We start from the raw sequence: 72,089 nt of genomic DNA, 5'->3' as shown, positions 1-72,089 counted from the left end.
TAGAGATCTGAGAAGCCTGCGTATTACTGTGCTTGACACTAGTAAGAATATAAAGTTGCTAGATCTAGTAAAGTTTAGAGTCTTGAGTTTGTATATTCTGAGACAGAGTCTATTTTTTGCCAGGAAGCCTTCGGTAGTGCTTTCTCCTCTGTGAGAAGCCGAAACTCTGATAAATGTAAACACAGTTGATCTCTGGAAGGGATATTTTGTAATCAATTCCATTTTTTGAAATAATATGAGAAGAGTGGTGTTGTTGATTCTGCATCTGACTACTTGTGCGTTTCAATAAATGTCTGCTATGTAGTAGTTGTTTTCAAATTATCTTTGCCTTAAAGTTCGCTAGAGGTTCGCCAAAGGATAGAAGGGATGCCAGACCGTTAAAAGGCAAGGGAAGCTATGTGAAAGGTCGACAGTGCATGAAATATCCAAATAGGCTCATGTATGGATTCATGTAAATGAAGATAATTGAAGGCAAGCAAAGAGATGCAGCAAGGCCAAAGGTCAAGCAAGCTTGTGTGAGAAGCCTCAACACATAATAACGTAATATTAATGAACAACATCGACAACATTTCATGTTCAGTCAAATCAATACAATCAGCCTAATATTAACATTATCGCTTTAAGGTGAATATTCCACATTGTTTCCCTGCATTTCATTTCTTTAATTAAATTCACATCTTTTTAGTATTATCCTTTCATAAATTTTGATAAATTATTTGACGTTGACATAAAAGTTTATATATATATATATATATATAATCAGAGTTTGATTTCTGATGTGTTGTTTTATATTTGATTTGAATATTCAAAATCGTGCAATCGTAAGTGTTTGAAAATTCCACGATTTTAATGGAAGTGAATTAAAACTTTTTTCTATTTAATTTTTTAGTTTTTTTTTTATAATTTAAAATTTACCACATCAAAATTTTAAAAAATTAAAATTAATTAATATATATATATATATATATATATATATATATAATTGAACAATATTTATATTAATAAATTCAGTAGTGTTTTTTTTCCTCCATGGTAGATATTAGTACTACTAGTACTTTTTGGGTTATTGGTATTAAAAGTTATATAAATTTTATTAGTAATTTTATTTTATTATAATTATTTATATAAATATGTTAGTTATTTTTTCATTTTTTATATTGTAAATATATCACTTTTCATTACATAGTAAACATAATTTGAAATTTATTAGGAATTTTTTTCCATTTAATTATTTTTATAAATTTATTAGTTTTTTTTTAGATGTTATCATTTTTCTTCTTGTTGGCAAACTGATTAAGATATATCATTAAAATCCAAATATAGTTCTTACATGTTCATGTTTAACCTTAATTTTACAATTAATAAAATTTCCCAAAATCAATAAAACAAAGTTGAGTCTTATCTCATTTGTAAAATAATAATACTAATAAATGTGGTACTTTCCACTAAATACCCTTTACCCTCAAATTAGATGCTGAGGGAATGAAATTAAGTGAAAATTCTTATACTATATTTGGGTGAAATTTGTATAAGTAATTATGGAAAATTGATTATTTTTAATGATGAGCAACAATTATCGCTTTAAGGTGATTTTTTTCCATTGTGCTATTCTCAAGAAAATTTGTATTCTCAATTTAACTATAAAGGCTTCTACTAATGAAACGTCATGTCATAATGATACTTGAATGTGAATGGGGAAGTTATCATTAAACCCTCCCAACCACTTAAAACACACTGAATTGACTTATCAATCTTTCTATGACCATAGTGACTCTAAGATAAGTTTACTTTTAATTTTATATTTATGTGTCAAATTTAATATTTAACATAAAAAATATACATATAATATTTTTTAATATAATTAAAAACTTTATTTTTTTAAATTTTATTTGACAAATATCTTTAACATCCTAATATATTTTTCACATGATTAAGTACTTAACATTAATTTTACAATTAATAAAATTTCCAAAAATCAATACAACAAAGTTGAGCCTCGTCTCGTTTGTACAAAATAATAATAATAAATGTAGTACCTTTCCAGCTCAAATATGTTGACAACAATATACAATTAATTGTGAGGTCCTTTACTATATTTGCATGCAACATTCATACCCTTTCACCTCAAAGATGTTGATGATAGGATAAAATTAAGAAAGGTCTTGTATTGTATTTTTATGCAATTTGTATACAATTCTTGGAAATTAATTATTATTAAGAACCATTATATTTCTTATTTAGATAAGAATATATTTGTAGTGTGATAATTGTTTTGTTAACATTATTTACTAGTACATTATAATTCAATAATTTTTTTTTTAATTATGGAAAATTAAAAAAATAAAATAAAATAAAATTTATAAATGTCAAAAATATTTAAAAAATAAAAATAAATATTGTTCAATGCCAACTATTCATTAGGATTAATGGTTGCATAATTCAATATTAATGCCAAATAGTGCATCAGTGCCAACAATTCCAAGAGTTGTTTAGGCCAAATGTGTCATTAGGCATATAAAAATGAGAAGATAGCACCATCCAATGTAATGTTCAAACTTTCCATACAAAATTAATCAAGTAAATTCATCGTTCTTGTAGGAAGTTCATATATCCAATAACCAACATAAATTAGAAATGTTTATTGGGAAAACTTAGATACATGCTCTATTATAGTCAATTTAAGATCCCAACACCAACGTCGAAGCTCTATGAGAGTTTTAAAAAATTGGGGATACTCTTCTAAGTATTGGTATAAGGTTGTCAAAACTTATTGAATTTGGGGGATGACCCTTTTGAAATTTGGGAATAGAAGTATTTGTCTTAGCCCCTAGTCATAGGGAAATTGGAGTTGATGAGCCTTGGTATTGCAACAAGAATGTTGCAACTCTTAAGTATACCAACTTATATTATCAGCTTGGGGTTTGTATAGACTTAATAGGTGTCGACACTATATGTCCAACATGAAATGTGTACTTCTTTCGTTGATCTGATGCAGTGAAGTAAATATCATGAAATTGAACCTAAACTAATTGTAGAAATGGAAATGCTTGAAATGGAAACCTTAAACTATTGTCGGAAACAAAAGACAAGGAAATCAAACATATTCTAATTCCATAAAGTAAATATTATGAACCAAATATCCATGCCTATTAATAGATTTCAATAGGTGCTTCATAGAGTAATCATGAAAATCATCACTATGTCATTCAATTCATGAACTTGTCTACTAACCCTTAATTGTTGGAATGTGTTGCAGTGGTAAATACGAAAGCCCTAAGTGGTCTTTGGTCTTCCTCAATCATGGTTTCATAGCCTAAGGGTCATTATTCAAGGTTAAGAGGCAAAAACCAAGCTTTTGGAGCAAATCTGGCCAAGTTTACACAATGCTATAGGATGTTACAGGATTGCTACACGATGTTATAGAATTGTCGTGTTTTTCTACAAGATTTGATACATGTGCATTATGATGGTGGAAAAAGTTATATAAGGGCGGCAAAAGGGTATATGAAGGTATATGAAGTTTGTATGAGGATTTTTCCAAGATTAGAACCTTTCATAGGCCCATCTTTCACAAAATCAAATGCACATGGTGTCCTTCAATGACCCATAAATGCATTTTCGATGTCAGAGTTTAGAGGGACTTGTGTAGTGAAGAGAAAGAGGCTGATGATGGTAGGAGGAATGTAGGATGACAATTATAACCTTGCAAATAAATAGTAGTACCTACACACCACAAAAATATTGTGATTTTTATACTTGTAAAGACTAAAATAGCCAATATGTGAGCTAGATTGTGCTCCAATTTATCTCACTAAATGGCCAAGTAAAATGAATGCAAATGAGATAGGTTGAATTTTGTTATTAAATAGGATTTCCTAGGACTCCAATACACGTGTAATTGCTCAAAAATATCCTTTTTAACATATGCTAAAAAAGAGCATAAAATTACTATAACTGTAAAAACTAAAAATTCAATAATCAATGAGCTAGTTAACGTACCAAATGCCTAACCTGATCAACTTAAAATTCTATGGGTTAAATTTTTTTATTAACTTGAATATTTTTATGAATCAATCCAAGTGGAATAAACTCGAAAGAATCTTATTAATACACAATAAAAATTAGTAGAAAATTACTACTATTTTGCTACAAGAGACTTCCAAGAATTCTAGATTTGTTAACTAGTAAACCAATTTAGGTAGTTGAATGATGAATATGACTTGTCAAAGTTGTTCTAAGGATGAATGATGCTTGTGAATATGTAAAAAACCTGCAAAGAAACTCAATTCAATCATTTAACCAATATAAACTACAACAAAAGAAACATGAATAGTAAATGCAGAAATAAGATATGCAAGTGAAAAATACATTCAAAGGAATTAAAGAAACTGTACAATGATGCTCTGAGGCTCCTGGGGTGGCCAAGCCCAAGGATACTAAAATTCCTACATCCCTGCTAGAAATGAAAGTGGAGTTGCTAAATAACAACTTTTCTCCACGAGAAGGCTAAGAAATGCATGCCCCTAGAGAAAAATTCAAAATGGTACTTATATAAATTTATGGGAAAGCATGCTCCTTGAAGAAAGGGAACTTTCTATCCAACATCCATCAAAAATTGGATCTGGTTCCCAAAAGGAGGAATCTTCATTTAGTGAAAGGGAACACATTTCTAGATTTTTTCAATCAGTGGAGCTCCAGAATTTGTTCAATAATTTCATAATATTGTTCATTTATTATCCCATCTTAGTCCATCATGTAGTAGGGAGAGACTCCCTTTATTATCTCATTTAGAATTTACTCAATATTCTCTCAATATTTTGCAAAAATAAATAATATTAGACACATAATATGCAATTATTTCTAAACCTTCCTAAGACCACATTAAAGATAAAAAAATTATTATTAAGTATAGAAGGAGAGATTTAACATAGTCTTTATGCACCTAAGAAAGGTTAGATGGGCCTTAATATGTGTCTAATTTGGAGGCCCATCATACCTCCGTACTGAAATTGTTGCTCATCCTTTGAGAAACCTACTCATCTTCCTTGCTTTAATGTTTTTATTGTTGCTCCATCTCCTACTCCTCATGGTTCTCTAACTACTATCCTATTTGCTTCTCTAACATCTGCATATCCCTTCTACCATCTCAGAAGGACTTATTGGCATTCATTTCATCATGTCCATATTCTTTGTCCCAATGCACTCCTGTAGGTAAAATTGTGATCTTGTTGATATCACTTTCATTCAATTGTGTTTACAATCCTCTTATTGTCGTCAAAAACTCCAGCTCATTGGGATTCCTTATGTTGACTGTAAATTCCAATGCAATTTCATCATCACACCCCTTCAATTTTTCAAGGAAACCCATATAGAAAAAAAACAAATTTAACAGATTGTGTCCAAGTCGAGGAAAGAAAAAATTCAACATGCACCCCTACCTTATTCAACACACCATGTTCATCCAATCCAAATGTTTTTCTTACTAGAATTCAAACTGTAAATTTGCAGAGTTCTCTTTAATGGATAAGGTATTTTTCAAAGACTTATGCAAAATTTTGGAGAGAAGGAGTCTTTACTTACATTTCCTTTGAATATTTCCTTGCATATTTAGGCTTTGATGGTTATTCTAGGTGAAATTGGCCTTCCTATAGAACTTTGTCTGCATCTTGTAGCAAACTCTTTGAATCTTGTAGTAGTCTATTATTATCTTGTAGTAGCATGTTCTGATCCTGTTCTACACAACATGAATCATGTAGTAGCTAATATTTGCATGTCAAGAGGTGGTGGGTCCACCCTTTTATTATTTTACTTTTTATTTTTTTTTATATTTTTATTTCAATTTTTTCTCTTTTTTCATTGCATGCAAAATAAACTCAAAGTGCTTTGAGTTAACTGAGCTAGCCCCACCTACCCCTTTGCACACCTTGTCCTCTATTTTGACTAAATGATAACAACCCAATTTCTCAAGTTTCTTTCATGTTTGTCTTATTTCTCCCCCACACATTTGGATGTCTTAGTTGAAAATTGGAGTTAACTGCTAGATAAGGTCAAGGTTTCTCTGCTACTAATTTTGGCTATAAATAAAAATTTCTTCATACACTTGCAACATTTGTTTTTAGCTAAAATAAGTTTGTAGGGGAGGTTTTGAGGATTTCATACCTACGCCTTACCATTGATGTTTTCTTGCAAGTGATATTGAGGTTGTTGATATGACTATTGAAGTTGTCTTTGGTGTTCCTGAAGTTGATGTGTTTATCACTTGATTTTTTCATTTTCTTGGCTTCTTGAGGTTTCACCTTATTATTCTCAATTCTCCCTGATCTAGTCCTTCTTTTTCACAAAATAGTTTTGAAGGTATTTCTTATAGGTTCCTCACTAAGTGAAGTATGTTGATGCGGGTTATTTAAATGGTGGATCGATCTGTTGTTGTTGGAGATGAAAAATGACCCTATAGCATCTCCTCAAGAGTTGTGTGGCTCCCAATATCATAGAGATGGTCCTTCAATGTTTCAGGATAACTAAGTATTCATTTTGGTTCTGTCACGTGCATCCAACTGTGGTTTTGTAGGGTTTGTGCAGACTACTACATGATTGGATTCTTTCCTATAGTAGTCACACACACCCCTCCAAGACCACAATAATATCATGAAATACATTCATAAGCTCTGATAACTCATGATGAGCTCATGGATAGGAACTAGAAACTTTGGTGGTGGTGAAAATTATGGAAGAAGGGGGTGAAACAGGGTTTTTTTCATGGACAAAGATGAATTTTTGGATGGAGAAGTGACTAAATGGTGTGGAGGATTGATGATGGAGGTGTGGTAGACTTATCTCTTCATTCCCCCAAGGAAAACATAAGATATGACCCCTCTCTCTATGTTGATCACAATTTTATAGCAATCATGGTCAATCTTGTAGCACTATAGGACAATCTTGTAGCATACTTACTTCATCCATATCTCTCAAAAGGTATATTGAATTCACATGGAATATTTTGAGCATGTTTCCATAATTCTCATACATCTCCCAAAAAAAATTCTTGGACAATGGATGCATGAATCTTGAGAAAAAGTAAAAATGGGTGTAGGTGGTTGATTTCTTAAAAAATATGCATTGGAATTTGAAAAATTTCTTGATTATGTTACCATCATTCTTATGCATCTCCCCATGAAGCAACTTGACCACTGGATGCATGGTTTTCAAGATATGGGAAAACAATTTATGCCTTGGCTATCTTTTTTTTTTTTTGCAATCCTATAGCAAAACAAAACTTTCTTGTAACAACTATAGGACAATGAGGAAAATGAATTTAAAATGCTTGGAAATGATGGAATAAGGTTTGAAATGGATGATGGTGATGGATTTATATGACCTTGGTCCTTCGTGAGTAGTTTTCATAGAAGGTAAGAAGCCTAAGGTCGATTTATTTTTACTTTCTGCTTGCCTAACTGCTCATTTCTTTCTTTTTATCATTTTGTAGTGTTGGGCTATTTTTTTCCTTATGCAGGCGAAGGAGTACCTAAATGAAAACAAATAGATGCAACTAGAACAAAAAAAAATTCTCTTTCACTTTTCTTCATTTTTTCTTCTTTTTTTTTTCATTGTTTTCATTAGGCCTACTAGCTGCCTTAGTGAGGTTTTCAACTAGTAGGTCTGCCTGAGCACCTCAAAATAGATTTTCACTTAGGATATTATTAAATTTTCTCTTTATTCCAACTCATTGACTTCCTCATGGAGGTTTTCAATCAATGAGGAAATCTTAAGTGCCTCAAAGGAGGTTTTCACCCGAGAATTTTATTTTATTTTCACTTTTCTTTTCCTTTTCTTTTTATCTTTTTCCATTTTTTATTTCTTTTTTCTATCCTAATCTACTTGAAAAAAAATAAAATCTTTTTCAAGTATATAAATACTTCCAACGGATCCATGTTCATAACAAGAAGACAAATATAGTCATATGCAGGTTTAAAAGATGTGCTTTGAGATATAACAACATATGAGAGATAAACTTCTTTGATTGAGATGAGATTGAGAATTGTTGAAGAAGAATGCGTTGCTGCATCTTAATAGTTGTCTGGAACCACATTTCAATATAGTTGTGATGCCCTTGTTTCACTTGCACATTTGGATCAATTTATGTGTCCTCTTCCACCATGACACTCAAATATTCTTCTTTTTTTTGTTTATTCTCTTAAACACATGGAGGATCTAGTGGTAAATATGATGGAAATTTCTCAATCTCTAATTGTGATATCTACTCTCTATCAAGTGAAACCCATGATTCTTTGGTCTCATTTGAATCTTCTCTTTCATATTTTTTCCTTCAATTACATCAAGAGAACCTCTTTTTTGTAATTCTCTTGAATCCCTATATAAGGAGGATACCATTTAGACCAAGAGGAGTTGAGTGGTGTGAACCTATGAGATGGATGTGATTGAGGTTGTGGTTGTGGTGGAGGTCAATGGTATGGATAACATGGAGTTGGGTATGGAGGATATTAAGGAAATGATTGAGGATATTGTGGACTTATCCCATAAGTTTTTCTCCAACCTTGTTTCCAAGAATTATTTTTGGGTTGAGATGGCCAAGGTTGCCAAGGAAAGGGTGTGCTCCAATTACTTTGAGATGGATGTGCAAAGCCTTGAAATTGTGAATTAGGTTCTTGCATCATACTGGGTTGACTAGGCTTCCATGGTCTTCTTGGAGCTACATAAAAAAGTTGATTTGTTATTTTATTTACTCCACTTCCCTCTTGGTAAACTTCCTTCAACCTTGGTAATGATGGGAAATATTTACTATCACGTGATTCTGCACATATAACACAAATTTCAACAACCTCTTTTTGATAATTTTTCATTCTTAACACATCTATTTATTCACCTAGATTGCTAATGATTTTTTTTCTTTAAGTTATCAAGCAAATTTCCAAGTTCACGTTGACTTATCAATATTGATGCTAATTTACTTACTCTCTCCCTTCCTCCTGATATGTGCTTGCATATTTCACAAATTTCTTCCAATGATAATTGGTCTACATCACCTCTACTCATGATATCAAGGACATCAATCCACTCATCCCTAGTTGTTCTAAGTAAGAGGGATTTTAGCTTGTCAAATCCTAAATGATGAAATTTTTCCCTCTTAACATTATATATGAATATATATATTAGATCCTAAAGGTTCTCATCTTCTCTTTGAGTCATTCTAAATATTTTTTCTTTAAGATCATGATCTTTATATTTTTCTAGAAATATCTTTTTCATATTATTCCATGATCTTATTGAATTAGCCGTTAAACTCGTGAGGCATTTAAGAGAACTATCCTTCAATGTTTCTAGAAACAATCTCAATTTTATAGTGTTTAATAAGTAACCATAGGATCTGCAAAGTATTTCAAATTCAAAGAGAAAAGTTTCCAGATCCTCTGACCTCATAACATGGAAGTTGGGAAGGAAATATGGATGGATGTTCTTCATATGAACACTAATATAAGTATCTTGAATGAAAAATACAAGAGGATATTCCTAATTAGCATCATCTAATTCCATTTATTTTACCTTCTCTACCACCTCTTCTTCTTCTATTAGTAAAGTGAATGGTGGTTGTTATAGACATTTTTGTGCCTTACAACTCTAAGCATGAAATGTCCATATACCTAGGGCTCCTAAGTCCCTAAAAGTGTTGTTATAACTCCTAAAGGAACAAGGTCAACAAATTACAGCTTCTCTCGGAAGTTCTCCAGCAGAAACTGCTCAGAATCAGTCAAATCAGGATTATTTCAACTGCTCCACTAGCTAGCTGCGTTGCAAAGCACCCAAATACACTAGCTAAGTGTGTTGCAACGCACCTAAATGCACTACCAGGGTGTGTTGAGCGGGAGATGACAAGTGGCAGAGTCATTCCACGAGGTGGAGAGACAATGGAAGCTTCCAGAATCTTCTCCAATGACACTTGCCTCACTGAATTCGACCAAGGATGAGTAAGAGGCTCTCAGTCTCTAAGTGGAAGCAAGAACTAATAGAGAGAAGACACTAGTCAAATCATAAGCTGACTCATACTCCTTGCATACATCTATATATGGATCCCTCATCCTAGAGATCCGGAGGGTGGAATATTGTACATTGCAAAGAATTGTTGTTGGTTTTGAGATAGATATCAGAGTATTGGGTGATTTATGCCTTGTTGGAGGTGAAGAGGGGCTTCTCTGCTGGGAGGTTGATGCTGGATCAGGAATCATCAGTTGTAACTCCTCCTGGATCTTCTTGTTATATCAATAAAACTATTTGAGTTTCTCCTACATGCTTGTGTATCATTGATGTTTGTTACATTTGTATGTTTAGCTTAAATCTGATCCTAAGCTTCTTATGAGTATGAACCCATGTCTTTGTATAGTTTCCTTCTTCTGTGACCTTGCAGGTACTTGGTGAAGCTGGGCAAGTGAAGGAGCTAGTAGCTGGAAGCTGTCAAAGAGGAGAGATCGGATCAAAGGACTAGCGCAAGACACAGGTTGGTTTATCCTATTTCTCTTTGTTCACAGTTCATAAAGAAGAATACAAAAGTAGTTTTCTATGTTTGTTTCTAAGGTCACTGTCACACCTTAGTGGGATAGGGTCGTTCCGAATGGACACTTTTCCCGATAACAGTGGTATGGTTCTTACTGCACCACATGATAAAATGGGTGGGGGGTTAGTTTTGGAGAAGGATTTTTCTATTTTCTATTTTCTTTTTCAATAAGAATGTTGATGCAATGCAATATGCCTAATTTTATTTTTTTTGGTTTTCACAGAAAGTAGAAGAAATGAATAAAACAGGGAAGAAAACAAATACATTCTTTCACACCTCCTTGACAATGACACCAAAAAGTGATGAGCCCTGGTATTGCGAACTCCTAAGGATGCGAACTTAAATTATCAACTTTGGGTTCAAACAAACTTATGAGGTGTCAGCACTATATGCGCATCAAGAAATGTGTCCTCCTTTCATTGATATGATGCAATGAAGTGAATATCATGAAATTGAATCTAAACTAATTTCAGAAATGAAAATTCTTGAAATGGAAACCTTAACCTATTCCAGGAAATAGTAGACAAGGAAATCAAACCTATTATAACCTCATAAAGTAAATATTATGAACCAAATATCCATCATTTCATTCAAAATATATTATACCTATTAATATATTTCATTAGGTGCTTCATGATGTAATCATGAAAATCATCACTATGTCATTCAATTCATGAATCTGTGTACTAACCCTTAATTGTTGGAATGTGTTGCAGTGGTAAAAAGGAAATTCCTAAGTGGTCTTTGGTCTTCCTAAATCATGGTTTCAGAGCCTAAGGGTCATTATTCAAGGTTAAGAGGTAGAAATCAAGCTTTTGGAGCAGATTTAGGCAACTTGACATAGTGCTACAGGATGTTACAAGATTTCTACAGGATGTTATAGAATTAACTTGTTTAGCGACAAGATTTGATACACACTCATTATAATGGTGGAAAAGGTGATATAAAGGTGTTAAAGGGTATATAAAGGTATATAAAGGCTATATGATTTTATTTACAATCTAATAACCTCTCAGAGGCCCATCTTGCACAAAAACAAATGCATACAGTGTCCTTCAATGACCCAGAAATGTACTTTCAGTGGCAAACTTTTGAGGGAATTGTGTAGTGAAAAGAAAGAGGATGATGATGGTAGGAGGAATGTATGGTGAAAATTATAACCCTATAAATAAAAAATAATACCTACACATCACAAAAATATTATGATTTTATACTTGCAAATACTAAAATACCTAACCTTCTAGCTAGCCTATGCTCCAATTTATCTCACTGAATGATCAAGAAAATCGAGTGAAAATGAGATGGGGTGAATTTTTTTCTTAAACATGAGGTCATAAGACACCAATCTAATTGTAATCACTCAAAAATAAGTCTTTTAACATGTGTTAAAAAATAGTAGAAAAATACAACTGCAAAAAACTAGAAATTCAAGAATTAATGAGCTAGTTAACCTACCAAATGTCTAACATGATCAAGTGAAAATGATATGAGGAAAAAAAATGATTTACTTGAATGTTTTTATGAATAAATACAATTGTAATAAACTTGAAATAAGCTGATTAACACGTTGTCAAAATTATTAGAAAATTACTACTATTTTGCTACAAGAGACTTCTAGAAATTCTAGATTTGTGAACTAGTAAACCAATCGAAGTAGCTTAGTGATTAATATTAATTTTCAAAGAAATTATGAGGATTCATCATTATTGTGAATCTTAAATAAGAAAAAAATCAGATCACTTCAATTAGTTAAGCAATATAACCTACAACAAAAGAAACATGAATAGTAAATGAAAAAATAAGAGATGCAAGTGAAAAAGATATTCAAAGGAAATAAATAAATTGTACAACAGGTCTTTAAGGCTCCTTGGGTGCCCAAGCCCAAGGATAATCAAAGTAATATGAAGGAAACCAAACTATAGAAGCTAAAAATGGCACCAAACTTCATTATTTAAATCAATCCAAGTACATCCCTGCTAGAAATGAAAGTGGACATGCTAAATAACAAGTTTTCTCCACAAATGGCTAAGTAATAAATTCCCCTATAGGAAAATTCTAATTTTTACTCATACAAATTTATGGGGAAACGTCCTCCTTTAAAGAGAGAGACTTCCCACTCCCAAATCCCTTAAAAAGCGGATCTGGTTTCGAACAGCAGGAATCTTCATTTAATGACACAAAACACGTTTCTAGATTTTCTTAATGAGTGGAGCTCTAGAATTTGTTCAATAATTTTATAATATATTGCTCATTTGTTATCCAATCAATTTCCATCCTATAGTGGGGAGAAAGTCCCTATATTTTCTAATTCAAAATTTACTCAATATTCTCTCAATGTTCTACAAAAAAAAATATTGGGCACATAATATGCAATTATCTCTAAACCTTCCTAAGGAAATATTAAAACTAAAAAATTATTATTAAGCGTAGAAGGATATATTTTAGCCTAAGTTATGAACCTAAAAAATGTTATATGGGCCTTAATTTGTGTCTAATTTGGAGGTCCACCACGAGTTGTGACCAAGAGCTACTAGGAAAGTGACTATCATGTGGTTAGCCCATCAAGATTTAAGTATTGATCTATGAGGCCCCATAGTATCAAGATATCATTAAATAATCACGATCATGACTCTCTAGTACTAATAGATCCCAAAATATCCATAGATTTAGGGAGATAGTTCCATTTAACATTATATATCATCATGTAACACAAATTTGGAAATTATGGTTTAGGGTCCTTGGCCCTATCTCGTAGTCATATGGCTGAAAGAAGGGGGTTATGACTGAAAGATTAGCCAAAAGCAGGCTTAGCCTTGGGTGGATGGATATTAGAGCATCGATGGGTCAAGAAACACACTAGGTAACCATCAACACAAATTCTTGAAACTGACAAACTTTACATGTTTGTTAATTACCATGTAACACTTTTTGTCGATTAACAAGGGAGTTAGTCGAATTTTGGCATATTTGGTTTTGGCTATTGGGAACTTTACTCCAAATACAAACCCAAGATGAACTCAAAACTAGCAGGACCTCACACATATGTCAATTAACATACATGGATGGTCGAAACCCATCAAATGACAAATGTCAACCTTTCAAAATGGGGAGTTTAGAACTTGCATATTAGAATTCTCTTTTGATACCACCAAAGGTCAATAAGAGACTAATGTAGAAAAAATTGACATTATGAGTTTATATGGACCCAAAAAGATACAACATGTTATCTATTCCATAATTGAACTACCCTACTAACGTATCATCATGACATGGAAGCTCGTTGATGTGGCATGAAAACGTGCCATGCTGAGATCATGATAAAATGGTAGGTGAACATGGTCATGTAATGGAGCACTAACGTGGTTCTCAGGTGACAGCTAAGGGGCACTCAATTACTAGTGAGATGGATGTTGGTATTGTAGATTATCTAACATCAAAGGAACCATAGAAATATACAAATGTATACACCCAATAGTTGGAAATATTTTTGTCTTTGATTTCAGATACTGGGGGATACTACATTAAAGATAAAGATTGAAAAATCAAGATTGTTGGAATATTATTTTTGCATTTGTGATGCACAGTTTGAATACCCTATATTTTAAGGATTTTTTAATCTATTTTAAGGATCAAGATATTTGTATAGATATTCGTAACAAATCTTGATATTTTAAATCAAGATATTTTGTAATAAATTTGTATAAATACTTCATCATTTGAAGTAATAGAGGTTGTTTTTGTATAGAAGAAATCTATTGTATGTTTTTCAAGCCTCAGTGGCCTTGTCGGTAATAAAAAGAACATTCTTCACAGGATTCATGTGTTGGATTATTTGGTGAAGTGATTCTCTCATTGTATATGTGTTATTCCTTTGTTTCCATGCTTATATTTTCTTAAAATTGAATTATTTCATAGAAAGTTGATGAACATAATTTGTTGAAAAATACACTCTCATTCTGGTTGTAAATAATTTAAATGTTTTCTTTTGATATCATGTTAATGAATTCTTAAATTGATCTAGTTGGATGTTGGTGGCCACCCACCTATCCCATTTAGACCCCCACAACTATCTCTTTCAGTTTTTCAATTTCGATAATTGTAGCACAATTTACTATTTTTAGCAGTTTTTCAGGTCCTGAACTTCCGGAGCTGTTTTAAGGCCCTAAACGATGTTTTTTAGGAAATCTGGGAGCAATATGGGTCCATTGACTGATGTTTCTCTTCCCAAATATGTAGTGCTCGAATAGATCTTTCTAATGAGCTATTGTACGCATCAAACGAAGATCGAGTGCCAAAGTTAGGACCCCGAGAAGTTGATGTACCAACTTACCGAAAACGGGGCCCACAATTTGGCGTTTCATCTTCTAGGGTTAGGTTTTGAGATGTTAAGGGTTTTCCATTATTTCTCAACAATAAATAGGCCTTCGAGCCTTGTTTTAACACAATTCAGAGGCATGTAGCCGCCACATCTCTTCTCAAAGATAAGCTAGCATCGCTCTAGCTGGTTTATTTCCATTTCTATTTGTAAGCATATTTCAGTATTTTACATTAATGAAATGAAGTATTATTTCCACTGCATATTTGTGTATATGGTTATCTCTATATTTTGTTGCATTCCTGTTTAAATCTGGAGCAATGGTATCAGAGTGGTCTGCTTTTTCTCTATTTTTCTTTTCATGTCCCCAACGAGGTTGGGATATAAGGAGTTAGGGCTTGAACTGGTGGAACCTTTGTAAGACTAGCCCCGCAAACCCCAATGGCCTACCATGGTGGATGAGAAGAAAGACTAGGGGTAGCAGATCCTATCAAAATCTTGCTCGAAGAAGCCCTCGAGCGGCAAAGGAACGCGATGATGGATAGCTTTGCACAAATCCTTCAGCGGCTACCCAGAGGCAATGCATTGGCTTCCAACATCTACTCTGGAAATTCCACACTATTTTAGGTACAAGTTAATTTTGAAATCCCCATCTTCAAGGGTCAAATAGACACAGATTCCGTAGATAAATGGTTAAATCTGCTAGATGGGTATTTTTCTGTTCATGAATTTTTGAGTCGGGAAAAGATTATTTTCACTCTTCTCAAAGTAGCCCCCAACGTCAAGGACTGGTGGGAAACCTACTGCGAGCAGAAGAATGAAAGCACAAGCTCACTATTTTTAGCTGCACCCGCTTGGGATTCATTCCGGGATGTTGTCAAGGAGTAGTACTACCCTGTCAAAAGCTATGACGACAAATACATCAAATGGACCACACTGCGGCAAGGAAGGGACCAATATGTGCTAGAGTTCACAAACATTTTTTATACCCTTCACACACAAATGGGTATCAAGGACTTTGAGCTGCATTTGGTACTCAAATACCATAGCTACCTACACAGATGCATCCAGGAAGAGATGGAGTTCCTGAACATGTCCTCTTTTGGCACAATGTACTGATATGTTGTTAAAATCAAGCAAAAGTTCAAACAGAAGAAGTGAGAATTTGGATCTGCAAATCCGTATACTAAAGGACAAAGCCAAGGTGCGGTGACCCAAGACAACCCATCGAAGCCACAGGAAAAGAACAACACCATGAAGTAGAAGAAGGACATAGGAAAGTGGTGTGAGTTCCACCAGAGTCCCACTCATAACACAAGTGAGTGTCAGACCAAGCAGTCATTGGTGGCCAAGTTGAAGGCTTCAAAATTAGATGCATGTTCCAACCCTGAGTCAGAACCTGACAAGCAGAATGGAAAAGGGAAGAAGATCATTGATGCAGAGCCCAAAGTCACTATTGCCACCGCCAAGATCCAGAAGAATGAGCCCGAAGATCCAGAGGAGGGGGAACGTCTTTTCCACTCACAGATGTGGGTGAATGGTTTGCAACTGCAATTCATTGTCGACAGTGGCAGCCAAAAGAACCTCATTTTAGCAGAAGTCATGAAGCTGTTGGGCCTACCGATTACACCACACCCACAGTTGTACAATATCAGGTGGCTTCATGAAGGATGAGATCTCAAAGTTCGCCAGTTGTGCCGCCTTCACTACAGCATCAAGCCCTTCACAGAAAAGGTATTGTGTGATGTTGCACCTCTGGATGTTTGCGATGTACTATTTTGCTAGCCATACTTGTGGAGGTGACATGCTGTGTATGAGTCAAGGCCTCGCATTGTCATTATTTCTTTGAATAATTCATTATACAGGATACCAGAGGTAGCCCCACCTACCGCCACCTCTTTGATCACTGCTAAGAAAGGCAACAAGCTCATATCCCAGACTAGGAAATTCATTTTCTGTCTGGTTCACCTCCAAAGTAAGGGGAAGATCATCACCACATCCATGACCCCCGCGAATGGTTCCTCCACACAGCAGCAGTAGCAAAGGGATACAAACATGACAGAACACAAGAACAACTTCTCGTCACCCACAGGGGTACCACACAAGTTTCAGGTGGGCAGCAAAGTCTGGTTGTATCGGTAGAAAGAACACCTTACCAGAACCCATCAGAAGCTCAGACCACTTTGACATGGTCCTTCCAACATTACCAATGTCATGGGAAACAATGCTTTGGAGCACAACATTCCCCTATTCCTTCGCTTGCACCGAGTGCTCAATGTGGATCGTCATCGACCATGCTTCCCACCATTACTGGACACATCAAAGATTGTAGAACAGCTCACCAGGGACCAAGTTCAGCAGCAGCATCCTCATCTCATGGAGGAACTCAACGCAATGGGGACCATTGCTTCCTAAGGGGGGAGGAATGATTGTGGTGGATGTTGGTGGCCATCCACCTATCCCATTTGGACCCCCACAACTATCTCTTTCAGTTTTCAAGTTTCCATAATTGTAGCACAATTTACTATTTTTAGCAGTTTTTCGGGTCCTGAACTTCCGAAGCCGTTTTGAGGCCCTAAACGACGTTTTTTGGGAAATGTCGAAGCAACATGGATCCATGGACGAATTTTTCTCTTCTCGAATTTGTAGTGCTTGGATAGATCTTTCTAACAACCTATTGTACACGTCAAACGAAGGTCAGGTGCCAAGGTTACAACCTCGAGAAGTTGATGTACCAACTTACCCAAAACAGGGCCCACAATTTGGCGTTTCATCTTCTAGGGTTAGGTTTTGGGATGTTAAGGGTTTTCTATTGTTTCTCAACAATAAATAGGCCTTCAAGCCTTATTGTAACACAGTCAGAGGCATGTAGCCACCACATCTCTTCTCAGAGATAAGCTACCATCGCCCTAGCTGGCTTATTTTTGTTTCTGTTTGTAAGCATATTTCAGTAGTTTACATTAATGAAATGAAGTATTATTTCCATTGCATCTTTTTTTATATGGTTATCTCTGTATTTTTTTGTGTTCCTGTTTAAAACTGGATCATAAAGACTCTTTAACTTCAATTGAACATATATGTTTTCTTCTGTTACATTTCATTTAAATCTAAAGAATCCAGTTAGTTCAGCTACCTTGCCCTATGAAACTCCTTCAAAAATATGAGATAGATCCTTGTTAAGTTTGCAGACTCCATTTCCCAATGGCTCTTCCCTTGCTATTCCAACCAAACCAATTCATAAATCAAACTTCGAACCTTCATAACTAGCCTAATATCTAATACAACAAAGTTAAATCAAATAGAGAGAGCCCTCCCTAATGCTGGGAGGGCTAGATCCAAACTTCCAAAGTGGTTTGTGGTTACCTTTGTGATCTTCTTCTATAACGTCAGAAAATTATAGAGTGCTAACAGAGTGTCCTTGGGACTAACCCTAACCATATGGCTAACAAGGATGCCATGACAAAAATCTTAGCCAAAATGTGGATTAGCCTTGGGACTATGAGAATCATAGCACCAAGGGATTAGTCAATGCACTAGGTGTCCATCCATGCGAACCTTGATAGTAATGGACCTGACATGCTTGCTAATTGTTTTGTAACACTTTCCATTGATTGATAGGGAAGTTAATCAATTTTCAACATATGGGGTTTATACTATTGGGCATTACACCAAACAACAATCCATGATGAGATTGATACTGAAAGGACCCAATGTATTTGTTCGCAAATAGAGACTAATGGTCGGGGAATGTTAAATGATGGACATTATCCTTTAGGTATCAAGAATTTAGAACTTTCATATCAATATTTTCTCATGATACTATGATAGCTTGATATTTTATATGGAAATAATTGATGTGTTGGGTGAAAATGGACCCAAGGAGATGTCATGTGTTAGTCATGTGGTAGCTAACCTGCCATGATGATGTGTCATCATGACATGGAAAATTACTAACATGGTAGTAACATGGCTTGTTGACGTTATTATAGTGTGGGATGTCAACATGATAGGATGACATATATTGGAGTACTAGCATGGTGGCGAGTTGAAATCTAACTAGCTTCTAGGTTACTAGTGACAAAGATGTCCAAATGTCAAACTATCGATCATTGAAAGCTCCATAGAGTGTTACCAATAGATACCTTTGATAGTATCATAACCTGATATGCCTAGTAGATATTAGAGAGTTGTTATTGTCATATGAAAATGATATATCAATGCATTGGCATATTACATATTAGGTCGTCGGGAAGTTGGAACCTATTATAGGACCTAATAAAAACTAAAAAATCGAGAGATTCATCCATGAGGATCACATGGGTATGGCCTACCATTTGCTAGCCACATGCACTGACATGAAAAATGTACAGTGGTGACACATTAATAAGCATGCCATGTTCTTGCTATGTGGATATTGTTGAAGAATCTAGGGCCAATGAAGTTAATGAGATTCTTCTATTCATGATAATTATTTGTGAGGTGTTTTTAACTTTTCATATCAGCACAATCTTCTCTTGTTATTATTAGAGTGTTTCTTCACAATTCATCAAATAGTTACCAAAACAAAAGAGACAATAACACAAGATGTTGGCGTTCTTCCAGGGCCAAAACCTCTCATTCTTTGAGAGGAAAACTTGTAGAAATTCTTCTTATAGTGATTACAATTGACGAATAACAAGACCAAGACCCTTTACCTAATAGCCACTCTAAGACCAAGACGCCAATCCTCTTCTTTGTTACTGTTGAGATCATCATCTTTGATGCACCAGTGAGGCCATCACTACTGCACCAACCAGATATTCATTACTACTACAACACCATTATTGCACCTTCACTGAGGTCTTCATCAATGAGATCTCCATATTGAGATATGTATATATATGCATGCAAGTTGCACCTAGATCCACTGACATCATGACTTTCTTACCATAGTTGTACCTTCACTGATATCATAACCTTGTGACTATGTATCCATCAAGATCGAGACCATAACTATGCTAGGATCATGACTGCACCTTGAAGTATGTTGAGACAGAGCTTGTCACTATGAGAACTTTTCATAGTAATTATGTTGAGACTATGTGTGCTAATGTGGGATCTCTGAGATCACCTTCATCACCGAGACTATGACTGTGTTTTCTTCCTGCACTAAGATCTTCTCTGAGAATGTGACTGTGTTCTCCTTGCACCAAGATCTTCCTTGTCACAACTATTCCAAAATTGTTCCTTTGTGGTACCCAATCTAAATGTGTCTCGCTATTTTTGTCATCTGAAGTTTCAAAGGTGTATTAGCGAAGATCTCAGACCTGTACCCATCTGAAAATCACAAAGAATCTGAGTTCTGCTCCTCCTCTTTTGCACAGACCCTAGCTGGGAATTTATAGTATTTTTCCTACATATTTGAGCCCAGATGATAGAGTGAATTGATGTGTATCCTTATGACTTCTTTTAATTCGATTTTGCAGGCCAACATGATGAAGAGGATTGTGCTTATCATTTGGAGGGCTTCTTAACATTGTTTATGACTCAAATACATTTGATACATTCCCAAGTAGGGTTCTTCATGACATTGAATCTTTGAACTTTAAAGATAAATCCTAAGGCTCTCAATGGGAGCCACTTATATATAAAAATTATTTCTCATGAAACCCATGAAGAAATCATAATAATACATTCATTTTCTTGTTTACAAAAATCATAATTACAATGTATTATGAAGACCGAACCTAGTTACACTTTCTTCAACACCCCTTCATAACTAGGGAGGTATTCATAATGGTACTTGTTCATTTTCAATATGAATAATTTATCATAAGAAGAATCATATTTGTAAACCATATATATAACATCATAGCAACCAACATCATTTCCAAAGAAAGGCCTTGACTGACAAGTCTATCTCTCATTAGGTTAGAGCACAATGTTTGTGAGGCCAATGACTATAGAAACCTTCACCATTGTCTCTCAAGGTACATACCCACTTGGGTGTTCACTGAGTATGACCTTTTAGGAATATTCGTATCTTAGGTTCCCACCCCTCAAAGAATATCGTTCCTCTTTCCTATTCTTATCTTGTATTCCCTACACATCCTCAAAGAGAATCGAATGCCAGATGATTACCCAATCCTCCATTATTTCTTCCCAAGTGAAGACAAGAATTTTTTGTCAGCTTCTCGATCAATTTCCTTAATGTCATGAAATTCATTCGAGCTTCTTCCTTGTAGGGCATTAGTCATCCATCAGTTTCCTTCTCAGTTCATCATGTCATTCCTTTCTTCATGTAAAGTGACCTTTTTGATACATATCTAGAACCTTCGTCATATGGCTACTTCTTCATCATCATGTTTCTTTCAGGAACTTCCATCCATCACATGAATGCTAGTTGAACTTGTACTTACAACTCTTGTTCTAGTGGCCCTACATGAACTCATCCAGATATTATTCAAGAAATAAAAACATAACATTAAATAAAATAGTACCTTATGAGATGTCTCTTCATCATGGCATCTTCCTGCAAGTATCAAGATCCTAGATACATGTTGACATGTGTCCCAAAGATATTCATTGTCAAGGGTCTCTATCTTTTTCAGGGTTTCACTAGAGTCTTCATATCTTTTCTGGGATATTTCCTAGTCCAATCTTCTTGTTCTTTTCGATGTTTATTTCCTTTATCATGGTTTCATATCTCACAATCTCTTCCTTCCTCACATGTTCCATTCCAGGAGCTTTGAATTAGAGTTTCTTAATTGTTGTCAACCACTTCATACTTCATACGAGGACATATTATGTTGATTTCAACTAGTGTGACTTATGCCTTCCTGCATCCTTTCAGAGGAGGAGATCCTTTTCCCTTTATCATGCTTCTCAAGATAGAAGTAATGATCCATGTTACCTGCAACCATATGATGTGAAATTATAATATTAAACACAAGCATAGATACTTGATTTTTACCTTTAGGTCATATAGGCTTCTTCCAACAACTTTCTTGATTGAAAACATCTTCAATCCCTTGATTTACTTCATCTCTCATGTCATCATACCATCATCCCATGAAATCCAAAAGTTAGATTTTTTTTATGAAACACTTTCTTCCTTTCTAGATTAATGAACCCTTCGATGAGGATTCTATCAGAGAATCTTGAGGTTCTTGTATATCCCCATCTAGCAGATGTTTCCTTTTTGACTTGATGTATGATAAGCCTTGTCCTAGATGACTTCATCATTTCTTTCAATGCCTACTAAGGTTCCCAAGAGCTATATCCTTCTTGTTTCTCTACCATGGATTTTTTCCTTCATGATTCCCATGGTGATGTCATGAGCTCTTGTTTCTAATGCTTCAATGATGCCATGATGCATCTTATTATCATAGTCATATATATAACAAAATATTTAGGAGCTTATGATCAGACCCTTTTCTGAAGGATATCATGTCAATCATAATAAATCTCTTACTCTCTCTTTCCTGAGCCCTTTTCTTCTTATTCCTCCATCTTTCTAGAGAGATGAGCTTTCTTTCCGTATCTCCCATAGCACTGTTCTATCTCATTTGGGGACTAAAATTCCCTTTCATTTCTGCAAATGTTTGAGTCCTTTAACCTTGAATACTTTTTCCCTCAACTTGTATTTTTCTATCTACCATAGAGACTACAAGTTGTTGAATGAGGTAACCTTATTGTTCATGGTCACTTTTTACCTTTATTATCAGTTAGAACAATTATGGTTATCTTATTATCATCTCTATGAAATTTCCCAATTGAGATCTAATGAAGATATTCCTTCATTCTTTGAAACCTTAAATTTTGTGTAGACCAAGGCTTAAAAGATATGACCTTCTTTACGGCATTATTCAGAGAATATATCATCTAGTATTTCATATATCTCTCTTATGTCTCCTTTCCTAATACATAGGGATGGGAGGACCTTAAGAGTTCCCTCCCATGAATTCAAAGGAGACCCTTTTTGCTTGATGTGTTCACTAAATTCTCTTATCTATGAGGATTATGACAATCCTCCTTATTCCATGCAAAGACATTTGATGACCCATCAAACCTTTAGATCTCCTTGCAATCATGAAGTCATTTTACCAAATTTCTCATTGAAAAATACTTATTTGACTTGTGAAGATAAAATATTTAGCTTCATCACATTGAAGATGCACTAATGCTTCCTCTGGGTGATCTTTGAGTTGATGTGATTTTATTGTAGATCCTTGCTTAAGTTGCTTAGCATGAACAACTGAAATCCATTTTTAAATATCTTTGAGACCTTCTTGCATTGTCCAGCACCAAGCATCGAAACTTCTCCAAAGTATAAGTTGTTTAGATCACTGTGGTATGACAAAGATTGCAATGACACCAAATTTGTGGCTAGCACAATGGTTATTTCAAGACTTAATAGAGGGATTGAACTAGCACCGAGACTGTGAGAGGTACTGAAGAACTACATTCTCTTCTTTTGAATAAGATTACTTAATCATATTATGGAACCGATATGTTAATAACATAGCTATGATTGTGTGGGTAGTATGAGACTATGAAATTATCTGAGAACTTCAGATAAGGATCCAAATTAGTCTTGTTGTAGGACTAAATTGTCTTTCTATTGTAGACTAATCCTTCAATCTTTGATGTAGGCTTTGAAACACAAATCCCTTAAACATTCTTTGATTCCCTTCTTGAAACTTGATCCTTGAATGTCTCTTTGTTGCCCTTCCTTTAACTTCAGCACCTTAGCTCTGATACCATGTTGAATAATCTAGGGTAAATGAAGTTAATGAGATTCTTAGACTAGTCATGATAACTATTTGTGAGGTGTTTTTAACTTTTATTATTAGCACAATCTTATCTTGTTATTATTAGAGCATGTCTTCTCAATTCATCAGATAGTTACTAAAACAAAAGAGACAAGAACACAAGATGTTGGCTTTATGCTAGGGCCAAAACCCCTCACTCTCTGAGAGGAAGGTCAGTATAAATGATTCTTATAGAGATTCCAATTAACGAATATCAAGACCAAGACCCTTGACCTAATAGCCACTCCAAGACCAAGACACTAATTCTCTTCTTTGTCACTACTGAGATCATCATCTTTGTTGCATCACTTAGGCCATCACTACTGCACCACCGAAATATTCGTTATTGCTGCAACACCATTACTACACCCTCACCGAGGTCTTCATCAATGAGATCTCCATATCGAGATATGTATATATATGCATGACAGTTGCACCTAGTGTTATAGACATATTTTGGCACTACGACCCCAATATTATATGTCAATAAACCAAGGGCTCTTTAACCCCTAAAAGTGTTGTTCCATACCCTAAAGGATCATGGTCAACTGATTACATCATTCCCCAGAAGTTCTACCTGAAAACCCACTCAGAACTGGCCGAAACAGGACCATACTGACTGCTCCACCGTTAGGGTGCGATGCATACTGACTCCTACACTGGCCATGTGTGATGCATACTGATGAGGCCTTCTGTAGGGTGTGATGAGCGAGGATGGACAAATGTCCGAGACATTTTTCTAAGTGGATGCTCATGGAAACTTCTAGAAACTTCTCCTATGACACTTACCTCTCTGAACCCGCCCAGGGATGAGTAAGATATCCAAGAAATATCCAAGTGGAACCGAGAACAACAAGTGGAATGACACTAATCAAAAACCTAGAGATGACTCACACCCTTGCAGACATCTATAAATGGATCTCTCATCTGAGAGATATAGAGGCTGAAATTTTGTAATTTGCAAGGAAGTGTTGATAGTTTGTCTTTCAGAAGGAGCATTGTATTGTTCGGTGATCTTGCTTTTCATGAGGTGAAGATGGCATTGATGCTGGGAGGATGATGCTAGATCAGACAGCTGGGTTGTAATTCTCCCTTCTATTTTAATAAAGTTCTTTGATTTTTCCTCCATACAATCATGTATTTGTGAATGTTGTTATTTGTGAATGCCATTGTATGTTCATTGTATTTCTGATTCTGCAATGCTTATGATATAATAGATCGAGATGCTTTGATGGTGTTTTGTTACTTTGCCTCTATAGGTATTCTTTAAGCGGGATAAGTAGGAGAAGAGTTGCAAGCTCTATCAAGGGGGAGAGAAATCAAGCAAGGAGTCAAGCAGAAGATTCAGGTTGGTTCCTTTGCCTCTCTCTTATCTATCATACATAGAGGAAATCCCAAATTGCTTTGATTGTTTGTTTCTAGGATAGCTGCCAATCCTAGAGGGCTAGCTGATCAAAAACACACTAGTTTTCCCAGAAACACCTAGATTCACTGAGATCATGACTGTCTCACCATAGTTGTACCTTCACCAAGATCATAACCTTGTGACTATGTCTCCATCAAGATCTAGACCATAACTATGCTAGGATCATGATTGTACCTTGAAGTATATTGAGATAGAGTGTGTCACTATGATGTATTTTCATAATAATTATACAGAGACTATCTGTGTTATTATGGGATCTTTGAGATCATCTTCATCACCGAGACTGTGACTATATTTTCTTCATTCCCTGAGATCTTCTCTGAGATTGTTACTATGTTCTCCTTGCACCGAGATGTTCCTTGTCACAACTATGTCGAGATTATCCCTCTGTGGTACCCATCCAAAAGATCTCACTATTTTTTCCATCCGAAACTTTAGAGGTGTATATGTGAAGATCTCAGACCTATACCCATCCGAAAATCATAGAGAATGTGAGTTCTGGTGCTTCTCTTTTGTGTAGACACTAGTTGGGTATATATAGTTGTTTATCCTCCATATTTGAGCCGACATGATAGATTGAACCGATGTGTCTCCTTATGATTTCTTTTAATTCGATTTTGCAGACCGACATGATGAAGAGGATTGTGCTTATAATTTGGAGGGATTCTTGACATTTTTTAGGACTCAAATACATTTGATACATGCCCAATAAGGGTCCTTGATGACATTGACTCTCTTACGTTTAAATATAAATCCTAAGGCTCTCAATGGGACCCATCCATACATAAATATTATTGCTCATGTAACCCATGAAGGAAGCATAATAATAAATTCATTTTCTTGTTTACAAAAATCTTAATTACAATGTCATTATGAAGACCAAACCTAGTTACACTTTCTTCAAAAGATAGTACAAATGTTGATATGGCACCTACAAGAAAAATACCCCTGGCGGTGAATTTTTGTCTAAAACTCATAAATTTTGGATGAAATTTGTATCATAGTAAACATTTTAATATGTTACAAGATTGTGCACATGATCATATTGGTTTGTAATATATTTGAGTTGAGTCATTATCATGACAATTTTGGACTAATATAGATGTGGTTACAATGAATAATGTTGTAACGCTAAATGTTGTCCCAAATTACATTGATGGACACATAGTTATCAAATATCACCTTGTTTCTAAAATTACATAATATGTCACCTCAATATTAATCTATATTATAAAATACATTGATTACATATTATTTCTTAGATTCTTGGTCATGCAACTTTATCTAGTAAATTTAAAACTTTATATATATAACCAATCCTTCAGATTAAGTCTGTGTTATTCTGAGTGGTTATTAGAGTCGAAGAAACCGAGGAAATGGAATCAACGATTTACCTATTGTATTAATATGTACATTATGTACATCATTATTTGAGATCACGTTTATTATACAATTGAGTTGGTTTCCAATTTTATTATCTTACAGTGGTATTAGAGCAAGTTGTTCATCTGCCCTGTTGATTGAATTGTGCCACTAGATTTATGGCCATCTTGAATATTAGGTTGGAGAAGAATTTACGTAAAAATTGAGGTTGGCTCTATTGGTTGTTGTCTTGTTAGCTTTGCACATATGGAATAGGAGTATGGAGTCTCTTCAATCGAAAGTGGAGAAGATTGATTGTTGAGGTAACCATTCTGTGCTTGGTAATGATATCCAATGTGTCTTGACCTTGATTGTGGAGTTTTCCCTAACTATTTAAATTTAATTTCAAATGTGTTTTTTATTCTTCCCTTTGCCACAATAATCCAAAAGAAATTAGAGTGATCACATATAATGCAGTTGTACATCAGTGTCTGATATGCCATGATAAATTGAAATGAACGAGCGAGCCACCACTCTTGTGCATTTTTCGGTGAGTCTATGTCCCTTCCCTGTTTCATCCCAAATGAAAATAAACAGAAGGAATTGAGTGGATTTCCCATCCTATGTTTGAAACCATTATTTCATTTACTTTTGTGTTTTTAAGCATTGTCGACAGTGCTCGTGTTTGCATCAACTTCAAATTTGTCATGGGTGTGTTTGGGATGGAAAGAACCTAGAGTTGTGCACATACAGAATGAAAGACCACTCTCGTTTCAAACTCAGTCTCTGGACTTTCGAGCGAGGCTTATGAAATACTCTCATTTGCGGGTTCCCTAATTCCTATATATCGATCGACTCTACGTAGTGACATGTCTACAACTGTGTTCCCTCTAGTTTTAGAACTAGTACAAAGTGAGAAGAATGACCTAAAAATGTTGAAAGAGTGCGCCATGGAACCTTGATGATGTTGTTAAGACCAACATTTACGTATAACAACAAAACAATAGCCAAATATTGAATCATGCCTTCATCTGATTGCTTGAGAACCGACCTTTCTTATTCACCAACAAAACGTCCATGGTGGTAACTGTATTCATTTTCTTTGAACTATTATTCCACATAAAGTTACTTCACTAAGAAATATTGGACGGTGGGATTGATTTCCTAATTTATGGTACAATATTTGGAATTACATAATAATCTTTGTGGGCACGGAACAGATTAGAATATAGAAGATTTCTTGACATTTTTTATGGTAAGATGCTTCACATGGGTGTTATAGCTCTATTGTTGTGGTCATATGGGATTGTTTGAAATGCCTTATTCCCTACAGTCACAAAATTTATCTTAGATAATTTAACTTCTCCATATTAAGGAACTAAAGCCCCTTTAGAAAATATAGTGCAAATTGCATGCCTTATTCTCTCTCTACAGAACTGTTGCATGAGACCAAGAAGCTTGAATTATTTTAGTCTTAAATTGGTTGAAAGAAGGTAACATATATGAGAGTGGGATATATGAAAGTATATTTTTCAAATTTGATTACAAACTAGAACAATATTGAGAGTAATATTTTATCTAACATATTCCACTGTAATTGTGTTCATTTTCAATGATAACCAACACCCCTCTTTTTTGAAAGTTGATTGCAACCAAAATGGCCAAACTCGATGATTTACTACAGTTATTAAGAAATTTAATGTGATCTAGTATTAATAATAGTGTCCAAGTTTGCAAGGACACACTCTCTAACATCCGAATATGTCTGTAAAATTCTCAAAATAAAATTAAGGTTTTGGAACTAGAGTCACAATTGCAAAAAGATGAATTCCTTGAACTAAAGATGAATTGTAAATCTGAACTTGTTTTTTTCAAAACTTAGATATAGTAGAAAGTCATGTTCAGTCCTGCAACAAGATGAAGGTATGTAAGGATCATTTGCATACAGATGAACCTTTTGTTCCCAATACATTTGTTAGACTTTGGGAGGAAATTTTGCATAAGAAAAACAGAATTGGTTTGGGATATAACAAGGATATCTTAGGTGTATCTTTTCATATTCCCAATTTTTATAAAACTATACAATTTCTTAGTGCTGGATTTTTGTATGGTGTTGTTCCAGAACAAATTTATTGATTTCAACACTGTGAGAGACTTGGACATGTGAAAGATCAGTGTTTTGACCTTCACCCATGCGAGCATTGTGGAAATCGCAATCGCCATTCAAACCAATGTTCCAGAAAGAAGACTACTGCAAGAGAGAAACTAAATTTGGAATGGATATCTTCTTCGGATTTATCTAAAGCAGCTAAGAATTTTTATAGGTCATACCACGAGATATGTTTGAGAGTATTGATCAACCTTGCGATGATGAAGAGTAATTCATATTCTCACCTCGTATCAGAAAAGGGGGGAATCTATGGTCTACTACAGGTTAGAAGATTTGTCAAGTGAGTCTTGGTCAGAGATCCACGATACACAAGTGAGCCTGAGCCACAACTTGTACCAGCTAGAGCTAGAGTTGTAGCTAGAGAGACTTTAGTTTTTGTTGAATGAGTTCTTTGTGAACGAGCACATCCATATTCAGAATTGTTTGGAGAACTACATTAACAGTTCCACAATTAGTGGTCACATTGAAACCATATTTTTTATTGATCTAAGAACTTCCATGAAGGTTCCAGACGTGGGTATCATTTGTGTTTTTCTCTTAAAAACTGTTGAAAATGTAGCAAGAAATTCCTAATTTAATTTAATTAAATTAGGAGAAATTTGAAATTCCACATCAACAAACAACTTATATTAGTTAACTGAGGTGATATGGTTGTTATCACTCAGTTAGATTAGTTAATTTGAGTTAGGGGAATGAACTTGAGCTGTGTGTAGTCATTCCTAAATTTTATGAGCCTAGGTTGAGTTAATTTCAATTGTAACAATTTATTTTAGTTAAATTGACTTATGGTGAGTTAAAGTAGTTCTAACTGTTGGAGGAACTAGTGGAAGGTCTAATAGTGGGGCGTAACCTCAGTGATCAACTAGTTAACTGATAAATCAACCTAAATTAACTCATGCATATAGGGAATTCAAGTTACCTGGTTGAGATTGGAGTTCAAGGGAAGTGTAATATCAATTATAAAATATTCCAAGGTGTACAAGTGGTGCATGAAGTGAGAGATTGGTCTAAATGAAGTGCATAATCCAAATTGATGAATTTCCTAATTAATAGGGGCCTAATTCCTCAAGGAAAAACACAAGGAAATAGGAGCTTGGAAAGCTAAGAAATTGGCTAAGTATTAATTAGGGTCAGTTAGTGAATCAAAAGGATAGAAGATACATGTGCAGGTTGTGCTCAAAATGAGCAAGCATATTGTATTCATCTAGATTCTTTAATTAATGCAATACAAATGGGAAGGGGTTTTGAGTAGTTACTTTCCCCTAGATAAATCTATGTGTATGTGTGTTGAATCTTGATGCATGTTTATAATTTTTGTTCTCGAACTTGAATTTATTTCCGGAGATGTCAAGTAGAGTAGATTTGAGTCTTATGTTTTAGTGCATTACATGAGCAGTTTTGAATCTACTTTAACATTCTACATGGTATCAGATCTAGATTCCCAGTAGAGAAGAAATTTCAAAGTTTTATTTACAAGAGATTTCAAATTTTAAGATTAGTGTTACAGGTTTTCTACAGGATTGAGAATATGGCTTTCAATGGCCTTAAATTTGAGTATGCTTTGAAAGGAACTACAAACTTTGTTACATGGAAGGACAGCACGGAGGTAGTATTGGATGAAAACGGGCTGCTAGAATACATGAATTCAGATGTAGCAAAATCCCAAGCATCAGATGCCCACGGTCTCACTAAGTAGAAGAAGGATGTGGCCATGATCCAGGTGGATCTTCAGATACCAGTGGCATGGTAAAAGGCTCAAAATTCAAAGCAGCATAAAGTTGATGAACTTGACCCCAGATTGAAGTTCTCGTAGCCCTGATTCCAATGGCATGAACAAAACTCCAAATTGAGTTTGTATGAGGAAGATGGAGGCAGTCAAAGTTTAAGGTTGACTTGCACATGTGGAAGGCTTAAGGAGGGCACAATTTTGTAGAAACCCGACATCAGAATACAGTGGGTTTTCTGAGAAAAATTGTAGGATGCTTAATTCGTCCAATGGCCCACAAGTTCGAGAAATTTTTCACAATGGGTTATGAGTTTCAAAAAAAGGGTGGTAGGCCATGACCCCCACCACCCTCGATGGAGCCCACAATTGTTTTTATATTAAAAGAAGAGGAGTATGGGGCCATGACCCTGCCACCTTGGAACCGCAAACAAAATTCATATTAAAAGAGGGGCGGGAGGCCATGGCCCCACTACCTCCAGAACCCACAACGCAATCATATGTTACATATAGTGTTGGATTCAACCCCACCACCCCTCCACTTTAAAAAGTATTAACTCAAACGATGACGTAGTATGGGGGACGGGCCACCACTCCAATGAACTCACCACTTGATAAACCTATTTTCAATGAATATGTAATAAAAATGGAAGGGGTGGGATTTGATCCCTCAACCCCCCCTCAACCACTCTTCATTTTTAACCAGTGCACCAATAGACTCCGTTGGGAGATCCTTCGACCATTTTTTGTTTAATCCTTTCTGCACAGTGTGATTGGGTGTAGAGAGTGTGGAACAAATTTTGAGGTCATTTTCTTGCAGGAGGGCGAAACCTTGAGCATACTGTGGCAAGGGGTAGAACCTTGCCCTTGCACATTTTCAGAGGGCCAATTTTGGTCTAGTGTTAGAATTGGGTGATTTTTATATCAGTTTTGCACCTCTCAATGACAAGAACTCAACGGTGATGAGAGTTTATGTAACAAAGCTCTCCATTTTTTACCATTTTCCATATTGGAGGTATAATACTCCTTATGTAAATGTTGATTGTACTTCTTTCTCTTTTATGCCACTTAATGAATGAAGGCCTCCCCATTGATCGAGTAGGGCCCAAAGACATAGTCCAAATTGGATGAACTCTGTTATCAAGTCCGTTGTCTTCTTTTCATGCCTTATGTGTCTTCTCTCTTCTTTCATGTGCACATTAAGTTTCTATGGTTAAGGTGCAATTTTGTTCATGTAATTCTTTAATATATCTATAAGAAAAAGATGTTGGATCAAGTGGTATCAGAGTAGGTCTTTGTAGATGTGAATTGCATGTTTGTATGCTAATAAGAAACAGGATATGAAGAGGCGAAGGGAAACTAAAGTCTTTCAATCCTGAAGCGGGACGTGGACATCGAAGGAGGAACATGGTCAATGACGAGGCTCGCTATTAGGAGGAGTGAAATTACCAGAAAACCTTCTTTATAATGGCAGAAAGGGTAGAAAAGTTGTTCTCAAGGCTTGATAAGACAGTAAAATCAGAGGAGAATGGGCCAGAAGAGAAAGTTTCAGTGCATGGAAATGGTGGAGAGGAACCACCTGCTTCTCCTTCCACGAGTGAAATTTCCTCTTCTTCTGACCATCATCATAGGAATTCAGGAAATGCATCTAAGAAACCTTTCCTTAAATTATATGTCAAATTTGATCTTCCCATGTATGACGGTGAAAGTAATGCAAAAAAAATTAACAATTGGATTAAGAATATTGAAGTCTACTTACAGAATTCAACAAATTGAAGACGACAAGGTAAAGATCTAGTTGGCATCCCTTCAATTGAGTGGCACTACTCTGATTTGGTGGGAAATAAAATTGCAGGGAAACAAGAATCTGGGTAACCTTCTCTCCTCATGGTCAAATTTTGTTGTTTCATTGAAAAACAAATTTACCCCTTGGGCTATCAGCAAAAAGCACTAATGGAATGGAAACACTTAAGGCAAAGAAAAGATCAAAATGTGAAAATATTTATTGAAGAATTTAGAAGACAAGCATTGAATTTGAGCATTTCCTTAGATTCACAAGAGATTGTAACTAAGTATATCAGTTCTTTACATAGTTACATAAGGCATTCATTATTATTGTTTGAACTTGCTACTATCGATGAGGCCAATGTGAAAGCCATGCATCTTGAAAGAAGTGGGATGCACGTGCAAAATGACCACCAAAAAAGAGCCGCAACAACCAAGAGGAGAGGGACAAAACCCTCTTGTACACATTGTGAGAAAGAGGGACATGATGAAGATAATTGTTGGAAACTTCACCCTCGGTTGATAGCTAAGAGAAATGACAAAAAGGAGAAGCAAAAAAAAACTGCCACAATGCAACAAGATCAAATATCTAAGTTAGAAGAAGATGAGAAGGTCGTGGCTGTGGGTTTTGCACGAGGTAGACCCATTGACTTGGGATCGGATTTTGGTGACAAAAGGAGGATTGTAGCTCTTGGAATAATAGAAATTGAACCCATCGATCTAGGTTCTGATTCAGGTGATGAAGCACAAATTTCAATAGATATTGTACCAAATATGGAAAGGAAACCCAATGTGGTAGGGTCCAGGAAATTGAGGAGACCAACTGAAACCTTCAAGCAGAAAATGCTAAGCTAAGGAGACTCCTACGAGAAGCAGAGCAAGAGAAACAGAGGTTGCTATGCTAGTTGCAAGCTTGCAATGTATCCCCCTTGAGGTAAAAATAGTTCTTCAATTCCATGTACTTTTCCTGATGATGATTTCTCTTCTTTTGAAAAGTAAACTACACGTATCGGGTCCAAGCTATCGAAGAAGATGGGATACCAGGGAAAGGGCCTCAGCATTAATGGAAAGGGCATCATGAACCCCATCAAAGTAGAGGAAATGCCTCATCATGCAGGACTCGATTATGTCAGGAAGGACATTGGGAAAGCTCAAAAGAAGCTAGTGACCAGTCAACGACGGATGATGAGACTTCCTCCTCTTAGTCTGGTGATAGTAAGGGCTCCATGAACACTTATTAGGGGAACACAAAAGGGAAGTGCTTCAAGAAGACTCAGAAGGTTTGGAGAAAGAAAAATCATTGTAGTCACTACAACTAAGAGGGACATCAAGAAAGCATGTGCCAAATGTTCCACAGCTAGAAAGCAACAATAGAGAAGCCAACTGGTGACAATTCTCAAACACATTCATGGTGTTCCACTTTATTAAGGAAAGGACAATTATTTCAATAGTAATTTGTATGGCCTCGGTTCATAAATCATACATTGCAAGTAAATGTAAAAGTGACGATGTGTTGCCATCACTTCAAAATGAAACAATGTTGTTTTTAGGCCTTCTTATGAGTAGTTGAGGTATTGATTGTTATTGTGTAATCCCTGACCAAAGAGTGTATGATATAAACTCTTGGCAAGTGAAGGATTGTTGAGTCATGATTGTATATGAGTGTAGAAGATGTATTAGTTTTGCATGCAGATGATTGAAAGTGTGGTTTGGCAAGGACACAGGTCATATGTTGAATGTTGTTAATTCTTTTGGTGGTCCAAAAGCTCTCAATGGAGAGGATTGATCCAAGTGGATCTATAGATACCAGTGGCATAGTAAAAGGCTCAAAATTCAAAGTGGCAAAAAGTTGTTGAAAACACCAGATCAAAGTGCTCATCTCCTTGATTCCAACAGTGCAATCTAAACTCCAATATGAGTTTGTATGAGGAAGATAGAGGTATTCAAAGTTTAAGTTTGACTTGCACATGTGGCAGGCTTAAGGAGGGAACAATTTGGCAGAAACGGAGCATCGGAATTGTTATAGACATATTTGGGCACTGCAACCCCAATCACATATTTCCATAAACCAAGGGCTTCTAAACTCCTAAAAGTGTTGTTTCATACCCTAAAGGATCAAGCTCAATTGATTACATCATTTCCCAGAAGTTCTCCCTGAAAAATTGCTCAGAACTGGTCAAAACTGGACCATACAGACTGCTCCATGCTAAGGGTGTGATGCATCTCACCTATTACACACAAGGGGTGTGATGCATATTGAAAAGCCCTTATGTAGGGTGTGATGAGGGAGAGAAAACAAATGGCAGAGGCGGTTTTCTAGGTGGAAACTAAGAGAATCTTCTAGAAACTACTCATATGACACTTGCCTCTCTGAATTCGCCCAGGGATGAGTAAGAGATCATGAAATCTCCAAGTGCGACCAAGAACTATCAGTGAAATGACACTAATCAAAATCCCAGAAGCTGACTCACCCCCCTGCAAATATCTATATATGGATCCCTCATCCTAGAGATCCAAAGGCTGGAATTTTCTATTTTGTAAGGAAGTGCTGCTGGTTTCTCTATGAAGCATTGTATTTTTGGGTGATCTAGATTTTCATGAGGTTAAGAGGGCTTTAATGCTGGGAGGATGGTGCTGGATCAGACAATTGGGTTGTAATCATCTCTTCTACTACTTCTATCAATAAAGTTATTTGAGTTTTCCTCCATATACTCGTATATTTCTGAATCTTGTATTTGTGTATGCATTTGTATGGTTAATGTACATCTGATTCTACATTTTTTATGGTTATAGATATTTATGCTTTGATGGTATTTTGCTGCCTTGACTCTACAACTGTTCTTTGAAGTGGGACAAGTGAGAAAGGAGTGGCGAAGCTCTATCAAAGGAGAGAGGAAACAAGCAAGGAGCCAAGCGAAAGACTAAGGTTGGTGCTCTCTGCTTCTCCCTTATCTATCTCTCATAAAGGAAAAGAAAAGTTACTTTCAATTGTTTGTTTCTAAGATAGCTACTCGTCTTAGTGGGACTAGCAGATCTGAGTAGACACTAGTTTTCCCAGAAAAAAAATGGCGACTTTGCTGGGGAATGAATAGTTTGTTTGTTTGTTACTATTGTTTGCTTTATAAATTATAGACAGAGCCTGAAGTTAAGCCAGCTAGCCTTCGAACTGCTTTTGCTATGCAACTACAAACTAGATCAATGCTGCTTTACTCAATCTCCGGGTTGGTTTATGAATTGAACATCTGACTTGCAAACATCCTAAGTGCCCTGGTGGTAGCTCAATAACCTCATTAGATCAGCCCCTATACTTTGTGTTTACTGTCTATCATATGCTGGGCCTAAATCCCTAAACTTAGCTACAAATTGTGGGTGAAAACCAAGCTCAATCTCATCCCTAGACCATTGCACTGTCTCTCATTGGTAGTCTGGATGCATTGCACCTCCCGTGTGCTGTAGGTGATATGCATCCCTGTTTCCCTTATGGACAAGTGCGATGATTGAATGAGACTATTTCTCTCTCCAGATTTTGGTTTTTTCTTCATTGTTTTCAGCTCTATTCAGTAGTTTTGTTGTCTATGATCAGTATATCACTACTGAAGCCTTCTTCCTTTACATTATTTAGCCTCCATTGATAAGGAATTGTAACTATTTTTTATGTATTTTTCATCATTTACAATCCTCCTTTGTAAATAGTAGATTAATCGAATTGTCATCTTTTGATTCGAAAGTGTCGCAACTGTCGTTTTCAGTCAAGAAGAAGAGTGTTGTAAAGTATTCCTCTTTAGATAGTCGATTGTAATTTTGCCATTGTATTTGATTTTAATTGTCAATTCTTTGAAGTGTCGAAAACAGTTTTCCATTCAAAAGTGAAAGTGTCGTCTTAGTCTTCCTTTCGTTTTTGAAAAGAAATTGCTAAAGTGTCGCTTTGAGGAAAAGTAGTTTAGATCCGTACTTAGTTTTCTTTTTTTCATTCTCACATTAAGGAAACGGAAAAACAAATACATGCATGTGCATTTGCATTTAGACTACATGCGGAAATTGATTTAGGAAAAGTGCATTTAGTGTATGCTCTCTGCTCTATGTTGAAAGAATCGTACTTTTCTTTCCTTGGTAGCTAGGATTTTCATTGCTAAAAAAAAATAAACGATTATTCGTCATTTTAAATTGCATATTTAGGAATTGTACATCTACATCACGCAGTGAACCTTGAAAGGAAAACTTCTTAAGAAAGATCAACTATAAAATAAACCTTAATGAACATAAAAATTCTTTGGAACCTAACGCACAACATCTAGAAGTGTAGGCTAGAGACGTATTCCGGCATCGTAAAGCCTAGTAATTATCATTTTCATCATAGGTTGGGTGATTCCTCCTCTTTGATACGACAAGTGCCAGTACAGACTTGTGCCCCACATATTGTCGAGTATATATTGGGAGACCACAATAGGCTGATATCCTTTATTCTTAGGAAGCTGTGTCTACCGCCCTATCGATCGCAATGCACTGAACACAACATTTGGGAAGATTGACTGCCGTACGTAAAGTCCTCGATAATTTCTCTATAGTTTACCATCGAGGTGTATATTGCAGTTTTGCAATTGGTTTGGTAATCCCTCTATCTAGATTTCCATAGTAGTGACTTTCATTCCTTTTCGACTCCTTAAAAGAAAAGGTCCATCTGAGCACTTGTCACTTTAGGCTCATTAAAAATCGAAGGCAACTACAGTCGTCTTTATCTTTTTCGTGACTCTTAAAAATTGAAAAAGCAAGTTGTGTCAAAGCATCATAAAATTAATTTAATTTGGAATAACATCACTGTTCCATCGTTGGTCTTAGGTTGAGAAAATGGAGTCCACCAATCAAGGATTTCCCCTTGGGGGGAATCATACTCCTTTCTCTTCTTGGGGAGATATTGGTTCTCCATACATGGCTACATTGTCCCTTCTAGAACTCACAATTGGCTTGCCAGTATGGCTATTCTCGACCTCTGTCATTCAAAACACCGTAATTCCTCAGTAATCAAATCAGCAACCAGATGATACTAGAGTTGCTCCCCCGCCTTCTACTTCGTTTGTTTCTCCCTCTCCTTCTTCCTCTTTGCTTGGTGAAACTAGTGACACTAAAAACTAAGTAGCTGAGAAGAAGAAGAAAGGGAAGGAGAAGAAGAAGAAGAAACTAGCCACAAAAGGGGGAAACCATGCATCGTCTAGCGAAAATCCACACACTGCACCATCCAAACCCAAATCTCCATGTGTCATTTGCAAGGGAGACCACTATCATCGAGATTGTCCTTGCACCCCACGGATCTTGAGAGACTGGTCTCCCCACTTGCACAATCCGGTGTCTTCAACCTCTATCGATCATGTTGAGAATACACCATCAACTAGTGAAAATGAAGTCAATGGCAAAAAGGAATATCTAAATTTCCTTGTAGGTTGTGTGATGGTGATCATGCCCTCCATCATTGTCCTTTTTTGGACGACGCTAAAATAGTCTTGGATAATCGTCCTCCTTCATCGCAGTGACTTCCACCTAGATACAAGAAACTCTTGCCAAGTCCATCGCTAGTTGAAAATCCGACTGACATACCTCTATTGTCATTCGAAATGCCTATCATTGAAGATAAACCCTCTGAGTCCACACTGAACCAAATTCAATAATTCGAGACGGCAATCGACCCAGTCTTGTCTTTAGAAGGTCCACCTTCAAATGATACAGTCTCCAAAGAGAATGAGAATGACACCATTCAAATTATTTTTGTTAACACAAAGTCTGATGAACATGGGGGCAATCTACCTGTTCCTCTACCACAGGAGGGAAGTTCCCCATTTCAAGAGATTCATCCAGCCATTTATTTGGTCCCTCCTCCAAGCAATCTAGTCATTTCCTTTGATTGGAATCTACTAGCGGGACCCTGCCTACCAGCTAATGTACCATTCTGAATCATAGTACAAGCTTATAGAATGATCATGGCTGGCACTATCATAGATAAAGGGGCTTTCGTGAGTATCCTTTCCTCAACTTCTTAGAAAGCGCTTGGTTCGCTGTCGCTTCTGCCTGAGATTCAAAATTTGTCAGGCTTCAATAAAGGAATCAGTCGACCGTTAGGGATCCTTCCAAATTTACCTATAACTTTGAGAAGGAAGACTGTTCATTTGAACGTGATGGTAGTCCAAGGACCCCTAGATTACAATCTACTCCTTGGGTGTGATTACATTTACAGCATGGGAGCTATTTTTTCCTCACTCTTTCAGGTGATGTGTTTCCCGTATGAAGGGAGAATGGTAAAACTTCTTGACCAGCTTTCATTCCCCGGTTCAAACATGACTACTAGTCAAATGCCATCCCTAAATGGTCTCTTTGCACAAGGAATATCTCATCAACCTCCAGTCCATCCACCTGATGACTACGAGTGATTCGGTGAATGTGATGAAACCCAGGGGGCATGCACCCTGGTTTGCTTTGGCAGGTGAACCCAGATATAAGATAGATTTCCTCGTAGGATATATGACCAATCTGACACACCCGTCTGTTTAGGATATGGGATCAGTTTGGAATAGGATTTCCTCGTCAAAGTTTATGTGATTGGAGGTTGACCCACACCATTCACCTTTGTCTATCTCGATGGACAAAGCCAAGGAAGAGTTTTATCAGCAACGTGGAAGAAACAATCTTGCTTTAATGCAAGGACTTCCATATGGTAACCTGGAAACTCTACTTTTCTTTATACCTGGGGGCATGCAAAACTTTTTTACGCAAGTGAAAAGCGACCAACGTAACTCTAACCCCATAGTATTTTACTAACTTCAACTGCTTAGGTTCGGTGATTGGTCTGATCCACCATTCACCTTTGTTGGTGTTAATGGCACCGGCAAAGTAAAGGAAATGTTTTGTATGAAACTATCCTACCTAACCTCAGTAGTTCATTAACGCCTAGTGTAGTTAGTTTTGTAGTTGGTCATCTCTAGCCTGCATACAAAAGGCACTGAGCAAAGTTTCACATGGGGCAGGCTCATTAAAAAATGAACCTACTAATGAGAGACATCCTTAAAGACGATTAGAATGAGCAATGTTTCCACAAAGTTCAAGCTCATCAAAAAATAAACCTAGCACTGAGCATAGTTTCCAAAGATTCAAGCTCATTAAAAAATGAATCCACCCTCAGTAAATAACATTTGTGATCACATTGCTATCAAATTTTGAGCCTTGGTCATGTTCTTACCATCGCCTCCACTCTTTTAGCTGATCATACACCTCCACTTGATTGTTTACCCTTTTGAGGAACAGCTGCAACGAGTGATTCCATTAGCCACCTTCTTTACACTTGTTAGCTACCTATACCAATAGGTTTCATTTTTCATGATTGGCAGAGGAAGTGCCAATATGATCTACTTTGGTGATGCAAAGATCTCATATTTGTGTGGAAGGCACATGTTTACAGTTGGTGGGTACTGCCCCACTTCTGAATGGGTGGTCCAACAGTCTAAGCTGGGTCATGCCATGTTTCAATTTTCTGTTGTAGATTAGAGAAAGAAATCTGTCCAAACAGTTCAATCTTGGCAGATAAAGTAGTTAGGTAGAGAATGAAGGTTCCCAACCATTTAATCTGGGGCCTTGGAAGCAATAAGGCTATCCTTAGATAGAAAAATCAAAAGAAAAAATCCAAAGGAAAAGAAAAGGCACATAAGGGTTTGCAAGTCTAAGTGCACCCTCCTTGGAGTAACAAAAAATGCTAGGTAGTAGATGGGTAGGTAGATGGGGTTGCAGAAGCATGATTCCTTTGTCACTGGCTCAAGCAAAGGAAAAACATGGTGCCAGTGCAGGTTTCTTATTCGGCAGTTTTGCAACAGTACAGTGAAGCATGCCTAACTCTCTGATTACCCCCCCATTATACTCATTACTAACATCCCAATACTACCTATGTTCATGGAAGAAGTCAAAGTATCTGTTGGTTCTTGTTTCTTTAAAAGCCACATTTCTTGTGTAAAATTCTTTTCATTTTGATCTACTTCCTAAACTAAGTCAATTTCACATAAAACTTAGTGTATATCCCCCTTCGTTCACCTTCTCCACTCATATTAACTCCTAACTTCTTATTATCTAAATCCCCTAAGTTCCCCTTTTCCCCTACTATTATAAACACTATGGTGTATAAACCCCAAGCAATGTATAAATATTCCCTCCCCCTGGCAATTATAGCCATATGCCCAAAAACAGGGATTAAATTGACCTCTGGTCGGTCTAATAACCTAAGCCCTACCCCTTTTTCCCTTCACAACCCTCTGAAAAGATTTACCTATTTTACTTGCAAAAGGCCTTGTAAAAACCCACTATTACCCCTAACCCGCGCTATTTTGCAAAATACACTAAAAAACCCATTTTTCCGCTTTATCCAAAGTTTTGTTGCCATGCGCATTTCCACAGAAAAAACAGTGAAAAAACCCGCAAATCCGCCAAAACCCAAAGTTCCGCCCGGGCGCGCATTTCAAAAAATATATTAAAATATTCCCCGCCCGCTGCCGTATTGCCCTGACAACTTGCCCTCCTGCCAGCCGTCAGATCTGGGCTTTCCCATCCGACGACCCTTATCAATTTCGGAGCGGCCCCGATGTACTGTCGTTAGCCTCCGAAAAATGACGTCCGCTGATGTACACACGGGGGCACGCGTCTCCATATTACTGGATCGGGCCAGCCTCTGACAATCCCGCTTCCGTATGAATAGCGGTGCGATATCATACCGCTTACCACTCCCGGTTTTCCGCTGACCGGTCATGCCAACGTCACGCCACTTCACCGCCGCATCAGCGCCCCCGCCCGCCATCGCTCCGAGCTGTCACACCACCTATGCAGTCCCCGTGGACGACTCACAGGCCGCCATGTCACCCGATGACATCATGCTGATGTCACCCGACCTTGACCCCACCTGATGATGTCATGCTGACGTCATCCAAATTTTCGTGCCAATGCCAAAAAGTCCATATTTGGCCGAATTTTGCCATTTTTGCGCACTTTTTCCGTGTTTTTCTGCTCTGCCTCCTGCATGTATCTTCACGTCCTTTGCTGCCGCCAACCTACCAAGACCATTCCAGAGCTGCTGCTGCTCAGCATTTGACTGCAACCAAACTCCTTCATCGCTATAAGACCAGGTATTTACCAATTCTCCGACTGCGCACTCTATTACGTCTTGTATTGATTAAAAACCAGGAAATTGACCATTTTCACCTGAGAAATAGGCCTGCTACATCTTGGAACTAAGTTAATTCAGTTTTTAACCAACCAATTGTGCCCAATTACACCCCTGTTGCTCTGAAACGGGTTGTAATTCAGCAAATTACTTCACCTACCGTGCAGGACAGTATTTCTCCCAGAATAATCGAAATTCAACCCAAATTCACTTGTAAAACATGGATACACCAGTAGCACCTGTTGCCCTGAATGTTGCTCCATTGAATGCCCCTCAGAGAGAGTTGGAGTGGAAAGCATTAGCAGATCAAGATTACCAAATATCAGAGGAAATGCTAATGCATAGCAAGTATCACATTCACTTGCTAAATGAATTGAAACTCAAGCATGATAGTGGAATGGATATATTGGGCATTTGGGACTCTTTCCTCCCCATCTTCAAGCTCCCTCAGGTCAACCAGTTCCCTGACCTAATCCACCGATGTGCTGACTGCTATGACCCCACTCAGAGGGCTGTGCTTGACCCTTCAGGCTCAGTTGTTTTTTATGTCACCCCTGTAGCCATCAGAGAGATGCTAAACTTCAATACCGCTAAGAAATTAGTTCCTTTATCATTGATGGATCTGATAAAACAAGGAGCTAAACTGATAGATGCTCAAATCACCAAGATAAATCATTTGTTCATTGATTCAACCTCTGAGACCATGAAGTACCCTCCCATTCATCATGTATACCTGAATCAATTGGGCAGAGACCTTGCAGACATGATTAGTCCCATATTGGGCTATAATTCAATAGAATTTGTTGATGAAACTGTGCTGGTCATAATGGCCATGTTTTCCCCTGGTAAGCCCCCAATCTGTTATGACTATGCCACTTACATCTCCAATAAAATACATGAGCAATTGATAGACTTGGAAAGAGAAAGGGTGTTCAAATACACCTCCTATATCTATCATTTAATCCTATACTATCAGCATGAGAAATTTCCTTTTCCTGTGAAAAGAATGGATGCACAAGGCAATCCAAGGTCAGTGGTCTATTGGTCCTCTGCTTTCCACTGTAGATCTCAGTCCCCATACACTTATTGTGAGTTTATAATCTCTTCATCCACCCAGCCATGTCTCTGCTTCTGAGCTCACCTCCTCCAAGACTAACTGATGAGATGTAGATGATTCTTCAGTTGTCCAAGGTATACAACATTGGGGATTGGTATTTTTACCAAAACCACACAGTTATCATAATATATGGGTGTGAGTTGGCCCCATACAGATTGCCCAGATATGTGCCTATGAGATTGTTTGCCCTGGAGTATTTCAGGCAATTTGGGAATGCTAATGTACTCCATTTTTCAAGCAGGGGCAAGAAAGCAGAGCTTAAAGTTAGAAACCAATTAGGCCACTTCATCTACAATAAAAGGGAGGAAGGTTGGAAAGAGGCAGATAGAATGCTAGAAGGCCTTGTCTTACAGACCAGTTTCCTTTGGAAACCATACGACCCCAATCATTTCATAAGCTTAAGAAGGGTCAGATATAGGCTGGCCAGTTATGATCACATAAGGTTGCCTCACATAGAAAAATATGCAAATCAACTAGAATTGAAGGAAGCCACCTTAGAAGAGGCTACTACATAAGAAGAATTAGCTCAAAGAGGAATAAGAAATCTCCAAAAGTTGGCTGACTTAGAGCTCTGTTCACAAGTATTTTCTCTTTCAGGCACTCGAGTGGGAGCAGCTACCTCATCATCCACAGCTCCACAAAAGGCATTCGAAGCACCAATTACAGCAGAGACTACAGCTAAGGATACAGGCATGGAAACAGAACAGCAATAGGCCCCTGAAGAGCAGCGATCAGCCCAAGAAAAAGAGCCAGAAGACCAAGAAGAACAACCTGAAAATCATCCTGAACAGCAGGAAGGAATGGCAGAGGCTCCTGGTCCTAATGATGAGCAAATGCAAGAAAAGGAGGCCCCAGTACAGAATGTTACAGTGGAGACTTCGGTGCTCCAAACCCCTATCAATGAAGAGAGGGGTAAGAAGAGAAATAGAGAGGAACGGACTCCCCTTAGTACCGCAACATCACAGCAAAGGGAAAAGAGACAAAGGCTCGATCCTTTTTCAGAGGAGGAGATGCTTTTTGGTCAAGCACAGATGGGTCCCCCCAGCATAGAGGTATCAGCTAGCTCATTACAACAAGAGCAGCAAAGAATACTTGGAGGAGAGGTCAGCTCCTCAGAGCAACAAAGAAAGGGTGAATCCAGCATAAAGAAACAATTCATAGACATTAAGACCAAAAATGAACCGTGTGGTTACAGCTGTACAATCTCTTGTTGAAAATGGCTCCCACAAACCAGAAGAGGTTGATGTCTGCATATGATGTGCAAGAGGGCAAAATGATAATGAGCCATTTCATGCCCACAGCGCTGCAGCCACAGTCTGCAGCTGATTATATAAGAACAAACTTGGAAATCTTGTCCAAGGACATCCACCCAATGGACCAAATTGAATTGCATAAACAGACGGGTGAGATGGTGTATGCTACTCTAGCAGACAAAACATTGATAAATTATAGATTGCAAAATTCTTTGAATAATACCACTGCACAATTTGAGTTAGAAAAGGCATCCTCCCAGGCTAAAGACAACAGGATAAGGTCTTTAGAGGATATAATCATAGAGCTTGGGCATGATCCAAAGGACCCTAAAGCTATAAAGGAGCTGCTAAAGATAAAGGATTCAGACATTGCAGCCTTAAAAAAGACGATAAAGATCCCAACAACCCTTCATCCTCAAACAGAAGAGGTTGCCCAGCAAAGGCAGGACCAAGATGTAGCAGCCATGCTGGTATCACTCCATAAACAACTTGCCCAGACAGAGGGAAAATTGGTAGAAACAGAGGCTGCACTGCAGGCAGCCCTACAACATAAAGAAGGAGGCCAAACATCTTAGCCCCCTCAGCAAGTAATCGACCTTGAGGAACCCCCTCAAATTGTCACTCCTCCTACAGTGCAGACAGTTGAGACAACTCCATCAACATCAGCACCAGCACCAACATCAGAGCAGGCTCCAAGCCTTGACATGCAGAAGTTGATGAATGAGATTCAAGTCCTAGAATCCCAGATGGCAGAGCGGAATGAAGCTAAGGAGAAATTGGTCACACTTAATGAGAAACATGATAAATCCAAGCAACAGGTGGCAGAAAAGACAAGGGAAGTAAGGATCTTGGAAAGGAAAATCAAAGAGCTGGAGAAAGAGATGAACATGGGCAAAGCAATAACAGAGCTCAAGAAAATCATATGGTTAAAGATTGGTCAATCAATCACAGACCAATGGCAATATATAGAGACCATCCATGAGCAAATGGATTTGCTGGGCAAGGCTTATGCAGAAAGTCAAAAAGCCAGAGCTTCTCTAGGAAGTATGCTAGATATAGCTACTAGAATGATCAATGTGTTGAACAACAAAACTGGCATACAGTTAGCAAACATGGGTATCAGAGATAGAACTGATACAATTTTGACGATCAAAAGGGTACTCACCCTCAGAAATTATGTACAGGCACTAGAAAGAAAATGTCAGGATATTCAAGCAGAGGTAAATGCTTTTGGTGCCAAGATCACAGCATTACACGACAGGGGACTCCCCAGTTTACTAAACAGCGCAGGAAGGCTATCTTCTCATGAACAATTTGCAAAAAGAGTCAACAATTACATCACTGATCAGTTGACTACTTCATCTAGTACTTCGAAAGGAGCTGGGCCGCCCACAGGACAAGAGCTGTATGATAAACTAGAAAATCTGTTTTATATAGAACATGAAATCAATCATCTGTTTGAAGTCTCCCCTAATTACTACAAATATACAGATGCAGATGAGACACTCCTCAAGATGCGAAGGCATCAGATGCCCCCTGATCAATGGTGGACAGATATGATAAGGACTTTGCTGTGATTTGATAAAATAATTTAATCAAATGCATTTTACAGCAAGCAGAGAATCAATAAAGAAGTCACAGATCAGCAGCCACAGGTCAAAGATTACAGGTCAGCATCCCAAAAGCATCAGATCCACAAAGTGTCATCTACAGCAGCCGTTGTCAGCAGAATCCGTCCAAGAATTAACGCAGCTGGCCCTTGGGCCCAAAAGTCATCATCAACTGACAAACAATAAACAGTTGTTATGTGCCTTTACTACAGGCTTTAAATTTTGTAATAACTTCACTGTACAAAGTTGGTAGAGACAGTTATTGCTCAATAACTTTCATTCTAGATATTTTACTTGATATTTTTGTATAAAATCTCCCCCACGCAGTTGATTCAAGGGTTGTTGTTTCTTGTTAAAAAAGGAGAACTCGGTTGTAATTTCTGGAGGAATAATACAAAGAAAGCTTGGAGTTTACAGAAATTTGGTCTTACTGATGCATGTTGTCTTGGAACCATTGAATGCTATAGGATTCTAGTGCTATGTCTTAATATAAGAAGTTTTCTCTATCTCTGTTAATGTTTTATTACCTGTTTAACTCATATCTCTCATATGTTGTTCTAAATTGAGGAAGAAAGAAAAAGAATAGCTCAGGATTTGTCCTTGGAGACACCCTGATTTGAATCTTTCTTTACTATAAATGTTTTCTACAGGCTCAGTTGTTTAATTGGAATTCTTAACTGCTCCAATAAACCCTGAACCTTTCGCAGTTCCTATTTAGTAATTCATATATGCTACTAAGTAGAAATTGCTGCTCAAATTGTTACCACACTGTCTGTAATTCCATCTCCCACTGTTTCACTCACTAATCAGAAATTATATTAAGAATAATCATCTAGCCTTCCAGTAAAACTTTCTCCATCAGAGGTACCAGGACTGTCTCAGATTTCTGACTCCAAATGCCCAATGGACTAACATCTTCCAAACCTTTCATGCCCTTCTAACAACAACAGTTCACAACCAAAACTTCAAACAAAAAACTGAAACTTATAACTAGCCTAAAATCTTCACAAAACAAAGCTAAAACTTAAAGAGAGAGCCCTCTCTGATTACAGGTAGGCTAGGACCTATAATCCAAAGCTTGGTTAGTGGTTACCCCGGCCGTATTCCCTTGGGAGTCATAGGGAACAACCTGGGTGTTAACATAAATGGCGACTCCGCTGGGGACTTGATGAACTTTGCAACCTCCTGTCTGAATCTTAATGGTGTAGATAAAGCATGAGTGACAGCCAGATAGCCTTAGAAACTGCCTTTGCTTTACATTTGCAGGAGTATATAAAAGCTGCCTCAGTCAATCTTTATTCAGTTTTAATTTTCATATAGTTGTGCCATAACTAACCAGTCCTTTTCAAAACATTACTACCTCCTTAGTAATTCTCTCAAAGAAAATTATAGAAGCAGGCTCCTAAGAAGAAAACTCGTTACACATGATCAAACCCAGATCCTGATCCAGCACCTGAATTTCAAAATCTGAATTTGATTTCAAAAATCCTCAAGAGACACAAATCAGAAGGGACTTTATCATATTCATGTTCTGAAGTAGGTCTTCAAACTAACATTCCAACCCCTGTTAAGCCTTCTCTACATCCTTATATAACTGGTCCACAATCTCCTAGTTCTTCATCCACTTCACAAGGTATCCTTTCAACCACTCCATCAACTACACACACCCCTTTCATCCCATTTTCTCCACTTGTCCCATTTATCCCGATTATCCTTGTCGTCCCACCAAACATGGCTAATAGGTATGCCCCACTGCAGTTACCAGCTAATCTAGGGCCTATGCCTCAAGATTATCAAACTAAGATATCATATTTTGATGGTACTGGCTCTTATTCAGCCCTTCAACATACAAAAAAATTGCAGGATTACTTTGAAAATTACGAGATAGATGATGATGGGGTAAGGATGAATTTTTTTGTGCAAAGCCTAACAGGAGATGTAAGAACATGGTTTAGATCACTAGCAGCAAACTCTATAGCTGACCCTGAAGCCCTGTATCAAAGCTTTATCAACCGATGGGAGAAGAAAAAGGACCCACGTCATATTTTATCTGAATACGATACTATCAAAAGAGGTCCCCAAGAAACTGTCTTGGACTATTGTGCTCGTTTTAACAATGTCTACAATGCTATTCCCCAAAATCTCAGACCCCCACATGATTTAGCTCTATACACCTTTCCTGATGGGTTTGATTCGGATATGGCATACCAATTAAGAGAAAGAGCTCCTCGGACTTTAGCTGAAATGCAAGACATAGCAGTGAGTGTGGAAGCCAACCTGATAGCCAAGAGGAATAGGACTAGAACTGAAAGAAAAACTACCTTCAAAGAAGAGCCTTCAGGCTGGGATCAGAAATTAGATGCAATAATCACTGGGATGCATAGATTAGGTGACCGAGTAGAATCAGTTGAGAGGAAGTCATCATGGGAAGCACCGCAGAATAACCCTATCAGGAATCCAAATTTTAGGAGAAATCAGAATCCTAATGTTGGTAGAGCAAGCCCTGAACCAGAAATTAGACCACCATTCCAGGAAAACTATGCTGAAACATCCACTTCAAATGAACAGATAGATGATACCCACATTAACCTAATGGGCCTGAACGACGATCAGCAAATTTTTCTAAGTCAAGAAGATCATAAGGATGATGACATTAAGCAGTTCCAAACCAAATCGGGTGAGTCATTTGATTTTAAACAAGGCTATGACACAGCTGTTTATGAAGTTCATAAGCAATACAAGCTAAGGAGCAGAACTATAAATGTGACACAGCCTGACAAAACAAAGGACACTCCACTGCCTAAGAAAACCATTGTCACAGAGCCAATTGACAAAACTGATCCAATAAGAAATGAAGTAACAGTTGAAGAAATAACTGAAGCATCTCCCTCCAAACAACAACCAATGGCTACTTCACCCTTGCAGCATAATCCAGGCAACACTTTTCAAAAGATAGACAAGAAGGACAAGCCTCAAGATCAAAGTGAGAGTCAAGAAGAAAACTTAATTACCAAAGAAAAAGTTGTTAAACAAGACACCAAGACCCAATCTGAAAGACCGTTTGATTTTGAAGCTGAAATTGGAAAATTGAAGATAGCCATCCCTCTTTCAGAGCTAGCTAAGCATAGCATATACAAACAACAAATCAAGAAATCCCTTCAACTCACTCACAACAAAGATGATGTCAATGTGTTGGATGACACCCCTGAACTGCTTTTTGGTCCAGAGGTTGATGGAAAAACAGCAGCTACTGGGATCCTACCTTTCTATGTCAGCTTGCATGTTCATGATAAGATATTACATAATGCCATGTTTGATTCTGGGGCATCCCATAACCTTATGCCCAAATCTGTGATGGAGAGACTGAATTTAGACATAACAAGGCCATACAAGGACCTATTTTCATTTGACTCCAGCCAAGTTAAGTGTTTAGGTTTGATAAAAGATCTATGTGTATCCCTGGTCTAGTATCCAAACAAAACAATCTTAATGGATGTTGTAGTTGCTGATATCCCACCCAAATATGGAATGTTGTTATCAAGATCATGGGGGGCTAAACTCCAAGGTTCCCTGCAATTAGACATGTCATATGCCACCATCTCAGTCTTTGGTCAACCCAAGAGGCTATATAGAGAGTCACTTATGAAATACATGGTGAGCAGTGAAGAAAAACCTCAAAATTTCCCCATTTATGCAGTCCATTCAGATATGGATTCCTTTATTCTGTTCAATGATGATACAAGTCCTGAGAGTGATAATAAATCGATCACACTTGAACAAAATATGCATGAGAATAAGCAACCGAGTCCCCAAGAAGTCAAGATTGAGAAACCAATTGATGAGCCAGTCCTAAAAGATAAAACAGATGAAAGACAAGAACTCCAACTGATAATCCCAACTTACAGAAAGGATGTTGAAAATCCCTTAAATCGGGAGATCTTATGGTTTCTTGAGTTTGATGGATCAGTCAACAAATTAGGGGCAGGAGCTGGAGTGTGGATTCATAACAAACAAGGCAATCATGCACAAGGTCGGGCCTATAGGCTTAATTTCAGATGTACCAACAATATGGCAGAATATGAGGCTCTTTTGATAGGCCTCAAACTGGTAAAATCATTACAGGCCACGAAACTTTGGATCATGGGAGATTCGGACCTTATTGTCCAACAAGTGAAAGGAAATTTTGTCACCAATGACAAAAGACTAAGGTCATACAGGTCTGCTGCTATTCAAATGCTTAAAACCTTCACTGAATTTCAAATAACCAAAATAGCTAGAACCCACAATCTTCATGCACACAGTTTGGCTACATTCGCTAGCACATGCAAATTGCCTTTTGAACCCAATCATTGTTTTACAGCTGAAATAAAACACAGACCTTCTGTCCCAAACAATGTCAAAGATTGGCAGGTGTTTGAGGATGACACACAAATAAACAGTTTCTTAACCTTGCAGCATGAATTTTCAGGTTTGAACATTGATGTTGATTCTGTGAAAGACACACAGCCACTAAATGAACAGGATCAAACAGCAGTGTCGATCAAAACAGCAAATCAAATCCTTTGTCCAACAAAATTTGACAAGGAAAATATGCTGCAACTTGAACAATTGCATTTTGATGAAGTAGCTAGTACAGAAGCTGAAATTATAGAGCTAAAAGACAACTTTCTACCAACGGGCCTAACCCCATTGGAGGACATTTTTGACTCAAATGATGTTCCTAGAAAACCGAAAATGCAGCCCCTCAATGCTGCCATTGAACAATGCAACATTCAGACTCTTGAAAAACCCAAAATAATAAAATTGTCTGCATCTTTACCTCCTGACCAGAAGCCTAAATACATTGATCTCTTTAAATAGTTCCAAGATGGGTTTGCATGGAGTTATGAGGATTTGAAATCCTATGACACCTCTGTTATCCAACACACCATCCCTCTCAAGCCTAACCAAAAACCGTTCAAGCAAAAATTGAGAAGGATCAATCCTATGCTTCTCCCTTCAATTGAAAAAGAGGTACAAAAAATGTTTAAAGCTGGTATCATAGCCCCAATCAGGTTCTCAGACTGGATTTCAAATTTGGTGCCCACAAGAAAGAAAACCGGTGAGATTAGGCTTTGCGTTGATCTAAGGAATTTAAACCAACTATCCCTCAAAGACAATTATCCCTTACCTAAAATGGATCACATTCTCCAAAGAGTGGTGGGGGCTTCAAGAATATCATTACTTGATGGATTCTCAGGCTTCAATCAGATCCTAGTCCACCCTGATGATCAAGATAAAACAGCATTCACAACCCCATGGGGAACTTTCAAATATGTTAAAATGCCTTTTGGATTGAAAAATGTAGGAGCTACATTTCAACGAGCAATGGATATTGCTTTTGCTAAAGAGATCCATGACTTTCTTGTCATTTACTTAGATGACCTCACACCTTTCTCAAAATCTGACCAAGAACATCTGAAACACTTGAGACAAATATTCATAACTTGTAGGAAATATGGAATTTCCTTAAATCCTAAGAAGTCTCTATTTGGTTTGGAAGAAGGTAAGCTGTTAGGCCACATCATTTCTAAGGATGGCATTAGAATTGACCCAGACAGAATACAGGCCATCTTGCAAATGCCCCATCCAAGAAACATCAAAGAATTGCAAGCCTTCTTGGGAAAGATCAACTTTTTAAGGAGGTTTATCCCAAACTTAGCAGAATTGATCAGATTACTAAACAACATGCTAAAAAAGGATTCAAAGGTAAAATGGACAGTAGAAGCAAATCAAGCTTTTGAAGGTATCAAATTGGCCCTTACCCAAACTCCAGTCTTAACAAATCCTCAATTTGACAAAGAGTTTATCATTTTCTCTTTCGCCTCCCAGCATACCATTGCTGCTGTCTTATTACAGAAAGATGACCAAGGAAATGAGAAACCTATTGCTTTCTTTAGTAGAGCCCTCAGAGATGCACCTCTGAAATATCAGATCATGGAAAAACAAGCTTATGCTTTGGTCAAAGCCATCAAAGACTTTAGGATCTACATCCTATACTCCCATGTTATAGCTTATGTACCAAGTCCCATTGTGAAAGACATACTCACTCAAGAAAACTTAGAAGGCAGAAGAGGAAAATGGATTGCCAACATTTTAGAATTTGACATTGAGATAAGACCTACAAAACTGATAAAGGGCCAAGGTTTGGCCAAACTAATGTCTGAAACAAATTTCCAAGCCCTAGACATTAACCAGCTGGACAATGAACCGGAGCTGGCGACTCCAAAGATCAATGTAGCCTTTGAACAATCCTCTTGGTATTCCAATATATGTTATGTGTTGCAAAACCTGTGTGCTCTCTTAGGATTGTCCAGAACTAAATGTAGGTTCCTAAAAGTGAAAGCTTCAAGATTTTGCATCATGGATGGCAATTTGCTTTGGAAAAACCATGAGGGTATATTGTTAAACTGTTTAATTGAGAATGAGACTAACAATGTCATGAAAGAATTTCATGCAGGTGATTGTGGTGGACACTTGTATTGGAAGTCCACTGTGGATAAGATACTGAGGGCTGGTTACTATTGGCCCACTTTGTTTTCTAATGTTAAAAATTTCACTACCTCATGCCATAAGTGTCAAATGTTTGAGGGAAAGAGAAAGTTACTGCCACTTCCTTTGAGGCCCATTGCAACAGAGAGACCTTTTCAACAATGGGGCTTGGATTTCATTGGGGAAATTCATCCCTCATCTTCAGGCCAACATAGATGGATCCTCACAGCCACAGACTACTTTACCAAATGGATTGAGGCCATCCCATGTAGACAGGCAAATGATTCAACTATCATTCAGTTTTTGGAGAATAACATATTGTCTAGATTTGGTTGCCCCAACAAGATAATAACAGACAATGCTGCTGCTTTTAGATCCAAGAAGATGGTGAACTTCTGCTACAAATTTCATATTACTTTGGGCCATTCCACTGCATACTACCCCCAAGGAAATGGCCTAGCTGAATCATCAAATAAAATCCTCGTAAACATCATAAAGAAAGTGTTGGAAGAAAATAAGAAGAATTGGCATAAGAAGCTTGTGAATGCCTTATGGGCAGATAGACTAACGACCAAGAGATCCATTGGGGTCAGCCCATATGAGTTAGTCTATGGATTAGAAGCCAAATTTCCTTCATCACTAGGGGTTCCTGTTATGAAACTACTTCAAGAAAGTCAAGCTGAGCCCAATGACATGCAAAGAAGGATCAATCAAATAATATGTTTGCAGCAAACCAGAGATCAAGTGTTTAACAGAGTTCAAATCCTACAAGAGAAGTTAAAGAAAGCTTTTGATAGAAGGACTAAGGCTGAAGATTTCAACATGGGTGACAAAGTCCTCAAGTGGGATTCAAGAAGGGAAGATAAAGGAAAACATGGAAAATTTGATTCTCTTTGGAGAGGACCATTTGTTATCCAAGCAGTGCAAGGAAACAACACTTACTTCCTAAAAAATCTGGATGAAACTGACTTGGATGAAGGCCCTGTGAATGGCCGGATGTTGAAGCACTATTTTGACTACTTTCCATGTATATAGCAGGGTTTCTCCTTCTGTACATAATCAGTTGTATATATTCTCTTTCAACATACAAATAGTTCAGTTAAGAAATTGTTGTACATAAGCAGCAAAAAGTTTTATTTCAGCAAGGTCCACAATGGGGGCAGATTCCAGTTTTGAAGTACAAAGAGAAAGTTTTCAAGTTTTGAAGAGAAAGTCAAAAGCCAAGGCAATCTGACCTGCTGTTCTTGGTCTTTCAAGAAGAAAAACCATCCCCAAGTGGAGCCACTGTTAGCTACCTATACCAATAGGTTTCATTTTTCATGATTGGCAGAGGAAGTGCCAATATGATCTACTTTGGTGATGCAAAGATCTCATATTTGTGTGGAAGGCACATGTTTACAGTTGGTGGGTACTGCCCCACTTCTGAATGGGTGGTCCAACAGTCTAAGCTGGTTCATGCCATGTTTCAATTTTCTGTTGTAGATTAGAGAAAGAAATCTGTCCAAACAGTTCAATCTTGGTAGATAAAGTAGTTAGGTAGAGAATGAAGGTTCCCAACCGTTTAATCTGGGGCCTTGGAAGCAATAAGGCTAGCCTTAGATAGAAAAATCAAAAGAAAAAAGCCAAAGGAAAAGAAAAGGCACATAAGGGTTTGTAAGTCTAAGTGCACCCTCCTTGGAGTAACAAAAAATGCTAGGCAGTAGATGGGTAGGTAGGTGGGGTTGCAGAAGCATGATTCCTTTGTCACTGGCTCAAGCAAAGGAAAAACATGGTGCCAGTGCAGGTCTCTTATTCAGCAGTTTTGCAACAGTACAATGAAGCATGTCTAACTCTCTGATTACCCCCCCATTATACTCATTACTAACATCCCAATACTACCTATGTTCATGGAAGAAGTCAAAGTCTTTGTTGGTTCTTGTTTCTTTAAAAGCCACATTTCTTGTGTAAAATTCTTTTCATTTTGATCTACTTCCTAAACTAAGTCAATTTCACATAAAACTTAGTGTATATCCCCCTTCATTCACCTTCTCCACTCATATTAACTCCTAACTTCTTATTATCTAAATCCCCTAAGTTCCCCTTTTCCCCTACTATTATAAACACTATGGTGTATAAACCCCAAGCAATGTATAAATATTCCCTCCCCCTGGAAATTATAGCCATATGCCCAAAAACAAGGATTAAATTGACCTCTGGTCGGTCTAATAACCTAAGCCCTACCCCTTTTTCCCTTCACAACCCTCTGAAAAGATTTACCTATTTTACTTGCAAAAGGCCTTGTAAAAACCCACTATTACCCCTAACCCGCGCTATTTCGCAAAATACACTAAAAAACCCATTTTTCCGCTTTATCCAAAGTTTTGTTGCCATGCGCATTTCCACAGAAAAAACAGTGAAAAAACCCGCAAATCCGCCAAAACCCAAAGTTCCACCCGGGCGCGCATTTCAAAAAATATATTAAAATATTCCCCGCCCGCTGCCGTATTGCCCTGACAACTTGCCCTCCCGCCAGCCGTCGGATCTGGGCTTTCCCATCCGACGACCCTTATCAATTTCGGAGCGGCCCCGATGTACTGCCGTTAGCCTCCGAAAAATGACGTCCGCTGACGTACACACGGGGGCACGCGTCTCCATATTACTGGATCTGGCCAGCCTCTGACAATCCCGCTTCTGTATGAATAGCGGTGCGATATCATACTGCTTACCACTCCCGATTTTCCGCGGACTGGTCATGCCAACGTCACGCCACTTCACCGCAGCATCAGTGCCCCCACCCGCCATCACTACGAGCTGTCACACCACCTATGCAGTCCCCGTGGACCACTCACAGGCCACCACGTCACCCGATGACATCATGCTGACGTCACCCGATCCTGACCCCACCTGATGACATCATGCTAACGTCATCCAAATTTTCGCGCCAAGGCCAAAAAGTCCATATTTGGCCGAATTTTGCCATTTTTGCGCACTTTTTCCGTGTTTTTCTGCTCTGCCTCCTGCATGTATCTTCACGTCCTTTGCTGCCGCCAACCTACCAAGACCATTCCAGAGCTGCTGCTGCTCAGCATTCGACTGCAACCAAGCTCCTCCATCGCTATAAGACCAGGTATTTACCAATTCTCCGACTGCGCACTCTGTTACGTCCTGCATTGATTAAAAACCAGGAAATTGACCATTTTCACCTGAGAAATAGGCCTGCTACACCTTGGAACTAAGTTAATTCAGTTTTTAACCGGCCAATTGTGCCCGATTACACCCCTGTTGCTCTGAAACGGGCTGTAATTCAGCAAATTACTTCACCTACCGTGCAGGACGGTATTTCTCCCAGAATAATCGAAATTCAACCCAAATTCACTTGTAAAACATGGATACACCAGTAGCACCTTTTGCCCTGAATGTTGCTCCATTGAATGCCCCTCAGAGAGAGTTGGAGTGGAAAGCATTAGCAGATCAAGATTACCAAATATCAAAGGAAACGCTAATGCGTAGCAAGTATCACATTCACTTGCTAAATGAATTGAAACTCAAGCATGATAGTGGAATGGATATATTGGGCATTTGGGACTCTTTCCTCCCCATCTTCAAGCTCCCTCAGGTCAACCAGTTCCCTGACCTAATCCACCGATGTGCTGACTGCTATGACCCCACTCAGAGGGCTGTGCTTGACCCTTCAGGCTCAGTTGTTTTTTATGTCACCCCTGCAGCCATCAGAGAGATGCTAAACTTCAATACTGCTAAAAAATTAGTTCCTTTATCATTGATGGATCTGATAAAACAAGGAGCTAAACAGACAGATGCTCAAATCACCAAGATAAATCATTTGTTCATTGATTCAACCTCTGAGACCATGAAGTACCCTCCCATTCATCATGTATACCTGAATCAATTGGGCAGAGACCTTGCAGACATGATTAGTCCCATATTGGGCTATAATTCAATAGAATTTGTTGATGAAACTGTGCTGGTCATAATGGCCATGTTTTCCCCTGGTAAGCCCCCAATCTGTTATGACTATGCCACTTACATCTCCAATAAAATACATGAGCAATTGATAGACTTGGAAAGAGAAAGGGTGTTCAGATACACCTCCTATATCTATCATTTAATCCTATACTATCAGCATGAGAAATTTCCTTTTATTGTGAAAAGAGTGGATGCACAAGGCAATCCAAGGTCAGTGGTCTATTGGTCCTCTGCTTTCCACTGTAGATCTCAGTCCCCATACACTTATTGTGAGTTTATAGACCTCTTCATCCACCCAGCCATGTCTCTGCTTTTGAGCTCACTTCCTCCAAGACTAACTGATGAGATGTAGAGGATTCTTCAGTTGTCCAAGGTATACAGCATTGGGGATTGGTATTTTTACCAAAACCACACAGTTATCAGAATATATGGGTGTGAGTTGGCCCCATACAGATTGCCCAGATATGTGCCTATGAGATTGTTTGCCCTGGAGTATTTCAGGCAATTTGGGAATGCTGATGTACTCCATTTTTCAAGCAGGGGCAAGAAAGCACAACTTAAAGTTAGAAACCAATTAGGCCACTTCATCTACAATAAAAGGGAGGAAGGTTGGCAAGAGGCAGATAGAATGCTAGAAGGCCTTGGCTTACAGACCAGTTTCCTTTGGAAACCATACGACCCCAATCATTTCATAAGCTTAAGAAGGGTCAGATATAGGCTGGCCAGTTATGATCACATAAGGTTGCCTCACATAGAAAAATATGCAAATCAACTAGAATGGAAGGAAGGCACCTTAGAAGAGGCTACTACACAAGAAGAATTAGCTCAAAGAGGAATAAGAAATCTCCAAAAGTTGGCTGACTTAGAGCTCTGTTCACAGGTATTTTCTCTTTCAGGCACTCGAGTGGGAGCAGCTGCCTCATCATCCACAGCTCCACAAAAGGCATTCCAAGCCCCAATTACAGCAGAGACTGCAGCTAAGGATACAGGCATGGAAACAGAACAACAAAAGGCCCCTGAAGAGCAGCGATCAGCCCAAGAAAAAGAGCCAGAAGACCAAGAAGAACAGCCTGAAAATCATCCTGAACAGCAGGAAGGAATGGCAGAGGCTCCTGGTCCTAATGATGAGCAAATGCAAGAAAAGGAGGCCCCAGTACAGAATGTTACAGTGGAGACTTCGGTGCTCCAAACCCCTATCAATGAAGAGAGGGGTAAGAAGAGAAATAGAGAGGAACAGACTCCCCTTAGTACCGTAACATCACAGCAAGGGGAAAAGAGACAAAGGCTCAATCCTTTTTCAGAGGAGGAGATGCCTTTTGGTCAAGCACAGATGGGTCCCCCCAGCATAGAGGTATCAGCTAGCTCATTACAGCAAGAGCAGCAAAGAATACTTGGAGGAGAGGTCAGCTCCTCAGAGCAACAAAGAAAGGGTGAATCCAGCATAAAGAAACAATTCATAGACATTAAGACCAAAAATGAACCGGTGCGGTTACAGCTGTACAATCTCTTGTTGAAAATGGCTCCCACAAACCAGCAGAGGTTGATGTCTGCATATGATGTGCAAGAGGGCAAAATGATAATGAGCCAATTCATGCCCACAGCGTTGCAGCCACAGTCTGCAGTTGATTATATAAGAACAAACTTGGAAATCTTGTCCAAGGACATCCACCCAATGGACCAAATTGAATTGCATAAACAGACGGGTGAGATGGTGTATGCTACCCTAGCAGACAAAACATTGATAAATTATAGATTGCAGAATTCTTTGAATAATACCATTGCACAATTAGAGTTAGAAAAGGCATCCTCCTAGGCTAAAGACAACAGGATAAGGTCTTTAGAGGATATAATCATAGAGTTTGGGCATGATCCAAAGGACCCTAAAGCTATAAAGGAGTTGCTAAAGATAAAGGATTCAGACATTGCAGCCTTAAAAAAGACGATAAATATCCCTGCAACCCTTCACCCTCAAACAGAAGAGGTTGCCCAGCAAAGGCAGGACCAAGACGTAGCAGCCATGCTGGTATCACTCCATAAACAACTTGCCCAGACAGAGGGAAAATTGGTAGAAAAAGAGGCTGCACTGCAGGCAGCCCTACAACATAAAGAAGGAGGCCAAACATCTCAGCCCCCTCAGCAAGTAATCGACCTTGAGGAACCCCCTCAAATTGTCACTCCTCCTACAGTGCAGACAGTTGAGACAGCTCCATCAACATCAGCACCAGCACCAACATCAGAGCAGGCTCCAAGCCTTGACATGCAGAAGTTGATGAATGAGATTCAAGTCCTAGAATCCCAGATGGCAGAGCTGAATGAAGCTAAGGAGAAATTGGTCACACTTAATGAGAAACATGATAAATCCAAGCAACAGGTGGCAGAAAAGACAAGGGAAGTAAGGACCTTGGAAAGGAAAATCAAAGAGCTGGAGAAAGAGATGAACATGGGCAAAGCAATAACAGAGCTCAAGAAAATCATATGGTTAAAGATTGGTCAATCAATCACAGACCAATGGCAATATATAGAGACCATCCATGAGCAAATGGATTTGCTGGGCAAGGCTTATGCAGAAAGTCAAAAAGCCAGAGCTTCTCTAGGAAGTATGCCAGATATAGCTACTAGAATGATCAATGTGTTGAACAACAAAACTGGCATACAGTTAGAAAACATGGGTATCAAAGATAGAACTGATACAATTTTGAGGATCAAAAGGGTACTCACCCTCAGAAATTATGTACAGGCACTAGAAAGAAAATGTCAGGATATTCAAGCAGAGGTAAATGCTTTTGGTGCCAAGATCACAGCATTACACGACAAGGGACTCCCCAGTTTACTAAACAGCGCAGGAAGGCTATCTTCTCATGAACAATATGCAAAAAGAGTCAACAATTACATCACTGATCAGTTGACTACTTCATCTAGTACTTCGGAAGGAACTGGGCCGCCCACAGGACAAGAGCTGTATGATAAACTAGAAAATCTGTTTTATATAGAACATGAAATCAATCATCTGTTTGAAGTCCCCCCTAATTACTACAAATATACAGATGCAGATGAGACACTCCTCAAGATGCGAAGGCATCAGATGCCCCCTGATCAATGGTGGACAGATATGATAAGGACTTTGCTGTGATTTGATAAAATAATTTAATCAAATGCATTTTACAGCAAGCAGAGAATCAATAAAGAAGTCACAGATCAGCAGCCACAGGTCAAAGATTACAGGTCAGCATCCCAAAAGCATCAGAGCCACAACGTGTCATCTACAGCAGCCGTTGTCAGCAGAAGCCGTCCAAGAATTAACGCAGCCGGCCCTTGGGCCCAAAAGTCATCATCAACTGACAAACAACAAACAGTTGTTATGTGCCTTTACTACAGGCTTTAAATTTTGTAATAACTTCACTGTACAAAGTTGGTAGAGATAGTTATTGCTCAATAACTTTCATTCTAGATATTTTACCTGATATTTTTGTATAAAATCTCCCCCACACAGTTGATTCAAGGGTTGTTGTTTCTTGTTAAAAAAGGAGAACTCGGCTGTAATTTCTGGAGGAATAATACAAAGAAAGCTTGGAGTTTACAGAAATTTGGTCTTACTGATGCATGCTGTCTTGGAACCATTGAATGCTACAGGATTCTAGTGCTATGGCTTAATATAATAAGTTTTCTCTATCTCTGTTAATGTTTTATTACCTGTTTAACTCATATCTCTCATATGTTGTTCTAAATTTAGGAAGAAAGAAAAAGAATAGCTCAGGATTTGTCCATGGAGACACCCTGATTTCAATCTTTCTTTACTATAAATGTTTTCTACAGGCTCAACTGTTTAATTGGAATTCTTAACTACTCCAATAAACCCTGAACCTTTCGCAGTTCCTATTTAGTAATTCATGTATGCTACTAAGTAGAAATTGCTGCTCAAATTGTTACCACACTGTCTGTAATTCCATCTCCCACTGTTTCACTCACTAATCAGAAATTATATTAAGAATAGTCATCTAGCCTTGCAGTAAAACTTTCTCCATCACAGGTACCAGGACTGTCTCAGATTTCTGACTCCAAATGTCCAATGGACTAACATCTTCCAAACCTTTCATGCCCTTCTCACAACAACAGTTCACAACCAAAACTTCAAACAAAAAACTGAAACTTATAACTAGCCTAAAATCTTCACAAAACAGAGCTAAAACTTAAAGAGAGAGCCCTCTCTGATTACAGGTAGGCTAGGACCTATAATCCAAAGCTTGGTTAGTGGTTACCACAGCCGTATTCCCTTGGGAGTCATAGGGAACAACCTGGGTGTTAACAACACTGTCGTGTTTGAAAAGTTCCAAACTTACCTGGAACCAATTGCTACCTGAAAACATCACTCATTCCTAAAAAACAAGTCTCTTTTAAGCTCTTTTTAGACTCATAAAATATGAAAAGATTGTCGAGCTACTGGCCTTTCTAGCTCGTTAAAGTAAAGAGAAGCACCATCCCTCCTCTATATTTTAATCTTTTTGGACCTGAGGGATCATTAGACAAAAATATCGAGCGCTTGTCTTGTTAGGCACACTAAAACTATCAAAAAGTCATCCCTTTCATATTAATTTATACTTTTTTGGACTTAAGGGATTATACTATGAAAAAGTACTACTGGAGTTTCCTTTACATCTCTTTTGAGACTCTCTAAATATGAAAAGGACCGAGTTATCTTTTTCGTTAAACTCGTTGAAAAAATAGCGACAAACTTGTCCATACAGACAAGAGCGAGTTTCATTGTGACTAGGCTCGCTAAAACATAGCGACAGGTTTGCCCGAATGGAAAATTATAAAACAAGCATATGTTATCCTCCTCAAGCTTGACAAAAATAAAGAGGTACTCGTCAGCAATGACTAGGGAAAAAGGGAAGAAAACTGGAAGAACTTCATTGGTAGCAGGTCGCTCTTGAACATGACACTTTCACTCCATCGCCATGATTGAGTCGGGTTGGGTTATTCCGTTCACCGATCATATCACCATTGGTCGTCCGTACCATCCATATTTGGGGTTCAAGCTACCAATCCATCTCAGTGTCACCAATATGTTCAAGAGAGGTCGCTCAAAGAATTCACCAACCCAGCTAATGCCTCATCCACTGCAATACCTCCACGCTCCATTATTTCATGACTTCCACCTTGAACCTTGTATCATCAGACCATTTTCACCTCCACAAAATCATTTTCTCCATTTTGTGTCGTAGATGTGGGATTCATTAAGGCCCTCCTACGATGGGTCACTTCTTGTTGACATTAGCTCATTATCCAAGAAGTTGACTTAGGAACAACCCTTTCAATACTTTGAAGCTTGCATGCCTCAATGGAAAGTTTCTCACTTTCGACGATAAATTTACATCAATGATCATCAACTGAAATATTTTGCGTGGTGTTCGACATCGACTCATGTATTCACACCACGTGAATTGTACTGCAGTACCTTGAGGGTCATTATCATTATCGATGATTCCTCTCGTGCCTGTTAACAACTTACATCATTGGCTGGTAATCAGGTGATGTCTTTCCATGTTCGACTTCAGAACATAGTTTCACATGGATTGGCTTGTACATCAGGCAAAGATTGAATGAGTTTGAAGACCCCAGATCTAGTTTCATCCATTTGGGCTATGATATATTTATGAAAATAAAGACATCAAATGTACTCCATAGCTGCATAGATAATCATCCAAGCTAAGGGATGATGGCTCTACCAGAATCATCAGTCTGCCACACAGACGATTTCTTGTCCTATGTACATGAAAATGAATTTATAAAGCCGAGCATGGGAATGCCTGCCTCAGCTAGATCATGAAAATATTATGAAGATAATGTATTTTATTGTATCTTATTACACGTCACCTTCCAGTTCGAAAAACCTCGGATCCTCATGATAAAGCATTTCACCCAACATCAAAAGATTTACGACCTCATGGTTTAGGGGGCAACTATTATAGACATATTTGGGCACTACAATACCAATCACATATGTCGATAAACCAAGGGCTTCTAAACCCCTAAAAGTGTTGTTTCATACCCTAAAGGATCAAGGTCAATTGATTACATCATTTCCCAGAAGTTCTCCCTGAAAAACTTCTCAGAACTGGTCAAAACTGGACCATACAGACTGCTCCATGCTAAGGGTGAAATGCATCTCACCTGTTACACACAAGGGGTGCGATGAGTGAGAGAAGACAAATGGCAGAGGTAGTTTGCTAGGTGGAAACTTAGAGAATCTTCTAGAAACTACTCATATGACACTTGCCTCTCTGAATTCGCCCAGGGATGAGTAAGAGATCATGAAATCTCCAAGTGGAACCAAGAACTATCTGTGAAATGAAACTAATCAAAATCCCAGAAGCTGACTCAACCCCCTGCAAATATCTATATATGGATCCCTCATCCTAGAGATCCAGAGGCTGGAATTTTGTATTTTGTAAGGAAGTGCTATTGGTTTCTCTGTGAAGCATTGTATTGTTGGGTGATCTAGCATTTCATGAGGTGAAGAGGGCTTTCATGCTAGGAGGATGGTGCTAGTTCAGACAGTTGGGTTGTAATCCTCTCTTCTACTACTTCTATCAATAAAGCTATTTGAGTTTTCCTCCATATACTCTTATATTTCTGATTCTTGTTTTTGTGTATGCATTTGTATGGTTAATTTACATCTGATTCTACATTGTTTATGGTTATAGATCTCTATGCTTTGATGGTATTTTGCTGCTTTGACTCTACAGGTGTTCTTTGAAGTGGGACAAGTGAGAAAGGAGTGGCGAAGCTCTATCAAAGGAGAGAGGAAACAAGCGAAGAGCCAAGTGAAAGACTAAGGTTGGTGCTCTCTACTTCTCTCTCATCTATATCTCATAAAGGAAAACACGAGTTACTTTGAATTGTTTGTTTCTAAGATAGCTACCCGTCTTAGTAGGACTAGCAGATCTTAGTAGACACTAGTTTTCCTGGAAACATGAATCTAGCGGGTTTTCTGAGAAAAAATGTAGGACGCTTAATTCATATAGTGACCCTAAGGTTCGAGAAATTTTTCAAAATGGGTTATGATTTAAAAAAAAAATGTGGTGGGCCATGACCCCCACTACCCCCAATGGAGCCCACAAGTTTTTTTATATTAAAATAAGAGAGGTGGGGGGCCATGACCCCGCCTTCCCAGAACCACAAACAAAATTCATATTAAAAGAGGGGTGGGTGGCCATGACCCTACTACCCCCGGAACCCACAGTGAAACCATATGTTACATATAGTGTTGGGTGGCAAGCTGTCAACCCTTCCGCCCATCCACTTGACAATGTATTAACTTAAACAATAACGAAGGATGGGAGACGGGCCACTGCTCCAGTAAACCTGTAGCCTGATAAACCTATTTTCAATGGATATGTAATAAAAATGGAAGGGGTGGGATTTGATCCCCCAACCTCGCCTCAAGCACTCTTCATTTTTAACCAGTGCGCCAATGGACTCCTTTGGGAGATCTGCCGACCATTTTGTATTTAAACCTTTCTGCACAGTGCAACCGGGTGGAGAGAGCGTGACACAAATTTCTAGGTCATTGTTTTACAGGAGGGTGGAAGCTTGAGCGGCCTATTGCAGGGGGCGAAGCCTTGCCTAAGCACATTTTCAGAGGGTCAATTTTGGTCCATTTTTAGAATTGAGCAAGTTTTATATCGATTTTGCACCTTTTGGCAATAGGAACTCAACGATGATGTCAGTTTTTGCAACTTAGCTCTCCATTTTTTAGCCATTTTCCATATTGGAGGTATAAGACTCTTTATGTAAATGCTTATTATACTTCTTTCTCTTTTATGCCACCTAATGAATGAAGGCCTCCCCATTGATTAAGCAGGGCCAAGAGATGTAGTCCAAATTGGATGAACTTCGTTATCAAATCTCTTGTCTTTTTTTCATGCCTTATGTCTTTTCTCTCTTCTTTCATGTGCACATTAAGTTTCTATGGTTAAGCTACAATTTTGTTCATGTAATTATTTAATACATCTATAAGCAAAAGATCTTGGATCAAGCCAAAGCAATGAGAATCTTATTAGAGGGCTTATGAGATCATATTGTCTTGAATCTCCATGGGAAAGAGACTCTGCTTGCAATGCGGAAAACATTGACATAGTTGTTCGAGAACAATAGTGGCCACATGAAATTGACACTCAAGGACAAACTTTGAAGTATCAAGATGCAAAAGAATGACCCAATTCTACCGTACCTTAGGAGGTTTACATAGTGTTGTGATGAATTTGGTGGGGTCAGTGTTAATTTCCTTGAAGAAGACTTGGTAGCTCTAGCTCTTTTGGGCCTTCCCAAGGGTTGGCATAACTATCAAGATTCAGTAAAAGGGGGAGTGAAACTACCATGTTGGAACAGATTATGGTTTGATCTAGTGCAAGAAGAAATAAGGAGAAAAAACAGAGATGGGACCTCATCTAAAGAATAGGAAGAGGATTTTTCATTAGTCAGCAAAGGAAGGAAGGCCAAGGGGAAGAAGTACCAAGGTGAGGTTGATTCTACCCAAGAGGGAAAGAAGAAATACTTGTCCAGAATCAAGTGTTTTCACTATGAACTATGCCACAAAGTGTACACACAAGAAGGATAGAAAGAAGGGGCCTGCAGTAGCAATAGTGAGCGAAGCTTTGGCCTCATAGTTCAAGCTTGATTTCACTCTCACTGTATGCATGGAAGGCACACTGATGGGGAGTGTGTGGTATATGGATAGTGGTGCATCATTCCATATGAGGTGGCATAGATATTTTTTCAATGACTTGGAGGAGAAATATATCCAAATAAACATTGAGTTTGGAGATGATGGGAGGTATAACGTGATCGGTATCAGTGCAGTAAGATTTCAAAGGGAGGCGGGCTCCCTTATCAAGCTCAAGGATGTGATGTTTGTTTTGGGTCTAAAGAATAATATTATTTTCGTCGCGGTGTTGGAAGACTGTGGCTACGATGTGATATTCAGTAAAGGAAAGACATTCATGAGACACATCGCCATGGCGCAGGTGAATCAGATCGGTGCTCGAGTCAAGAGCCTGTATGCACTTGAGGTAGAAGCATTAGAGGAAATTTCAGCCTAAAATTTGCCTCCTAAAGAAAAATAATAAAATAATAGTTAAAATAATAAAATAAGAGTTATGCATTTTGGAGGGAAAATAAGAAAACTACCTTTTTAAGTTGTATTTTTGGCTTATATCCTTATAGGTTTACTCAAATTTTAAGTGTAGACACTTGTTGGATGCGGAATTAAATTATGCATCCAATGAGTACCAGTTATGCATACTTTTGAAAAGACCCACATTCATAAAATTTGAACATACATTAAAAAGAAGCGTTGAACACACTTTTTTAATGTATCTTCTTTTTTTATCAATGTGGGTCTTCTCAAAAGTATGCATAATGGGTACTCATTGAATGAGAAATTTACTTCCGCATCCAACGTGTGTCTACACTTGAAATTTAAGTAAACCTATAAGGAGATAATCCAAAAATACAATTAAAAAAAGTAGTGTTTCTGCTTTCCCTCCAAAATATCCACTTGTACCTCTTTTTAAATTTAAAGGATTTTGATTGGTTTACATATTATGACAAGGAAATTATGTGAAAATTTGATGGGCACCTTTAAGCTAAAATTTCTTCTAGTCATGCATGCAAAACCTTGAGGTGCAAGGCAGAGACTAGATATATAGTGGTTGATAGGAAGCATGTTAGACCTCTCAACATGTAACCTCAGAAGAAGCCTTAGGAAGTTGTGGAGCAGCCAAAAATGGAGAGGCAGACAAGAGGTAGAGTGGAAACATCTGCTAAAGTAAAAAACCTCGAGTAGGGGGAGAGTTCGAGCAAAGTGGGTAGAGGGATAACAAGCAACCATACCTCTAGGTGTGAGGTGGGCCTATGTGAAGCTTTAGTTCGAGGAGTGCAAAAATTTGGGCAAAGTCCATTGAGCCATTCTCCTCATGGATCATTGCCTCGCTACGAGGGCCGAAAATATTCAGTAGTAGGAGGATCAATGTGAGTCAGATAGTGAGAAGTGAAAAGGAGTGTTGACAACAGAGAAGGAGGCTCAGTAGCGGAGTCAACAATAACATAGTTTTCCCAGTAGATAGTTTCATATTGATTATTATTTATTATTTATTTTTGGAAGCTTCTCAGTTGAAGATGTTGTAGTAGTAGCAGCAATAGAGAAAAGTGTTGCATGTAGTACATTACAAGGTGTTGGATGGGGGTAGTTGTGAATTCCTTTCCTGTTGAGAAGGAGTGTTGAAAATGCAGCAAGAAATTCCTAATTTAATTTTTCCTTAATTAAACTAGGATAAATTCAAAATTCCACATCAACAAACAACTTGGATGAGTTAACTGAGGTGATATGGTTGTTATCACTCAATTATCTTAGTTAATTCGAGATAGGGGAATGAACTTGAGTTGTGTGTAGTGATTCATAAATTTTAAGAGAATAGGTTGAGTTAATTTCAGTTGTAACAATTTAATTAATTTAAACTGAGTTATGGCGAATTAGATTAGTTTTAATTGTTAGAGGAACTAGTGGAAGGCCTGGTAGTAGGGTGTAACCTTAGTGATCAACTAACTAACTGATCAATCAACCTAAATTAACTCATGCATGCAGAGAATCCGAGTTACCTAGTTGATATTGGAGTTCAAGGGAAGTGCGCTATCAGATGTAAACTATTCCAAGTTGTACAGGTGGTGCATGCAGTCAGAGATTGGCCTAAAATAATTGCATAATCCAGATTGAGGAATTTCCTAATCGATAAGGGTATAATTCCTCAAGGAACAACACAAGGAAATATGAGCTTGGAAGGATGATAAATTGGCTAAGTATTGGTTAGGGTCATTCAGTGAAGCAGAAGGATAGAAGAGACAGGGGGAGATTGTGCTCATAATGAGAAAGCATAGTGTATTCGTCAAAATTCTTTGATTAGTGCAATACATATATGAAGGGGTTTTTAGCAGTTGCTTTCCCCTAGATAAATCTATGTGTATGTGTGTTGAATCTTGATACATGTTTATGATTTGTGTTATCGATCGTGAATTGATTTCCGCAAATGAGTAGAGTAGATTTGATTCTTATGTTGTAGTAAATCACATGAGTAGTTTTGAATCTACATTAAAATTCTACAAAAACCACCATTGTTGATTTGTTGTCATCCTTAAAAACTGTTTGTAAGCGACATTTAACTCTTGACTGAGATGCATTTTTTCATTTTTAGCTCTTATTCTTGGACTTTGATACATCCCTTCAGATTAAGGAGAAAATGTTAGACAGCTGATCCTCAGGATTTAGTTTGTATTATAGTAAGTAATTATTAAAATCCAAAAAAATCTAAAAAATTGAATCAACAATTTACCTAATATATATATTATATACATCATTCTTTCAAATCATTTTTAATATACAATTAAATTTATTTCTAATTTTATTGTCTTACTTGAAAACCTTCGTATATGTCCAAAATTATTTCCAACACTAGATATCAATATAACAACTAATTGATCAAAATCCTAATACTACTTCCAACTACATATATTAAATTCCATACAAAATATTGAACACAATAGAAAACCTTACCAACAGGAGCATGGTCACCGTATTGGATTTCGATTACAGGTACCTCAAACGATTTAAAATTAATTGAATCGATCCACATTTGATTTACTCCACTTTAAGTATTAAATATTCCTATACATTTATTTACATATACTATGGAAATATTTTTATTCATAACATTTAACAGACTCTTATGTGAAAACTTCATGTTCCTATGAAGTAATTGCTTAGTAATAACAATAACAATCAATTATGTGGGAATACCATAACAATCAATCTTGTAAGGCGTATTTTTGGAAGCAAATATTTTATTACTTATCATATGAAAAATATTGGTAACCATATAATCTTTTAATAAAATTAAGAAAAAATATATTCTAATTTAAGGTTGGTGTATAGTATATTTAAAAAAAATATTAATAAAAAATATTTTAAATAATAAAGATTTAGATGTTATTTTAAATATATGTTAAAACATAAAGTAAATAAAATTTATTTTAAAATATCTAAAAAATTATTTAATATTAATGTATTTATTTTGGAATGGAGTTTTAAGAATTTTAATTTAATTAATTAATTTTAATTCTATTAATTAGTTAAAAGGAGTCATCATTTACAAGTGTAGTAGCTTTATTTCCATTATAAATTTTTTCTTTGGGAAACCAAATTATTAATGGAAGAAAATGACTTTAGGTTAAAATCAGACAATATTTTTATGTTGTTCTATGAATGTTGAATTTTGTTTTAACTGTCATGATATCTAAAATAGTAAAAAAAATTAATCAAAACATGAAAGCAACCTTGTTTCATATGGAAACATGAAACTAGATGCATAAGAAAACTTTCAAAAGGATTTGATGATGCCATTGTAGTTGCATGGAGGTTAAGTAGATTTGGAGTCGTCCATTGGAGTCACTAATGTGTCTAGAGGTGTAGGCCTCTTTCCTCTGAGGAGAATAATTTCAATGCATCATAGTCATATAACTAGATCTCTAGGCTCCACAGATTAGTCTAAATTCTCAGCAATGATGTCATTAAGTTGGCGGTGAATGTCATGGCAGACATCATGTTTCTATGCCAACACCTGGCTTAGAAATTCTTTTATATGATTGTACAATTCAACTACGTAAAGATATTGATTTTGTATTCCATGAGTGTGACCTTGATCCAAAATCCACTTAGAAGTTGATGCAAGGATATCTACATCAATGAAATTGTTACATTCCTCCATGGAAGATATGGAAGCTCTATTTGAATTTAGTTGAACATGTTTTGCTACAAGGGCTCAAAATTTCCTAGCTTTAGAAAAGGCATGGTATTGAGCGTAGACATTATTAGTACCATAGCCCAAGGAGCCCCTACAACTTTGCATGTGTTCTCGGTGTATGCTTAGTGGATGTGGGTAAGCAATATGTTTGATAGGGATGCTTAGTGAGGATTGAAAATCCTAGAGGCTGAAGACATGGAGACTCAGAGTCCAAAGAGGATGAGGACTAGTGATATAGAGCCCAGATAAAGAGCAATCAACAAGGGGCGTAGGGATGTGCAGCGAAGGTGAAAAATAGGGCATAATTCTTGTCTCAATGGTGGAGTAGGGGAGATAATTGATGGAGTTCCCTCATCTTATGCACAATGACAACAAGGGAGGCTCAAAATGTGGTGGCTCTGAAATCATAAAAGCAATATAAAAGTGATTGAGAAGCCAAAAGTTGAGTGGAATAGAGTGGATTGGTCCCTAATGTTAGGCCTCATATAGCTAGTTGAAACCAAGATTTCTATTACTAGTAAGGTGAAGTTACCTTTGTTAAAATTGATTGTTATGGGTAATCATACTTATAGGTAGGATGTGAGCTAAGTCATTCTTTGCAAGTGTCAATATTTCTTTGCTAGAAATAAGTAGGATCAAGCTCAACTGATTGGACACAAGATCTCCTCTCAACATTTATCTCACAGGAGCCATGCAAGAGGTCATGCAGATTGGGAGGGAAGGGATGGCCTAGCCATGAGGACCATGGTCACCCGCTAAGATTAGGAGGTAAACAAGAAATCGATGGAAAACGATTTAGTTGTTAGGTGAATTTGTGTCCACCAATGGAAAACTAGGGCATAAACCCAAAAACGATGAAGGAAAGCCACATAATGCTATATATCATTATTAATTATGCATATGGGGTGGTAATATTGTGAACAAGTGAATTGGCTACATGAATGAGAGGATGGGAGGGCATGATGTTGTCCCATTTCCCCTACTATCACTCGTGTACCTCAATTGGGGTTGGGGGAGGGGCGCAGAATATTTTCATTTAATTATTAATAAATCCTAGCAAAATCATATCAATTAAATGAGTGGTAAATATTGATATACAATAATTCCTAATAATCATAAAAACTTACTTCATGATACATCTATTGTTGTTAAAATTTAAAAAATCACAAAACTAACGAAACTATAACTTTAGTTTAATTTCTTATTATTAATTATAAAAAGAATTAATATATAAGTTAAACATATATACACTTGGAAAAGCATGGAACAAGATTCTTATCCACAAAGATGTATCCTAATTTTATCATTGAGATTCTTAATATGTAAATAGATTGTGTAACAATATGATGGGCTAATACCATAAAATATTATGGTATGTATTTAACCTCCATAGAATACCATAATATAGGATGGTAGAAATTTAACCTCAGTAAAATACTCTAGAATATTCTTAGTAGGATTCACAAATCAAAGGTACATATCTATCTCCAAAATAGTTATGCCCTTTTTTCCCTTTTAATTAAGTTCATCAATTTAAAAAAATGTCATACTAACAGGTGTCATATGAAATGTGTTATGATTTTGTGGACATGCGTTGTTGATAAGTCATGGTATTGGCTCATGTTATTGTAACAAAGCTTATTTACAGATTAAGAACCTCCATGATAAAGTGGAAGTGAATCTCCATGGTTAAGAATCTTGTTACATAATTTTTTCAAATGTATATGTGTTTAACTTATATCAATGATTTTTATGATTATATATATATATATATATATATATATATATATATATAGATATAGATATATATATATATATATATATATATATATATATAATTCAGTTAATTTTTATAGTTCTCTCATTTCAGCAATGTGAGATATATGATGAAGTGAGTTTTTTTATGTTTATTATGGATGATGCCTACTAGCCTTTACTAACCATTTAATTTATATGGCTACACTCGTCAAGATAAGTGCAACATGTTATTGGAATTTGTATGAAAAATAATTAGCACATGTTTTAATTTATTTACTTCAAAATGGTTGTGGTTGTAAGTACTCGTTCGTTTTTTGGGCCAAGACACACTAGATTTAAATATTTTCTTAAAATAATTTTAAAAATTGATCAATATAATATTTTGATATTTACTTTAGTTTAATATTTATATATATTTATATATACAACTTGAGTGGGCCTAATGGTTAAGAGCATGTGTTTCCTCCTAAGAAGTCACAAGTTCAAAACTAGATGGGGTAGAGTATGTATTCCTTTGTAGACTTGGGGCGTAATGGTTAAGAGCATGTGTTTTCTCCTACGAGGTCACAAGTTCAAAACTAGAGAGGGTAGAGTATGTATTATTTTGTAGACTTAGAGCCTAATGGTTAAGAGAATGTGTTTCCTCCTAAGAGGTTACAAGTTCAAAACTAGAGGGGGTAGAGTATGTATTGCTTTGTAGACTTAGCAATCAAATCCCTACGCGAAGGTGGATCCTTTGTCCCACAAACAAGGGAGTCTCATACATCAATTTGGTGTCTAGCTTGGCTATGACCTTAAAAATGGATATATATATATATATTCAAAATTATTAAATCAAAGATACACATATATAATTATATTTATGTTATTAATTTAAAGACATACATATGTAGATGAAATCTAATAGTTTTAAGTTATTTATTTTTCCTCTTAATCATATGATACAATTTTCTTTAATATTACTGTCTTTCATTCTTGGAATATATTTTTGAATGTATAATGGATTCAAACCCCTAAAAAATCTTTAAGGCTTTTAGTAGGCACATATCTATCAACTCAACTTTAACATTTCAACAATTTGGTTTTAGAAAAAATCTAGGAAAAATATACCTAGAAAAGAATAAAAACATAAGCGATTGAACCAATGTTTATGTATATTAGTAAATAAATTAGTGAAATTTACATCAATTTATTAAATTTTTATATAGTATTTAAAAAAATAGATTGAAATTTTAATTTTATTAAAATAGTTAAATTTAGCTAGTCTATTGTTTACACAAATAAGTGCAGTGTTTCATGTAACATAGTCTTTGCTGAATAAATTTGAATATATATATATATATATGATTGTTTAACAATTTTTTAAATGAATTGTTTTGAAATTTCTTATAAGCTTTGAAAAATAGCTGATACAAGAAAGTTGAACGGTAAAAAGTGTGAAACTTCGAGAAATTATATTAATGTAAAAACAATATTTTGATAAGCCAAGGAAATGTTACTGTATGCTTACGGTATTTTTCATAAGCCAATAAAATGTTGACAATATAGCATAATGGATGTAGTTTATATTGCATTTAAAAAAATAATCCAAGGGAACTAAGCTTTGGATGGACAATTGCGATTTTATTTTTAACACATAAACACATATTTGCATTTTATTAACTTCTATGAATGATATACGA

The sequence above is a fragment of the Pinus tabuliformis genome, chromosome 6, assembly GCF_031772625.1.
Source record: "Pinus tabuliformis cultivar Carrire ecotype Pingquan chromosome 6, CPIR1, whole genome shotgun sequence".
NCBI lineage: Eukaryota > Viridiplantae > Streptophyta > Pinopsida > Pinales > Pinaceae > Pinus > Pinus tabuliformis.
The sequence above is the reverse complement of the archived record's forward strand: the minus strand, read 5'-3'. Positions refer to the sequence as shown.